Source organism: Haliotis rufescens, unplaced genomic scaffold (genome assembly GCF_023055435.1).
Source record: "Haliotis rufescens isolate VD_foot unplaced genomic scaffold, xgHalRufe1.0.p SCAF_1, whole genome shotgun sequence".
NCBI classification, from domain to species: domain Eukaryota; kingdom Metazoa; phylum Mollusca; class Gastropoda; order Lepetellida; family Haliotidae; genus Haliotis; species Haliotis rufescens.
The window spans coordinates 5,677,300-5,729,990 of NW_025963779.1; the positions used below are offsets into that span (position 1 = coordinate 5,677,300).

Sequence of the window (52,691 nt, forward strand, 5' to 3'; positions counted from 1 at the left end):
CCAACTAGCTGGACTGGCAGGGTAGGTCACGATATCGTGTACAAGTCAGCTAATTGTCAGTTTTACTCCGCCAGCCGTGGTCATTCAGTTCCCAACTAGCTGGAGTGGCAGGGTGGGTCACGATATCGTGTACAAGTCAGGTAATTGTCAGTTTTACTCCGCCAGCCGTGGTCATTCAGTTCCCAACTAGCTGGAGTGGCAGGGTAGGTCACGATATCGTGTACAAGTCAGGTAATTGTCAGTTTTACTCTGCCAGCCATGGTCATTCAGTTCCCAACCAGCTGGACCGACAGGGTAGGTCACAAAATTGTGTACAAGTCAGGTAATTGTCAGTTTTACCCCGGGTTAAGTATTGGAAAATGGTTAGGACGGGCATGCACAATTAGTGAGTTGTGTGATCAAATTCTCAGATTTGTTTTGCTGAACGTGAAATTGGCTCAAGGTTACCATGGTTACAGGCTAGTGTGTTCAGTCATCATCCATGTTTTAACTTTTTATGAGAAATCGTCTAAACATGCTCAACATGCTCAAGAAACATTTTCTATTGTTCTAATCATTCAGTACACCATTGTGAACAACTATCACATGACTTTGTTATGGGCAGCTATAATACCAGTATCCAAGGTTAAATAAGTTCTCCAACACTGTGAAGAAGTGCCTTATACTCCTAGAAACAAAACTGACTAATAGGCTAGTTGATATGTCAAATATATCACAGGTTTCTTATAGATAGCATGGTTTCATTAAGATACCAATGTTTTTAGTATTCATATATACATTGGATACGCCTATATTTTCCCAATGTGAAAGTCCAAGCATCTGTGGGGGATGGTATAACACACTTCGTTGGTACCGTGTAATATACAAGGTTATTGTACAGAAGTACCTACAGAAATACCTTTGTACCACACCCCACCCATGCTGGTACACAGATGTTGATTTGATTGTTATAAGTTTGATCCATGGATATCATCCCAGTTATATATTAGGACATAGGATCACAGTTGTCAAAAACATGGCAGTCTCCAGCATATATGATAGTATTGGGTCACTGTGTTCAAATGTTGACCTCTGCACATCACAGAAGACCATGGTCTGGCTTTCAGTGTTCAGCTACTTTGACATCCAAGCACTAGTTAGTGGGTGAAGAGTGTATCTGTGGGAGTGTCATCCATCTCAGAAATAGTGTGTATTGGCACTATGTTCCTCTAAGGCAAAACAAACAATAAGTCCTTTGGAAGACCTCTTGCTTTGACCTACGTGAGATATGTCTTCACTGTTCCCATGATGGTCCTGTTACAAAGAACGCAATCATCAACTTTTTCTGCACATGATTCACACGTTACAAGATGGCCGCAGGGAAGGAACAGTGTGCAGACGTCCCTCTGGCGACAGACTCGACACAGCCTCTGCTCACGAAGACGTTTATTCTCTGACAACAGGGGAGCATTCTTTACCTTAGACTTTGGAGACTTTGGTGGTTTTATTCCAGAATCAGAGTTGACCATTTCCTTGACAGGGGATGACACAGGACCTTCGTCTCTGAAGGAACTCTGACAATTTGAAACAATGAATGGAATTTTGGTGGTTAATTTCTCTTCATTATTAGACTTGTCATTGCCCAGAGTTAGGATACAGTCTACAAGCTCAGAGGTATTCTCACAGGACCTCCCATGTCTCCTCAAAAACACATCCTTCGCCCTACGGATCTTATCAGCGGGGAACCCCATTTCCCTCACCTCCAGCTCAACATCATCAAAGCTGCCATCTGTACCTGGCAGACCACTACAATCACCTTGAAGGTCAAGGTTACCAAGTGAAGCACTGGCAACAGCATCAATGTCAAGGTCAGAAGTTACCCTTCGGGCAACTCCAAGTTGGTTCAAGTCAGGTGTACTGATGAACTCACAATTGGGAGAGTACTCCCGGTGCTCTGTCATAGGGTCGTGACCTACATCCCAGTCCCTCAAGGTTATTCCACACTGGAAACACGTGACTCTGTCGGCTGAGCCGATGTAGTAGAACCCTGCAGCCACAAGATTCTCTGGGGACTGAGGAACATACGCTGTCGGCCAAGACGTGAAGGAATCAAGCCTAGCAGCAGCCTCCCTGTACTCGGGATGCTTGGGGGGTGTCCTGGGGCCAGTGTTGGACAGTTTGCTGATGGAGGGGCAGTTAGGTTTGGACCTGAGGTGCTCCTGCAGGACATTGTCCAGCTGGCCAGTCAGATGCAGCTGAAGACCACAGTGGCTGCATTCGACCCTGTCTGGAGCTGGATGTGGAAAAGAGATGATTAAGCTTGAGTATTCCATAACAATACTATAAATAAGTACTCTGTGATAGATGTTATGATGACAAAAATCTCAAAGTGGAAAAAAACAGTGTATTTGAAAAATTTGTAGCCATCAGAAAGATCTGACAAGAAGTGGTCGGATAACGACTTTTTGATACATGATGTGAGCAAAAGGTAGTCGCCAAAGGGTAATAGGTAACCTCATGATTCAGTGCATGGTGACACTACAATTTTGGGGGAATGAGTTCAAATTTTGAAAATGCAATCAATGATTTGCAAATAATATGCTGTAAAGGTGTTAGAAAACTAGATATATTTAGAGCACTCTTTCTTGTTATCTATTATCAGCAGTTAATGTAACCATGACATAACATGTCTAAGTGACATAACAATTCCTGACATCAGTACAATGTGTGAAGCTCATTTCTGGTGTCCCCCTTTGTGATATTGCAGAAATATTGCTAAAAGCAGCGTAAAACCATACTCACTCACTAAGTGACATAATAAAACAAGTGATAGTTTTGGGGTTATTTTATATTCAGGGCTTCTGCGCACTGGGGATCTTGTTTCTTTGGCATGCCCATTTAGCCCAACACTTACTGACTGGTCCATTATTGTAAGGGGGATTGGGGATGTATGTAACATTTTTTCATGACGTCTAAAAAATGTTCAAATTTTCAAGCTTGACTATTTAAAGTAATGGAACTGTACGTGTCTTTTGATGCAGCCAACCCCACCCCACCCCATAAATTTTGGCGATCTCTGCCCAAACCCCTCTCACCTTCCCACTATCGTTTTTTTCTCGACCAATAGTAAAATCTACATAAAGGGATGGTGAAAGCTAACTTAGAGTGTACAGTATGGTACCACTACATGTGTTTTTGAATTTGGTATTTAGATCAACTGTTTTTACACCTGTAAATCACCTGTTCCAAAATTTGAAAAAGTGTGGAAAACAAGAAATAATTCTCATGCCATTATGGGACTCTCATATGGTTCACTCACCCTCACCTGCAACTAATCAATGGTCTAAACATATTTTCATTTCAGAAATGTAATCAGTCTTGTACACCGGTCCTACACCAGATGTAGCTATATATATATATATAGACCTCACGTATACCTCATACAGATAAAATGAGGTCATGTGACGTGAGGTTTAACATTATCCTACAAACGGTATAGAATTTGCCAGTACATTGTGTTGACTGTGAATTGTACTTTAACCAGATAGTTTAATTAAAAGCCTTAGCATAACCATCTACGCATACAATACACATTAGAAAGCTAAAGACACAAAACACATGCCAGTATTTATATTTTCTGTCCATGAGGACGGAATTTCATATCAGAATACTGTAGAAGACCTCGGGGTCATGAATAAATATTAGAGAGGTCGATAAGCAGTATCATATGCCTTTATATAGGAATAAAGTTACGTATAAAACTTTGCATTTATCGCAATAAGCTGAGACATATATACATACAATGCATTCTAAAAAATGAGATTTTAAATAAATTTACAACAGACTATCGAGTGTATAAAAACATGACAAATGTTTTCCGTCGTGGACTCGACGTGATACTAGCTGTTGTTGTTTTTCTTTTCTTTACGTAAGTGCCTCGGTTTAATCAAATCGATTGCTGGGCATATATATACAAGTATCACACGGCATAACATTCCACAAATAAAAGGCGAACAATTAATTTGTTTCAGTTGTCTCACCTGTGTAAGAAAACCCAGCCTGGGCAAGTACGCGGTTTTCCTTGATATTTGGCTTGGAGGCAAATGTTTCCAACCTTCCCTTGAAGCTGTCGCTCTCGGGAACTGTTGTACTATACCCAGGCAGATCACCCAGGACATTCCCGCTATGTCCGTCCGTCTGTATTTCCCCATGTTCCATTATGTAGTTTAACTCGCAGTGAGAAGCATGTCGGTCGGTTCCCAACTTCTCTGCGTCGTGTTATCTTCTAAACATCTGCGCATACTCACAACGAACCCGACACAGACCTCTGTCTCAAGCTCACTCACAGCGCGTGACACCTTCGTTACACTCTCGGTGTAGATAGCTCCGCGAACGGGCTATCGCTATGAGGAGCTCGGGTCTTTCTTTGGGAATGGGTTTTCCCCATCTATATTAAGCATGTTAAGTGCAACGTTAGGGTTTTCCCCACACAGGATCTCTACTCGTTATTGGTCAGTAAATAAAAATATATATCCAACAATATATAAGTGGAGAACTTATTTATAGGGGGTATATATTTTTATTTAATGACCAATAAGTAGAGAACTTAGAGGGTATGGGGGTAGTTCACATGGGGTATATATTTGGCATTTACTGCCCAATAACGAGCTCCTGTGGTTTTCCTGTCACATTGTATTGGTCAAAGTATAATAAGCGCCCCGTGTGAGTGTTTGCCAGGGTTTTCGTCAAGTACGAAAGTGTGGATATTTTGGTCATCGAATGGTGAAGTTAATTCATTATTTGATTTGACTTTGTTACACCAGTTGGGGGTTTCTAATTTCTTCGTTGTCTTGCGTATTTTGTAAAGTTTAAAACTTTACATTTGAGTAGGACAGCTTTGTAGGAGTAGACTTGGGATTTGCAACATCAAAACAAATATTGATGGCTGCAACACATTAATAATTAGAAAAGTGACAAACAGAAACTTTGAACAATAAATCGGGGTAAATGGCCCCAGACAATTTGGTGAAAATGGCCCCAAATGTTAGTGAAAATGGATATACCTTTTGGAGTACCTTCGAAGTGCCACTCCAACTCAAACTGGATGACCATTCCTGACAAGAGTCACAGGATAAAGCCTGTTAATTAATTTTGTACTGTTGTCTCCGACACCAACGTAGCCTCTTCCACACTTCTTCCACACTTGACCCGTGAAGATCCAGGGTAGAATAAGTCTTCAGCAACCCATGCTTGCCGTAAAAGGCGGCTATGCTTGCGTAAGAGGCGACTAACGGGATCGGGTGGTCAGGCTCGCTGACTTGGTTGATGCATGTCATCGATCCCAATTGCGTGGATCGAAGCTCATGATATTAATAACTGTATTGTCTGGTCCAGACTCGATTATTTACAGACCGCCGTCTTATAGCCTTAAACAATAAACCAACCAACTAACCAACCAATCTTCCACACTTTTATTCTAATAGTACTTTTTGCTTCAGCTCTTTGGCAATATCATGTATTTTATTAAGATCTTGGGAGAAGTCTGCGCATAAAGACCCCATTTGTTTTGTGATCTTTTATTCTGTTGTGTCTTCGACTCTGACAGTCTTTTCTGTTCGAAATTAGCCTTGGGTGGGTTGAATTGAGGCTGTTTTTGTTTAAGCATGCCTTGGGCCCAGAGAGCACTTATATCGATTTTTTTTCTTTGTTTTAAGTTCCAGAGAACGTGAATCTGTCATGAGGACGGTCAGATACATTAACTGTGGCTTGACTATAAGTCATGTTGGCTCTTTTTTTAGACAGATTTTCTGGTGACCAGAGTGAAGGGATGCCCTTCCTTTGGGTTTGGCTTACCCTTTCGAGAACTGGGCTGGCTCTCTTGAGAGTTCGGCGGAATCTGAACAATTGTAATTTCTGGACGTAAGTCCGCTTTCTCCTTCTCCGAGTGACAGTGACAATACTTACTACTACTTATTACCCGTGAAGATCCGGGTAGAGAATAGATCTTCAGCAACTCAGGCGACGACTATGCTTGTCATAAGAGGCAACTAACGGGATCGGGTGGTCAGCCTTGGTTGATGCAAGTCATCGTATCCCAAATGCCTAGATCGATGCTCATGGTGTCAACCACTGGATTGACTGGTCCAAACTCGATTATTTACAGACCGCTTCATATAGCTGGAATATTGCTGTGTGTAGTGTTAATCAACAAACAAACAATCTACAGTCAAGTCTCGTTAATCCGACATCGTTGGTTGCACATGATTGTGTCGGATTAACGAGTATGTCGGATAAACGAAATTAAGTGAGTTTAATAGATAGTTTAATTAATAGAGACATTACTCACTGAATTATCACATGATCAACGACACACGTTTCCTCGTGTAAATGCAAGTGCTACTGTCTTAACAACTTGCTTCATCTACTTAAAATAGTCTGTCAGTGTTTTCTGTTTCTAACATTTTGAAGGCACATTTCTCAAAGTCCCCTGCTCGTTTGACGTCTAGGGCTTGTGGTTCTTCAGCATCAACATTGTCGAGGTGTAATTTCATTTGCTGTTTCTTATAATAAAGCTTACTACTAATTTAAAACATTGTAAAAAATAACAATAATGTCATGTGGGAGACAAGGGTCTCATGTAACAATTGTATCAACTATGTAAGTTTTATTTGGGGCAATTGTCGTAGTCATTTGCTCCAAAATTTGAGACCATTTTCAGATTATGGGAGTGCGCAAATGAATGAGTTCAACAAGGAAGCCGCAAGCTTGGGATATGCAAAAGTTAATAAACAGTGAAGGGCCACTAAGGTTGTATAACGCAATATTGAGAAGGCAGTCTTGTGTAGGTTAACAGTACCGCCCACGCGGAGTGAGTGAGTGAGTTTGGTTTTACGCCGCTTTTAGCAATATTCCAACAATATCACGGCGGGGGTCACCAGAAAGGGCTTCACACATTGTACCCATGTCGGGAATCGAACCCGGGTCTTCGGCGTGACGAGCGAACGCTTTAACCACTAGGCTATCCGACCGCCCCCTCCGCCCACGTGGAAGCATGTTACACACGGAACCGCAAACACGGAGAAATCAAAAGTGGATTGTGGATTGTGTTTAATACTTCTTTTCATTAACACTTATTTATCATTATTTCAACAACCCTTTGAACATCTAACCACATTCTGACCCCCGTTTGGGGGTAACAAGGCCTTGCACTCTGGCTGAAAAAACAGCCGCCATGACTCTGTAAATGATCATTCTTTCAAATTTGATATTAACATATTCATCACTTAATGATCTATTAAAATGTCATTTATTGTGGTATCTGAGAAAACGTATCCCCATTTGCGCTACTGTAGTGTAAACAATGTTTACAAGATGAAATAGGGCCATATCTCTGTAAAATATACATTTTTGAAGATGTTTTTTTTAAATTTATCAAAATGTATATTCCTAAATGATTTTTTAAAAATCATCCTTGCTTCCAGCACCAAGAACAAATCTTTTCATATTGGCATTTTGAGTATATACAGCGCGAATTGACCGCACTACACGACATCATAATTTGGCACAAACAAACTTGTAATTTTTGTTGTTTGTTTGTTTGTTTGCTTGTTGTTTAAGGCCTCACTCAGCGGTCTATAAATAATCACGACCAGACATCCCAGCGACTGACAGCATGAGCATCGATCCACGTAATTGGATACGACGACATGCATCAACCAAGTCAGCGAGTCTGACCACCCGATCCTGTTAGACGTCTCCTGTGGGTTGCTGAAGATCATTTCTAACCCGGATCTTCACGGGCAACCTGTAAATAATTAACTGCATTGTGTTGTATGTGCGAGTATAAGAAATATAAGCATGTGCAACACTTAGGTATTTAACATTAATCAATATAACAAATCTACCTTTAGAATATGTTTCAGTATATGTTTATCTGTTTACCAAACCTAAGGCACAGAGAACAATGGGGAGTCGGACAATTGATACTTGAGATGCAAGCTAGACATTTTGAAAGCGAGGTCCGCATATTTGCCATATTTTTAATCAATCTTGTGAATCACATTAGTGTCAAAAGGGACAGTAAATTAAATAATATAAATGATTTTATTGGATTTATCAAAAAGGACAAGATCAGGTTTCTTGGCCTGGATAGGTCGGAAGCTGTATACGGGCCTATTCCAACAATTTTGTATTTTTGTATCATTTTCCATGACGCCCTCTATATATTCTGGGTCGCAAAGAAAACACAAGTATGGCGAAGACGGTAATATAAGTATCAAGCCAAGCCATCATGTCGCCTAAGATACTGTATCTGTGCCAAAGCTGGACATACACTGACAGTATGGTGGGCAGTCTCATTAAATTCATTGCACAATCTCCATTTCATATTACATTTTGATGCAAAATCTTTCATTGACTTTTCAGACCAGTCGTCTCACTTTTCAGGCCAGCCGACTTCATCCAAGCGAAGGACTCTGTGGGGCTGCCGATCTTCCCAACACACTGCACGTTAACTCGATGCAGTGGTCGTTCAGATAGCTTCTCCCTGAGAAACTTAGTCTGGGCCGATTTGATATGAAACTTCGCTCTTTGACACTTATATCTGTACCCAGCAGTAATGAACCATCAACAAAATCAAAATTGAGAGTATGTCCCGCATCTTTGGCACGTTATATAAAACTGTGTAATGCCTTGTTGTCATCATGTCTGGACTCGAGCGTTTTACAAATTGCAGCGCCATCTGGCCTTCTTTATCTTTAGTGTCCTTTTTGTGCACTGACGTTCTTGAGTCCACATTGTTCTTTCTTTACTTTTGACGTCTTTTGTTTGCGAGGTGTTCATTGGTATCATTTTGTATGTTGAATTCATCATTTGTATGTAAACAATTACTTTTATTTGAAACATTCATTCATTATTCATTACATTTGACGTACTTTTGTCGTATATTTCAACTTGGTATTTTTTGCCCGAATGGCCTCCTATACACAAGGTTGACTTCTGTTTCGGCAGGTAATCGTGACTGGTTGTTCTGTGCCTGGCGTTGCTGTCTTATAGAGAACTATTTATCGAGGACTAGCTAATCATTCCCTCACTAACCATGCAGATTTATAATATATTTCTAATGAACGTATTCTTATACATGAAAGAATAAGCACATGCGCGATATCTGAACAATGCATACCTTTAAGTACTTTCTTAATTACACGTTTTTACGTCTCCGTAAAATCTAATTTTGAAGGCGCTTTTTTGTCCTAAAGGCTTACTATTGACATTTAACGATGTACCGTCCGCATGCAAATAAACAATGTTTGTTATCATGCGCATATTACAGAATGAGATATAGGCATCGTTCAGTGATTGTGGTTGAGGGAAGTTGTATGCTGTGCAATGTTACAGCCACTGTGCAATGTTACAGCCATAATACTGAATGCGAAGCCATTAACGTATGGGAAAACCCAGAACGCATCTGCCCAGTTGTTAAACTATCATAGCCTCATTACTGAAGAAAAACTGGAAAAAAACAAAACTATACTATATATAGCGCCACGTCATATAACGCTTATACAAATGGGACACTGGGATTTTCGAATGTACGAGGAAGCGAAAGGCAACGCGACTTTGTGACAATCCGGTAACGTTATGTGGCCTGCATCTCCAACATAAATGTGACAGGATCCGATAATTGTATATATTTTCAGAGTTTTATTAGTTTAGATTTTTACTGAATTAAATATTCAGTCAAATATGTTTTAAACATGATATACTTCACACTTCAGCTCTCCTAATTCTCTGTTTCAGCTTACTGCATGAGTACTTTGCCACAGCCTCAATCACCTAGTGCACTATCACACAATAGCCTGCCCAAGCGCGCCCCTCAAAGCCCCTTTGTGTTTCAGGTTCTAGCTTACTGTCTCCAGTTTTAAAGGGTTTAGTTTTACTACAGTTTAGAGCACATTTGATGTTACTGTCAAACACACGTATATCATTGGAATTCACAATTTGGACAATTTGGACTAATTGTGGTGTTTGATCTATTGGACATTTTGGAATTCACTTCTAAAGGTTGGTCTTTTGATGATATTTTATTGTTTGTGCGTATTCCTAGGATTTGTAGGTATATTGTGTTTATGCTCTTGATAATTTGGCTGTTTTGGTCATGTTGTAAATATTCGCCAGATCATAGTAATTAGTTGTATTTCTGTATGCATTACAAGTGTTATTATTTACGTAAGGTAAATAATTCAGTAAGTGCTAAGTTTAGGCTTAAAATACTATTTAACTAAATCTTCAATCACTGTGAAGCTGATGTATGAAAGTATGAAGTATGAAAGTAAGAATGTGAAACATATATGTTGCTAGGTAACATATTGGTATAAATGAATGTGTAATGTATGAATGTATAATGTATGAATGAATCAGGGTTTTACTATTATATTTTAGAATTGTTTTAAGTTACTCTGCAATAACACTATGTTTCGGTTTGTAGTAATATTGCTGCTATCAGATTGGTCTGCACAGTGTGTATATATATTCATTTATTTGTCGTGCAGATGTAGCTGTAATACTTGTGCAGAGGTCTGTGTCTGGACTGATGAACCCAGGTCCACACACTTGGTGGGTTTACTAGGTTTTATATATATTCTCATGTATTGCATATTGTATGTACACATAGTAAATGTATCATGTCACGTCTATCTTACTCTATTTATATGATACACATATATAAGTATATATGCGGGTTAAGTAGGTTTATAATATAAGATTAATTAAGTTTTTGATGAGATGTAAGTTTATCAATTAGTAGTTATAGCATTTTGTATATATCATCAAATGTAATGAAATATTTGATGTCAGCATATGTTTATATTTTGTGTAATGAATGTTTTACAATTGTTTCAGGGTTCAAAACATTTATCAGTAATAAACTTGGCTATAATTCGAACAACACCTGCGTCTGTCCTTCATGTCAAGAAGCAGTCCCGGTTTCAATGGAGCCCCCAGTGAGGATTCTTTAGTACACTGGACATGAAGTCAGGATATCATCAAGTCGAAATTGAGGAATTGCACAAGGAAACGACAGCTTTCACCGTAGGTCCTTTGGGGTTCTTCGAATACAACCGTATGCCGTTCGGTCTCTGCAACAGCCCTGCAACGTATCAACGGGTGATGAACGAATGCTTCGAAGGACTCCACCTCAAGATTTGCCTTATTTACATGGATGATATCATCGTCTTTTCCAGCTCATTTGAAGAACATTTAGAACGGCTTACCCAAGTACTGCAACGATCCAGAGAGACAGGAATGAAGCTCAGTGCCGACAAGTGTTCTTTCTTCAAGAACAAGATCAAGTTTCTTGGACACATTGTGTCTGAAGATGGTATCGAGACAGATCCGGACAAGATACAGAGGATTTTGGACTGGCCTACACCTGCAAACCCAGATGAGATACGGAAGTTTCTTGGATTTGCAGGTTATTACAGGAAATTTGTCAAGGACTTCGCCAAGATTTCCAAGCCTCTATCAGCTTTGATGCCAGCCACAAAGACCAAGACACGAGGAAGGAACCATCCAGCTAACAAGCCAGACAAGCCATGGCAATGGGGACCACAACAGGAAACTGCGTTCAAGACAATCAAGACATGTTTATCAACACAGCCAGTTCTTGGGTATGCGGATTACACCAAGCCATTCGAAGTCCACACTGATGCAAGTAGCCAAGGACTGGGAGCTGTCTTGTACCAAGAACAGAATGGATTGAAGAAGGTCATCAGTTATGCAAGCCGTGGACTGAGCAAGGCAGAGAGCAACTATTCAGCTCACCGTCTCGAATTTCTAGCTTTGAAATGGGCGGTGACTGAAAAGTTCAAGGATTATCTGTATGGCAATACTTTCAGTGTATATACAGATAATAACCCTCTGACCTATGTACTCAGTTCTGCAAAGTTGGATGCTACAGGTCACCGCTGGCTAGCGGCCTTGTCAGCATACAACTTTGATATAATCTACAGGCCAGGGCTCAACAACGCAGACGCTGATGGACTCTCCAGGCTGCCTGGAATAGAAGCTGAAAGACAACAGATAACATCAGAGTCAATAAGAGCTGTTTGTCACACTTTGCAGGAACATCCTTTGGTACACAGCCTCTGTTGTTCAGCAGCACCAGATTTAGAAAGCCTAGAAGATCATGGAGAGAACCTTAAAGTGATGACAGACAGGGACTGGAGAAAGGCACAAGCTGCAGATGTCATTCTTAGGCCATGGATTAACTTGGTGAGAAGTAACAGGAAGCCAAGACGACAGGATTATCCCCCTTGTCAAGCCAATACCTCCATGCATAGGAACTTTGACAGCATGTTTCTTCAAGAAGGAATCCTTTACAGGAAAGTTAATATTAACGGCCAAGAACGACATCAGCGTGTTTTACCATCAGCCTTGATTGAGGATATGCTCAGAGGACTTCATGATGAAGTGGGACATCCTGGAAGAGAGAGGACACTGTCACTCCTAAGAGATCGGTTCTTTTGGCCAGGCATGACCAACGACGTGGAAGATTGGATCCAAAGATGTGACAGATGTTTGAGAAGGAAATCCCCCGCCAATGCACGTGCTCCTCTGGTCAACATCATCACCACACAGCCCTTAGAGCTCGTCTGTCTGGATTTTCTAACCTTGGAAGCATCAAAGGGAGGTCACCAGAATATTCTAGTCATCACAGACCACTTTACGAGGTATGCACAAGCAATCCCAACAAGGAATCAGACTGCAAAAACAACAGCAGAAGCCTTCTACAAGAACTTTATAATGCACTATGGGATTCCAAAGCGCATCCATAGTGATCAAGGCACCAACTTTGAGAGCCGCCTTATGAAGGAATTGTGCAGCCTCTTGGGAATGGAGAAAAGCCGGACAACATCCTATCACCCTATGGGCAATGGTATGGTTGAACGCTTCAACCGGACACTGCTTAATATGTTGGGAACACTCCAACCAGACCAGAAAGCAGATTGGAAGACCTATGTAGCTCCCCTTGTCCACGCCTATAACAGCATCCGGCATGAATCAACAAACCAGTCTCCATTCTTCCTTATGTTTGGTCGTGAACCTCGTCTGCCTGTAGATCTTGCTTTTGGGATCGAGACCAACAAGAATCATCAGTCTCTGACAGCTTATGCAAAGTCTCTGAAGAAGAAGCTCCAAGAAGCCTATGACCTGGCGTCAAAGGCATCAAAGACTGCCCAAGTCAAACAGAAAGCCAGCTACGACTTGAAGACTAGAGGGGCCACTGTACAGACAGGTGATCGAGTTCTGGTGAAAGCCTTAGCCTTTGATGGTAAGCACAAGTTGGCAGATCGCTGGGAGGAAGATCCTTATGTTGTTCTCTTGCAACCAAACCAGGATATCCCTGTGTTTGTAGTGCAGAAAGAATCTGGTGAAGGGAGGAAGAGGACGTTGCACAGAAACCATCTCCTGCCCATTGGATCAGTACCAGCGATCATGGATAACAGAGTACCAGCAGCCAAGAAGCCAACTCCAAGACCAAGAAAGACAGTGAAGAAGACTATAGAAGAGGATATCCAGGAGGATAAAGAGTCTGACTATGATGCTCCATTCTATTTTCCAGCAGTTGCTGAGGATGCTACCATCATCAGTGAAGACACTGTGGAAGAGAGTGCGGCTACTTCAGAGACAACAGGTGACGATCTACAGTCTCTTGGAGTAGCAGGTGATGCTTCTGGTGGTGACGACCACATACCTGAAGAAGACAGCAGCACAGAAGCAGATCCTGAAGCAGTGCAACCACCAGAAAACACTGAAGAGGAGCCGGAAGACTCAGTCAGAGAAGAGCTACCTCCTCCTGTACCACCTGATACTAATCCCCAACCCATACCTGCACCAAGAAGAACTGGTAGACTAACAAGGAAGCCTGCCTGGCAAACCTCCGGAGATTATGTGATGTGCCAGACTTCTGACCCAGATTGGCAGCAGAGGAGTCGACGCCTGGAACAACTGGCAGCGACCGGCATTTTAGGACACATCAGCACCAGCATCTCCAAGGCATTGCTTTCCCTTGTTGACGAAGAACCGGAATGACGAGGACGCCATTATTCAAGGGAGAGAAGTATGTGACAGGATCCGATAATTGTATATATTTTCAGAGTTTTATTAGTTTAGATTTTTACTGAATTAAATATTCAGTCAAATATGTTTTAAACATGATATACTTCACACTTCAGCTCTCCTAATTCTCTGTTTCAGCTTACTGCATGAGTACTTTGCCACAGCCTCAATCACCTAGTGCACTATCACACAATAGCCTGCCCAAGCGCGCCCCTCAAAGCCCCTTTGTGTTTCAGGTTCTAGCTTACTGTCTCCAGTTTTAAAGGGTTTAGTTTTACTACAGTTTAGAGCACATTTGATGTTACTGTCAAACACACGTATATCATTGGAATTCACAATTTGGACAATTTGGACTAATTGTGGTGTTTGATCTATTGGACATTTTGGAATTCACTTCTAAAGGTTGGTCTTTTGATGATATTTTATTGTTTGTGCGTATTCCTAGGATTTGTAGGTATATTGTGTTTATGCTCTTGATAATTTGGCTGTTTTGGTCATGTTGTAAATATTCGCCAGATCATAGTAATTAGTTGTATTTCTGTATGCATTACAAGTGTTATTATTTACGTAAGGTAAATAATTCAGTAAGTGCTAAGTTTAGGCTTAAAATACTATTTAACTAAATCTTCAATCACTGTGAAGCTGATGTATGAAAGTATGAAGTATGAAAGTAAGAATGTGAAACATATATGTTGCTAGGTAACATATTGGTATAAATGAATGTGTAATGTATGAATGTATAATGTATGAATGAATCAGGGTTTTACTATTATATTTTAGAATTGTTTTAAGTTACTCTGCAATAACACTATGTTTCGGTTTGTAGTAATATTGCTGCTATCAGATTGGTCTGCACAGTGTGTATATATATTCATTTATTTGTCGTGCAGATGTAGCTGTAATACTTGTGCAGAGGTCTGTGTCTGGACTGATGAACCCAGGTCCACACACTTGGTGGGTTTACTAGGTTTTATATATATTCTCATGTATTGCATATTGTATGTACACATAGTAAATGTATCATGTCACGTCTATCTTACTCTATTTATATGATACACATATATAAGTATATATGCGGGTTAAGTAGGTTTATAATATAAGATTAATTAAGTTTTTGATGAGATGTAAGTTTATCAATTAGTAGTTATAGCATTTTGTATATATCATCAAATGTAATGAAATATTTGATGTCAGCATATGTTTATATTTTGTGTAATGAATGTTTTACAATTGTTTCAGGGTTCAAAACATTTATCAGTAATAAACTTGGCTATAATTCGAACAACACCTGCGTCTGTCCTTCATGTCAAGAAGCAGTCCCGGTTTCATAAACAACCTTAAACCATAGCTCCTTGTCCATTAACTAACTGTATTGTTATCATACAACAGCTAAAAACCGACGCTGAGTCAGACCAGAGCACGGCTAGACCAGTTGGCAGTGACGGGACATCTTTTTTTCACCTATCAGTTTCCTTGATGATCATAGTACGGGCTTAGTGTAAAAATATGGACTTGAATTTGGATTGGAATACTGCAATGGAATTTGGAATGAGATAAAATGGAATATATCCCACAATGAAAATAAACCTTGTGTTGTACATACCCTTATTGATATAATTACCGGAAATGTATTGACAGTACAAGTAAACAATCTCCCCAACTGCAGTAGAGACTTCAGTAAGAGTTGTGATAATAGATACTAGTCATTATGCATTGCGTTTTTTGGATGATGATAAACATGATGCAAACAAAAATAATAAACCAGAATATATATTATGTTCTTCACGTGGTTTTCTTTTCATTAGACTATCTAAAGTCATTCCACTGATCTTCTGTGTTGTATATTAACATCTAGATATGTCCCTTCTCCCTCAGTACTGGTGTGGGGAATGGCAGAGGAGAGAAGCTGACGCCACGATCCTTAGCTAATCTGCCATACCTCGGTGACATCTGTTTATAAACTGTCTTAGCAAGTTAGACTGGAGACCTGTTTGTAAATAGGGTATGTTCCATTTGTCTCGTTCCGGATTCCATTCCCTACTTTACACAGTGCCCACGTAGAAGGCTGGTGTTGTCTTCTGCCACAGCTACATGGAAGACTGTACATTTACTGACATCAGGACTCATAGTTTATCCGTATATAAACAGTGAAATATGTGTTTTATGCATTGTGTGCACGTGATTCGGTCCAATAGGAATCTTTCCCCGGAAAGACCGCCTCCGTGGTCTTGTTGTAGAGCGTCCGCCCGGAGAGCGGAAGGTCCAGGGTTCGATCCCGGTCCGCGTCATACAAAAAGACGTTAAAAGATTGTACTTGTTGTTACCCTGTCTGGCGCTCGGCATTAAGGGGCTAAAACAAGGACTGGTCGGCTCGGAGTCAGTATACTGTGTCTGAGTGGGGTATTCATGTTAAACTGCGGCATGGTATCTCAGTGAGCTAGCACTATAAATCGGCATCAGTCCGGACTAGTACAAGCAGCCACACACACACATACACGTGCATGCACGTCGCTATATAAGTGCAATAATCTTGGACGCGACGTTAAACCCAATTTCACCTCACCTCACCTTTCCCCGGAACATGCATAACATAATCGGAGTTGCCAAAGAGCGACACCCCCCACCCCCCACCCACCCCTCTACGGCAGCCCTCATGTAATACTAAGTTAATCTCTCTCTCTCTCTCTCTCTCCGCCAGGCCTCATGTAATACTGTGTTAATCTCTCTCTCTCTCTATCTCTCTCCCTCCTTGCCTCACCCTCTCTCTCTCCCTGATGAAATGTAAAACATTACAGATTCTCATAAAAAGTAGTTTATTGCACTCCTTATTCAGAAGGGTATGATGTCATGCGGATACATGCAATTCACAATGATGATGTGATTATGGTTATCATAAGATTCTGTCACTCAATAATTCTTGATTTAGTCTAGAATCGTGTGAAGATTCTTGAATGTATTATTACATCTGTCAGTACACCTGCAGATGTCATTTCAATCGTAATGATGCTGTGTACAGTTTTGATATGGATGCCATTTCAAGCAACACGCGCACGTGTAGTAATATCACAGGTAGCTGACGAAGGCAAATTGTTCATCTTTGTGGGATGTTGTCTTCAACATACCGACGGACGGCAAGACGTTCATAATATCACAGAAGGGATAGTTTATACTGGAGCATTGAAACACATATACCCGGTCAGAGTACACAACGTTCCACTGATCAAATAATGAAGGTTTTCACTGTTCCAAGAATAGTCTTCCCGCACATCACACATTCATGGACCTTTTCTGCGCAGTCTGAGCACGTGACGAGATGACCACAGGGCAGGAAGAGGATGGATACAGCGTTGTTTTTGCACACTCTGCACGTGGATTGTTCCTTGAGACGTCTGTTCTCGGCCTTCAGAAGCTTCAGTTTCTTGCTCAGGGCTTTAGGTTTACAGATTTGAGACACCTCTTTCTGACTTTCATGAGAGCGTGTGATGTCTGATGTAGTCTCCATGTCCATGGGAGATCCACAGGGCATCTCCCTATCACACACCTCGATTGATAGAGTCTGTAGATTTTCACAGAGAGCTGATGTGTCCACGGAGTCATCACTCCCTCCCACGACTAGACATGGGTCTGCCATAGCAGAATCGTTAGGATCCACTGAAGCCGCACAAGCACCGCCACCAAGGTGAAGGTCATTAGTTTGCGTGATATGAAGGTCAACGTTTGAGTTAGCATTCTCATCAACTGCCATAGATGAATGTCCACTCTCCTCTTGGACCTTTTTATCACCACCAAGTAACTCACATGACTGTAATTTTGAGAATTCACAGTCGGAGGCATACCTCTTGTGTTCTGCAACAGGGCTGTGTTCTGCTTCCCAGTCTCTCAAGGTTATTCCACAATGAAAACACGTGACCCGGTCAGCTGACCCGATGTAAAAGAACCCGGCTGATGCCAGCTCCTCGGGTGTTTTCGGGACATACCGTATAGGCCAGGCAACAAAAGAATCTAGACGTGAGCTGTATGTTTGGTACTGCGGGTGTTTTGGAGCAACTGTAGAAAGTTGTTTCATGTTTTCTGTGTGGATATTCGACTTGACCTCTAAGGGGTTAAACGATGACGTGGTGACGTTTTTGGACATACTCGATGGTTGATACCCTGAAACAAATAAATAAACGTAACATGACAATAAACTTTCAATAATCATCACAATAACATGTATGCAATTTTATGAAGAGGCGGGCGGTCGGGTAGCCTAGTGGTTAAAGCGTTCGCACGTCACGCCGAAGACCCGGGTTCGATTCCCGACATGGGTACAATGTGTGAAGCCCATTTCTGGTGTCCCCTGCCGTGATTGCTGGAATATTGCTAAAAGCGGCGTAAAACCATACTCACTCACTCACTAACTTATGAAGAAGCCAAAGATGCAGTGGCAATAATGAAGGCGATGGTTAACAATAGAGAAAATCTGTTTTATTTTCCAATGTCATATCAATGCACGTTTACTCATTTTGAAAGTCTCCGTGGTGGTTGTTCTTTGCGGAAAAACCATGTAAACACACATTGTGTGAGTTGGGTTTACCCCCGCTACAATGTTTCAGTTATATCATTTGTCAGTCTTATGTAGCAAGAAGCTCCAAGTACGCTGATCTTGGATGTCCACCATTGATGTAACCCAGGGTACGGTTGATCAGTGGAATCTGTGATTGGTTCCACAGACGAGCAGAACCTGGCACGGCTAAGGGAGGCAACCGTGCAAGAGGCACCATGGGCGACTTTTGAGAAGCCTTTCAGGGAAGTATATCAGAGCAGGTCCATATGAGTTAGTAACACCCCAGTCTATATCAACTGTGTGAGACATGTATCAGGCTTTACATGGGTGGATACAGAAGGGGGTGGGTACGGGGGTGCGCACCCCCCTCCCCCCCCCCCCTTTTTTTATTTCGAAAAAAATCTTTATTTCTGTGTAAATTACCACCATAGACAATAAATAGATCTTAATTGAGCACGCCTCTTTTAAAAAAAGCTGTATCCGCCCATGCTTTATATCCTTCAACAATATAACAGAAGTGGTGAATCTGAGATTCAAACTCACATGTTCTCATCCGTCAGGTATTCTGGTGTTTGCAACTAGTGTTACAGTATGATTTGGTGTAGATCTAATCTAATTCTGAAGATTATGTCTTGACTAGAAATACAGTAACTCTCAGTGGTATTAACGCACATGACGTTATAACTACGCACACATACTGCTAGTTCAACTGCTGACACGCTAGAGTTGACACTGTTAATAGTTGTCTATTCTCACACCTCGCCGTATGTGTATTTATAATGTTCATGCAATAATAGAGCCTTCGGTGGTGGCAGCAGTTACGTCCCTTTGTTTGCAAGCAATCGATATGTGTCGTGGTAACCAAGTCTCGCCCACAAATAAATGATTCAACATCAGCAGAGGAGGGGCGGCCTCGTCATCACTGGTAGTTAGTACTAGTTACTGATGGTATATATTATAAATAAATTTGATATCACATTTCTGCTTGATGAGAAACAAACCAGATTTTATTTATTATTTAATGCGTAACTCACCAATATTCCAGCTAAATACACCACAGACTAGACTAGAGGTACATCGATAAATAGCTTCATTCACGCCCAACGTATACACACAAACATCGCTTATCCCGAATTAATTGTTTAATTACCTCCGCAGTGGCAATAATAATAATAATGATAATAAACATAATAATAATAAATAATAATAATAACATATATACTATCGTCATTTGCTTCATAATTTTGTAATAACAGCTAGATCTATAGGGAAACAACGAGGACCGAGTCGTAGTAACGTTGGCATCGTACTGTTACATGTATCCACGTAGGGAGAGGAATAGACACTTAAATTGTAGTGTACTTGATAACACTACTGGCACATGTACTCACCTGTATTGTGGTAATCCGGCGTCAGAGATGTTTGAGAGAGATGGCCCGAGTTGAGGCGTGATTTGTGTGGCTGTGCGGGATTCGAGAAAGATGCACAGTCGATCCAGTCCTCCGAACGATAGTTTAGTAGAACAGTGCCAGACATCGCTGCAGATTTCACAGAAAGAACCTATCCACGGTGTAGGAGTATAACTCACACTGGTGATTCAGCTTGAGTAACTGCAAGGCGAGGCTTTGAGTGAGCTGTCGTAACCCATGTATATAAAACGCCTAAGAAGGGAATTCCCAGCTAAAAATAGAACCTGTCCGGGGGGAAACGATATGAAAGGGCGATAACTTTCCATCCTGTTGGTCGACCTATTTATAGACGGGGCCATTTAGAAGGAAGGACTTTCGCGTTTTTTCCATCCTAAAATATGTTCTGCATCAAGAAAATGTATGAAGGATTATCCAGTGGGTATATATTAAAGTGAAAACCAATAAACCGTTTTGAACACGTTTTGTACAGACAAAATTAAAAACTTCAATGTCTGCCACAAAATATGCACAAAATCCAGTCCGTTCAAATGCTATCTGATTTTTGTCTATGCAGTTCATCTTCAGATATGTCTCTAACAAACAGCAAATATGAAAAGTATTTCCGTAACCATGAAATATAAAATAAACCTCCTTTCGATAACATTTGAATAAAATGCACAGTGTTTATTGAGATAACAAACTGTAGCTGATCAAGTGCTTCCAATGACCTTGAAAATATGGACAAGGTCACCATGCAACTGACGTATGCAAACACCCCAAAGACAAACTGGCTCTCACCGTGAACCAACACCATGCTAAAGATGTTGAGATAGCTCGCTAACAACAATATGATGTATGATTATTCTACATGGCTGCACGTGTGTAAATTCCACAAGGTTATCAGCTTTAGATACTACATCTGCATACCTTTTCTTTCAGCGCGTGTTGATAGTGTATGCAGTGATAGCTGTAAATCAATGTGTGTGTTAGATTCCACGTTAATTGGAGTGCGGCGTTAACAACAAACAAACAAACAAAAATCAGTTGGCAAATTGGTCTATATTTCAATTACCATCCTTTTTCACAAATCTGTTGTACATTTGGTCATACCGTCAATTTATCTATAACGCAATGATGAGGACTTTAGAACACAACCAGATTATAACGCGCAGGTGTACACTTGTATAGAAACTGCGACATTTCTTGAATATTTCTCTTCAAGAGGCGAGGGGCGGTGGTGTAGCCTAATGTGGTTTAAATGTTCGCTCGTCATGCCCTATTCCCGACATGGGTAAAATGTGTCAAACCCATTTCTGGGGTCCCCTGCCGTGATATTGCTGGAATATTGCAAAAAGCGTCGTAAAACAATACTCACTCAAGTTGCCAGGACTATACGACCCAGTCCCAAACATCACGGGCATACGACGCGAGTAAATGTCGTTTCAAATACTAAATGTTCCGGCATTTTTACGATACGAGGGATGAGGCTATTTCCAAGTTGTCATCCACCTTTCAATAAATACAGCATCAGGTAAATATTTACTTCCAAGCTTTCACAGGACGAGTAGCATGAGCTGTGCTTATATGTACTAACATGTTCAAGCGCTGATAGTAGATCCTTTAGTAGCCATCTTTCATGGTTTGATAAAACAGTCGTTGCGATCATTCTTTCAGGTGAAGCATTGTCATGTGTACGTTCTCACTCAGGTTTGGAGGAACACCATATACAGAAAAATATACATATGTACTGATGAGGTGAGTTTAAAAAAAATGTTAATCCGGTTGGTAACTACCGAGTAAGATTTGTCTGAATTAAGTTTAGCAACAATCGAAACATGGAAACACGTTTCTAACAGTTCCGTCCGCAATACGGAATATATTTGGAATTTTACCACTAATTACGCATTCACTTGGGCAAGCGAGTGGAAATGGTATTCAGCCTCTTTCTGTTAAGGTTGCGTTTCTAATTAATTATCTATTCCAAAGGAATCGACCTTCTATATACAGGGAATCCCTCAATGGCCGGGACCTCTGTGGACTTATAGCAACATTATTCCAGTTATAACGCGGCGTGTCAGCTTAATGTGGGGGGAAAGCCCGAAGTGATGCAGGTCTCAGACGTTTACCACTTCGGTGAAACCCACGAGCACGGGTATGGTGCTGACAAACCTTGAAACATAATCGGGGCGAACCAGGATTCAAACCCACAATCATACGTTTCTGGCGTGCCCAAGCGACGAAACTCTGCACAGCGAATCGCGGCGCCTTAGACTTAAAGCAAGAACAGGTGGCACATGCGGGTTCATCGCGGGTACAGGTAATAGGGGTTAGCTTATAAGGGGACCGATAGTAAGTGTTGGCTTATAGTGGGCACAGGTGGTAAGTATGGGCATATAGTGGGGGTATGTGGTACGTGTGGGCTTATAGTGGAGACAGGTGGTACGTGTGGGCTTATAGTGGAGACAGGTGGTAAGTATGGGCTTATAGTGGAGACAGGTGGTAAGTATGGGCTTATAGTGGGGGTATGTGGTACGTGTGGGCTTATAGTGGAGACAGGTGGTACGTGTGGGCTTATAGTGGAGACAGGTGGTAAGTATGGGCTTATAGTGGAGACAGGTGGTTCGTGTGGGCTTATAGTGGACACAGGTGGTAAGTATGGGCTTATAGTGGAGACAGGTGGTAAGTGTGGGCTTATAGTGGAGACAGGTGGTACGTGTGGGCTTATAGTGGAGACAGGTGGTAAGTGTGGGCTTATAGTGGAGACAGGTGGTAAGTGTGGGCTTATAGTGGAGACAGGTGGTACGTGTGGGCTTATAGTGGAGACAGGCGGTAAGTGTGGGCTTATAGTGGAGACAGGTGGTAAGTGTGGGCTTATAGTGGAGACAGGTGGTAAGTGTGGGCTTATAGTGGAGACAGGTGGTAAGTATGGGCTTATAGTGGAGACAGGTGGTAAGTATGGGCTTATAGTGGAGACAGGTGGTAAGTGTGGGCTTATAGTGGAGACAGGTGGTAAGTGTGGGCTTATAGTGGAGACAGGTGGTAAGTATGGGCTTATAGTGGAGACAGGTGGTAAGTGTGGGCTTATAGTGGAGACAGGTGGTACGTGTGGGCTTATAGTGGACACAGGTGGTAAGTGTGGGCTTATAGTGGAGACAGGTGGTACGTGTGGGCTTATAGTGGAGACAGGTGGTACGTGTGGGCTTATAGTGGAGACAGGTGGTAAGTGTGGGCTTATAGTGGAGACAGGTGGTAAGTGTGGGCTTATAGTGGAGACAGGTGGTAAGTGTGGGCTTATAGTGGAGACAGGTGGTAAGTGTTGGCTTATAGTGGAGACAGGTGGTAAGTATGGGCTTATAGTGGAGACAGGTGGTAAGTGTGGGCTTATAGTGGGCACATGTGGTAAGTGTTGGCTTATAGTGGAGACCGGTGGTAAGTGTGGGCTTATAGTGGAGACAGGTGGTAAGTGTTGGCTTATAGTGGAGACAGGTGGTAAGTGTGGGCTTATAGTGGAGACAGGTGGTAAGTGTGGGCTTATAGTGGAGACAGGTGGTAAGTGTGGGCTTATAGTGGAGACAGGTGGTAAGTGTGGGCTTATAGTGGAGACAGGTGGTACGTGTGGGCTTATAGTGGAGACAGGTGGTACGTGTGGGCTTATAGTGGAGACAGGTGGTAAGTGTGGGCTTATAGTGGAGACAGGTGGTAAGTGTGGGCTTATAGTGGAGACAGGTGGTACGTGTGGGCTTATAGTGGAGACAGGTGGTAAGTGTGGGCTTATAGTGGACACAGGTGGTAAGTATGGGCTTATAGTGGAGACAGGTGGTAAGTGTGGGCTTATAGTGGAGACAGGTGGTACGTGTGGGCTTATAGTAGAGACAGGTGGTACGTGTGGGCTTATAGTGGAGACAGGTGGTACGTGTGGGCTTATAGTGGAGACAGGTGGTAAGTGTGGGCTTATAGTGGAGACAGGTGGTAAGTGTGGGCTTATAGTGGAGACAGGTGGTAAGTATGGGCTTATAGTGGAGACAGGTGGTAAGTATGGGCTTATAGTGGAGACAGGTGGTAAGTGTGGGCTTATAGTGGAGACAGGTGGTAAGTGTGGGCTTATAGTGGAGACAGGTGGTAAGTGTGGGCTTATAGTGGAGACAGGTGGTACGTGTGGGCTTATAGTGGAGACAGGTGGTACGTGTGGGCTTATAGTGGAGACAGGTAGCAAGTGTGGGCTTATAGTGGAGACAGGTGGTAAGTGTGGGCTTATAGTGGAGACAGGTGGTAAGTGTGGGCTTATAATGGAGACAGGTGGTAAGTGTGGGCTTATAGTGGAGACAGGTGGTAAGTGTGGGCTTATAGTGGAGACAGGTGGTAAGTGTTTGCTTATAGTGGAGACAGGTGGTAAGTGTGGGCTTATAGTGGAGACAGGTGGTACGTGTGGGCTTATAGTGGGCACATGTGGTAAGTGTTGGCTTATAGTGGAGACAGGTGGTAAGTGTGGGCTTATAGTGGAGACAGGTGGTAAGTGTGGGCTTATAGTGGAGACAGGTGGTAAGTGTGGGCTTATAGTGGGCACATGTGGTACGTGTGGGCTTATAGTGGAGACAGGTGGTAAGTGTGGGCTTATAGTGGAGACAGGTGGTAAGTATGGGCTTATAGTGGAGACAGGTGGTAAGTGTGGGCTTATAGTGGAGACAGGTGGTAAGTGTTGGCTTATAGTGGAGACAGGTGGTAAGTGTTGGCTTATAGTGGAGACAGGTGGTAAGTGTTGGCTTATAGTGGAGACAGGTGGTAAGTGTGGGCTTATAGTGGAGACAGGTGGTACGTGTGGGCTTATAGTGGAGACAGGTGGTAAGTGTGGGCTTATAGTGGAGACAGGTGGTACGTGTGGGCTTATAGTGGAGACAGGTGGTAAGTGTTGGCTTATAGTGGAGACAGGTGGTACGTGTGGGCTTATAGTGGAGACAGGTGGTAAGTGTGGGCTTATAGTGGAGACAGGTGGTAAGTGTGGGCTTATAGTGGACACAGGTGGTAAGTATGGGCTTATAGTGGAGACAGGTGGTAAGTGCGGGCTTATAGTGGAGACAGGTGGTACGTGTGGGCTTATAGTGGAGACAGGTGGTAAGTGTGGGCTTATAGTGGAGACAGGTGGTAAGTGTGGGCTTATAGTTGGCACAGGTGGTAAGTATGGGCTTATAGTGGACACAGGTGGTAAGTATGGGCTTATAGTGGAGACAGGTGGTAAGTGTGGGCTTATAGTGGGGACATGCGGTAAGTGTTGGCTTTCAGCGGGAACAAGTGTTAAGTGTGGGCGTATAGGGGCATCAAAATCTTCTCTCAGTCAATTGTACTGCCTACAACATACCACATTTGTTTTTCAAAAAGGGTGGGTGGGAGGTGGCGGTGGGGACAGAGGGTCCAGGGGGTCCGGGTCCTGCTTGATATGAGTATACGCTTTTCCCTCATAATTTCATAATTCTGCCTAAAGTTGTACAAAACTCTCTGCTACGATAGTTGTAACTCTACCGGTCTACAGCTTATGATTTCCCTGTACGTCAGTGTCAGTTAAGCATACATCAGCACACACGACACCCGTCACTTCCATGTCCTGCCTACCTACTGGGAATTCGAGATATATTTAGATCCACGTTACAATTGTAAATATGGGTTATAGTTAACACCTTGAATAAATAGATCGATTGAGAAACGTCACAATACAACTGTGTGCCGGGTAGCCAACCAGTGTCAAGTAGGTGTACAAGGGACTATTTGACAGTATGAGTGAAGGTCAGCACTGACAAGGATGTATCGGTTGAATGACGCTACATCCAGTGTTTATTCATAAGGTATATGTGCTCATTGACAGCAGGAAATCATTATAACGCTTCTAAATCTATCACTATCAACGTCCGTGTTATGATGAAAACACAACAGAAAATTTCCAGTGGTAGTATATTACATTTATTTCATATATAACATATTATTTTCAGAGAAATTAAAGGAAAGAACCGCATGTGAAAAGAGTAAATATATGTGTGCTTGTTGCTTAACGGCGCACTCCGTAATAGTGTAGATATATGACGGCGGTCTGTAAATAATCGAGTTTTGACCAGAAAATCCAGTGATTGACATCATGAGCATCGATCCACACAGTTGGGATACGATGACATCCATCAACCACAACAACGTGCCAGATCCGGTTAGTCGCCTCTTACGAGAGGTTTGAGTTACTGAAGAGCAATTCTAACCTGGATCTTCACTGGAGTAGGATATCTGTACAGAAAACCCTAGAGATATTTTATCTGCGCCTAATTACAGAAGCACATTTAATGACAAAACTAGCCAGTTAATGGCAGGCTGCATCGAAAACAATTCTTTGAGCGAATCCTTAAAATTACTATATCTTATTCTTATAACTTCCTGTAAAGCGAAGGGGGCACGGGTAGACCAGTCGTCTAAGGCGCCGCGATTCGCTGTGCAGAGTTGCGTCCCTTAGGCACGCCCGAAACCTATGATTGTGGGTTCGAATCCCGGTTCGCCCTGATTATGTTTCTAGGTTCGTCAGCACCATACCCGTGCTCGTGTGTTTCACCGAAGTGGTAAACGTCTGAGACCTGCATCACTTCGGGCTTTCCTCTCACATTTAGCTGACACGCCGCGATATAACTGGAATACTGTTAAAAGCAGCGTTGGGAGGAAAGCCCGAAGTGATGCCGGTTTCAGAAGTTTACCACTTCGGTGAAATCCACGAGCACGGGTATGGTGCTGACAAACCTAGAAACATAATTGGAAGAAATCCAATTACGTCAAAATAAACTGAGTAGATATTTCAAATATCGAGCAAATATTTGCTTGTTTGATGCCCTGTTAAGACGTGGACATACCTCGTCTATTTCGCAAGTTCAACGCAACGCAGCTATTTCTTTCATAAATATAGAGTTTGTATTTTTATTAAATCATTTCAGACGCAATGACATATTATCAGATTATGATCAACTTACAATAACGAAAAGAAACCAGCATAATTTTCTCACATTTTCAAAAAAATAAATTCTAATATTTCGAAAGCTTGAGTGGCTAAGGGTCTCAGTGGCTAAACTGTTCGGGAGCTCAGATTCAATAACGAAAGGCCTTTAGGTTCCAAGATCGGTAACTATTTTAAGAAATGCCAATTCAGGTATGCCAGGTTACTGTGTTGGAGGTAGATGCTTGTTACCAGTGAAAAAACAGGTTATTACATTGTAAAGAACAGCGAACGTACACGTTAATAAACTGCCTTAATGAGCAACATAACAGGGGACAGGTTAATAGTTCGCATGTACGAACCTCCATCTAACAGGACAGATATACCCATTGTGAGAGGTTCACATAGACCTAACATCATTCCTTATAAGCAACGTAGATACAAACGCAACGTTTCTAAATGTCATTAAATTGTAAGTTTAACGCCGACGTTGTCTATCAGTTTGCACCTCAATCGGTTTTATAGTTTTCATAAATTAGCCCTTTCAAAGAATAATCTCAAAGGCTACAATCAGTGTAAATCTTTAGACTGGAATCTTGTTCTTGGCTAGAATCACCTTCCACTTGCACAAAGCTATAGTTGGCTAATAAGATCAATGTAATCTACTACTAAAACGTAAGTTTGGTCTAACCGATCTTAAGGAGCTAAAGTTTCTTTCTGAAAGCGGAATGAGATATAGCTAGAATTATTTCAGAGTTTACTGTAATATTAGACTGTTACTAAAGGATGAACCATTGTAAATTCTCAGTGGGATTTGTATTTAAGATGCAACGTGGTCTTCACTCATAATAAAACTGTTCACAGGATGTGTTGGATATCCAGAATGCCATTGAATCCCTGGAACAACTCCATGGAAGATGAGCCTGTTATGTGATTCGGTGACTTGACGAGAGACTAGTGCACAGCGGCGTTCGACCGTCCCCGAATGTTCGCTTCACATACCATGCATTTGTCAATTTTGTTCTCGCAAGATGAACACGTGACACGATGGCCACAAGGCAGGAAGATGACGGAGACATCTTTGTTTGTGCACAATCTGCACAATCTGGATTGTTCACCCATGCTTCTTTTCCGTGCATTAGCATTACTGGGAGATGACATTAATGTTATCATCTTGATATTTGTCAGTGGTCTTAAGGAAAGTAGCACTGTCTTCGCCTGGTCGTGTTATTCGTGAAACCTTCACCTCTAAGTTTGAGACATCTTTCGCTGCCACAGTGTTGTCAGTGTTGAAAATCTTGTTTGCGATGAAGTTAAGTTGAGTGATAAGGCTAAAACATGACTGGTTGTTATTCGGGTCATCTGTAATGTGTTCCGTTTTCTTAATAAACTGACAGTGTTCCGAGTATCTCTCATGTTCGGCCACAGGGTCATGTTCTTCCTCCCAGTCTCTCAGAGTTATCCCGCACTGGAAACACCTGACCCGGTCAGCTGACCCGATGTAGAAGAACCCGGCTGTTGCCAACTGCTCGGGTGTTTTCGGGACGTACCGTGCAGGCCAGTTGACAAATGATTCAAGTCGTGAGCTGTAAGTTTGGTACTGTGGGTGCTTTGGCGCCTCACTCGACACGCGTTGCTGCTTGGGTCTCTTGGGACTTGACATCTTGTATTATCTGTAGAAAATCAAAACTCGATATGCAGTTATTACACATGCAGTATTTTAACATTCTTTAAAAAAGCGAGTAACGTGGTTCAATTACACAAGAATCTGAACAGAGTCGGAAGGTGGGCTACTATTGATGCTTGTTAGCTTTGTGCAAATGAACCGAATTCGAATAAGGAATTCATGTCCGTTTCCAACACTATTCTGGAGATAAGAACGGCTTTAAGACATTCGACACTTATTACTGCGGCCACGTATTTGAGCCATTGTATGTCCTTTTGTATTGTAAGCCTAATACTGGGTGTTTGAATCTAATTCATTGATTATTCCTTTCCTTACAATATCAATAAATCGTTATAATCCAGTTAAACTTAAGATGTCACAAATTCGAAAATTATATATTGATGTAAAACAATATTTTTGATACGTATCAGTAATACACTTCTTCTTTAATGATAATTAAGAATTCTTCCTTAAAGCCATAGATAACTAAACTAGTGTCCAAAAGAAACTATACCACCTGTTTGCAACGACATAAAAGAAAAACTAAACAATGCAGAAGTTTAGGATTGGTGTTATGCTTTTGAGAAATCCTTTCACAACATCTGTACAAAAATTTCATTTCAATAAAATCTGTACAACCAATATGAAAAGCCTTTCAAGATGGGTGGGGTCAAAAAATGAACATTTCGTTAGAGCACTGATCACAGAAACAACAGGAAATGTCACACCACACGTCTCAAAGTCAAGTCAGTAGCGGGTATGTCCACCGTGAGCATCAATACATGCCAGAACACGCCTACGGACTGATGACGTCAAACGTCTGATGACGTTGGGAGTGATGCGTTGCCATTCCTCGAGGAGACATCGTTCCAAGTCCTGGACGTTGACTGGAGGCACACGGCGACGTCGGATTTGCCGATCGAGGTGGTCCCATAAGTGCTCGATGGGATTCATGTCCGGTGAACATGCGGGCCATGGCACAACCTGTACGTTGGCGTTGGCAAGGAAGTTCTGTGTCAATCTTGCTGTGTGTGGCCTTGCATTGTCATGTTGGAAAAGGAGTCCACGAGGCTGTTGCTGAATAAAGGGCTTCACAACAGGCCGTAGGATGTCATCAAGATAGCGCTGTGCATTCAGGTTTCCACGAATTACGACAAGCATCGTTTTGACGTCACCACATATGCCACCCCAAACCAATAACCCTCCACCTCCAAACGGCCGGACCTGTTGGATACAGTTAGGCGCCAAAACGTTCACCAAATCGTCGGTATACAAGCTGCCTTCCATCGTTTCTGAAGATGAGGAATCTGCTCTCATCAGAGAACATAACACATGCCCAGTCCCGCCGTTGCCAACGTCGAACTCTCCTGGCCCAGATCAGTCTGTTGTTCCGGTGTCGAGGCGTCAGGAGCGGTCCGCGGTAGGGATGACGTGGCCGGATACCATACTGCCGTAGTCTCCTGTAGACGGTCTGTCGACTGATCCTGTGTCCCAGTGCTGTAGCCGCCGTGGACGTCGCTGTTACGGTGCGGTTCCTCAGGTGTAATACCCGGATTTTACGATCTTCACGGGGCGTGGTTACTTGTGGTCTTCCACTCCTGGGCCTGTCTGACGTCTGACCTGTCTGACGTAACCGCTGCATCAACCTGGTGATAGTGATGCGTGCGCAGCCCAACCTTCTGGCGACGTCGACGTGTGACGCTCCTTGTTGGACCATTCCAACGGCTCTCTCTCTCTCGATGGCTGTCAAACGTGGCATATCTTGTGTTCTTTTTGTTGCTGTGATATCAACGTGTCTGATCAGCCGTTTTATACAGTTTTTCTGCACGTGCAGAACATGCTAGAGAGGGAAATGTCACTTTCACGAAATTGACGTTTTTTCCCGGAAGTGATCACGTGTTCCCGGTATTTTTTATCGACTATGCTGTGTTTGGGATGGGCAATACGAATTGGCATGTTTTCATACTTGACATTTCACTTAGTAAAAAACAATTTTGAAAATAAGTTGGTATCGTTTCTTTTGGACACTAGTTTATTTGTCAATAGTACCGTCTGTCTATTATATCATGAATTTGGTTTTAGGGATATATTTCTTGGTGTTTGTCATTTGTTAATAGTAGGTATCAATACATTCGACAAGCTTAACATGACATTCTAGAAATAACTGAAGTGTACAAAATCCTCTTTCAATTATTCAAGGGAGATAACATTGTGGAAAAGGATATCAACGATATCACAAAATCGATTTTTTGATATCTAAAATCCTCATCATTTCTATTTCACATATTGATAACTGATATCATAATTCGATAATAAGACATCACAAAATCAATTGTTGATGTCACTAAATCAATAATATTGTATGATACCAATAATTAGTATAATATCATGAAATCGAACTTGTGATATCAGTCTATCATTATCTGACATCAGTAAACAAAATGATAATATTGATACAATAACATAGGGAAGGAACATACAACGATGCCTCATACTGGCCTCGACCAAGACCAAGAGTTCAGCCAACCATTCAAGGCCGAGCCTGCAAGAAGCCTGTTTATCCCGGGATAACGGGAGTCGAGTGAGTTTGGTTGTTACGCCGCTTTTAGCAATATTCCAGCAATATCACGGTGGGGGACACCAGAAATGGGCTTCACACATTGTACCCATGTCGGGATTCGAACACGGGCCTTCGGCGTGACGAGCGAACGCTTTAACCACTAGGCTACCCGACCGCCCCTACGGGAGTCGAAGATGTGCCATATTTGTAAGTGCTTTGTGAAAATTGCATGGGACGGTAATAACACAACATTTTTATCCGGGTTTGCAAACTCAAATGACAAAGCGTATTGTTTTCCCGTTTGACGTTCGGTGTTTTAGAACAATTGTTCTCTATTTTAGAACTCAATGATTGTCGTTTCCGCCCTACGACATTGATATTGTCGCCTTGCTGATGCGTCACAGCAGCTGTTCTTGTACTAGTGCCGTCTCTGGCATGGCACCGAATGGTTTCTAAAACTCCAGGACAGGGCTGCTCAATTAAAGGCTACGATTCAACCTGCATTGTGCGGTTCTACTTGTGTAATCACCACTGCGAACCTGCCAAGAAATCTCTGCATTTACCTGTGAATAATTCTGTGTCGTTTGAAACACTGCGACAGTATAACTGCATATAGAAGTCACTGAAAATTAATCCAAATATTTGCACTCATCTCTTCAGGAATCTATCTGTCGAGCGTTTGTGAGTCCAAGTGGTCCAACATCTAGCTGGTGATATATGCACTTATCAGATCAACGAATCGTCTGTAACTGTTTTCAGATAAAGATCATGTTTATATATAGATAACTGTCTGTCCATCTTTTGAGGGGTTGTTGGGGTGTTGAAAATACTTGTTCGTTATCGCACGAATATATAAGGCGTGATATACGTGTTATTGAAGCACCAACTGATAGCGAGAAACATAGCGATCACACTGACCCTAAACATCACAATGTTCACGTGGAGGTTTGTTTCCGTCATTGCTATATATAGTTCACAGTTCTGTTACAAGAAAGACATATTTCAATGCCTGGGTTTTCCAGTATCTGCTATTTTTAGATCCACGTTGATAATAAGTTGAAGCAGGGTAACTCGGGGTATATGTGTTTTATGCGTCCCACGTTAGATTCCATACCACGAACCGGAGGCGAGGAACGCATGAAGCCACATACACCCCATTGGCGGATACAGAGGGGTGGGTGGGTGTTTGGACCAAAGACAATAAATAGATCTTAATTGTGCACCCCACCTTTTCAAAAAAGCTGTATCCGCCCATGCACCCCGTGATACTGCTGCGACGAATGTATCTTGCCGACATGTTTTCAATCTTCTGTTGTAAAAGAACTGACGTGAATTGAAAACTGATGGGCATTCCGCAACAGCTGCTGATTGAGCTGAGGTTAACTTGTGCTGTGCCATGTGACTTTCAATGACTCGTATGCAAAGTGCAGCTATTTGCTTCGGATTTATTCTCCCGCTCAGAAATTTATTTCTCTCCCAGTACCAGTGTCACGAGGGGTTCATGTGGTTTTATGCGTCCCGCGTTAGGTATATACCAATAAATCGATGAATCGATCAGTTACTAAATCAGTTACTCAACCAGCTTTTCTATAAATCAACGAGTTAATCAATCAGTGGATGAAGTATTCCTAAACGACCATCCACAGTAGTGCATGCATTACACGATAGTGCACTCAACACAGGCATACTGGACTTATAACATTATATTTTCTTGTAAACATAAGTGATGACGTTACTCAGATGTCCCATGACAGGTGGTTGATTATTGCTAACAGTTGTTGTTATTTATGAGAAATTGGTTTCGCATAGAACTATATATTTAAATAGCACTGGCGTTCGTATACAAAATGTATGCATTCAAATAGATAATGAAACTGATCGCCAACTGAGAACGTACCATTTGGGCAACGGCTGTGAACTATTACAACGTATACGGATATAGGAATCTTGTCCAAACTCGGGTTTTATGCAGGAGTACAATTTACCTTGAGAGGAATACGTTCGGTCATGATGCCAACTTTGTATAAAATGATATGTAAATCTTGTTTCAACAATGGAAGAAGCGATTGTCTGTCACAAGCATACTGATTAGTGATGGTATCCCGCCATAATTCGGGTCACAGCTATTTAATAAATCCATAATAAACTTAACAATTTCGAATTATCCTTGGTATCCATGTATAATTTAAAGATAATATCATATATACTTTCCGCAAGCTTATTGTTATTTATACCGCTTACAATTTTAGACCGCCTCCGTGGTGAAGTGGTAGAGCGTCCGCCCAGAGAGCGGTAGGTCCGGGGTTCAATCCCCGGCCGCGTCATACCAAAAGCAGCTTTACGATGGTACTTGTTGTTACCCTCTCTGGCGCTCGGTATTAAGGTGCTAAGTAAGTAAGTATACTGTGTCTGAGTGGGGTATTCATGTTGAACTGCGGCATGGTAACCCAGTGGGCTCGCACTATAAACCGGCATCAGACCGGAAGTACAAGCAGCCGCCACACACACACACACACACACACACACACACACACACACATGCATGCACGTCGCTATGTAAGTGCAACAATCTTGGACGCAGCGCTAAACCCTATTTCACCTCACATGCTACACAGATTTATACAAAAATGCAATCATACGTTTTTAATGCTGGTGTACAGAGGTATTCTATTGGTTTCTCCGCAGAGCATATAGGCTGGCGTGTTCCACCTTAGATGTAGGGACACGTTTTAAAACATGGACACCAACTGAATCAACTGTATCAGTGAAACCCCAAACTACACAGGCATTCTTTAGAACCGGGGTAACATATGGTCATACGCTATAAAAAGATATCCTAACAGAAGACATAAAGTTCTAGCCATGGACATTTAAGAAACCCAAGACAGTTCTCTTCGACGTTTAATAGCCTAGTAGGAGATCTATTTTTATGAAATACAACGTCTAGGTTTGTGTCCGTCATTGCTATTAATAATTCACAGTCCTGTGACAGGATCGACAAATCGAATTTGTTTCTATTCCCGGCTTTTACCGGTAACAGCTATTTTTAGATCCACGTTGATAATAATAGAAAGTTATGTACTGCCAATTTAATAATTTCTCAAATGGAACGGAACTGTTTAAATGAGTTTTTGAACCTCTGAGTAACATTCGTGTCACCTCGTGTCTTTCCGGGACAAGCCGAATGGCTACGGAAACAAAAGCAACGAATATTTGATGAAGGAATCTGCTCTTCGTGTTTGTTAAGACTCCTCTCCACGCTTTAAGCTTATCTTGTGAACATTACAATTGCATGCAGCTATTGATGCTTACAAGAGTGTCAGTGTTACTCATCTACACATACCACACATGCTACACATAATCACATACCTGTCGCTTTCCTGGCCCGCCCTCCGACTGGGATCCCGAGATATTTTTAGATCCACTTCATTGTAAATGTGGGTTAAAATAACTACATTGAATTCATAGATCGATACAGAACGTACTTAGATAACTATGTGATTTCATCGAATTACCCCTAAAACTTCTTGAAAAAAGGACTTATACTTCAGATAATTGATAAAAAAATATTTTGCAAGGTATTAATTTTTCGAAAAATTATTCAGGCTCATGGTTTTAATCAAAAAATAAATCTTGCTTTGCACGCGTGGTGGTCGGGACCTTACCTGTTGCTGTTAATGTTAATTTCCTGATCATAACATTATTTCATGCATACAGACCTCTCCTCATTTCGATTATTTTCCGGTTATTTCAAGTTTATGTACTATAATCGAAATAACGAGAAATTGTTTTCGAAATTTCGAGAAAATAGTTTATGTGATGAGAAAATAAACATAATAACGAGAAACAAATCGAAATTTCCCCAAAAAGGAATTAAATGAAATAACGAGAAAATAATTGAAATTTCGGAAAAATAATAATTAATTGAAATAACGAGACAAATACTCGAAAATGATGCTACCAAAATGGCAACATTTGGCTTTCGTAATTACATGATACATAATTTGTCTCTCTTCTATTTGTGTTGCTAACGTATTCATAGCTAGTATTATAGGCATGAAATTACACCAATTATCAACTCATTAAGACATCTACAGTAATTAAGTAAGTAGGCAATATGAGGGGCTAAAAGTTGAGGAGTTCACATTCCAACAAGTCCTAATAAGGATCTTGATATTAGACAAGAGTGGGTTAGAACGACCTAATGAGGGGAGAGAAAGGTGGCTGACCAATAGAAAAAGGAAACATGAGTAAAGCCGTGACGAAGGTCGGGATTAAAAAGACGAGGGATCCCGAGGTTCGGGGCGGTTGGAGGATCCCACTTGGGCACCGTGGTCTCGATCTCACTTTCGGAGTGCCATACTCAACCTCCAGTATTTTGACTGGGACTGAAGCCTTGCGGCCGAAGTCTCTAAACAAACAGAGTGACCATAGAGTAGGTTGACCAACAGGGCTAGAGTGAATAAAGCTGTTGAACGAAGATCACTCTTTGTTCTTGTTGGAGTAACTACGGTAATAGATCCAAGGCCCTCGGGTACTGATTGATATCATGAGCATCGATCCAAGCAATTGGGATACGATGACTTGATTTTAATGTGACAGTAGAGATTGTTGTAACTACATGGGAGAGGGGTAATTGTCAGTGGCAGCTCATGACTGAAGCGCTAATAAAATGCCTAGGCCTATAGGAGCCGGATTTTAAAATTGCGTGTGATAAGCGTTACCATCCCTGGTTGCTGTGAACAAACATAACTTTCGGGATGGGACAGTTTCTAGGAAGCCATTCGAGGCCTTTTAAGACATGACTTGTTATCTACTTGCCAAGAGCGGATGGGATACCTATCTAAAAACACCGCATTCCTGACAGCTTCTAACGCTGCTGGGGGCACGGGTGGCCCAGTCGTCTAAGGCGCCGCGATTCGCTGTGCAGAGTTGCGTCCCTTGGGCACGCCAGAAACATATGATTGTGGGTTCGAATCCCGGTTCGCCCCGATTATGTTTCGAGGTTTGTCAGCACCATACCCGTGCTCGTGGGTTTCACCGAAGTGGTAAACGTATAAGACTTGCATCATTTCGGGCTTTCCTCGCACATTAAGCTGACACGCTGCGATATAACTGGAATACTGTAAGAAGCGGCGTTAAACCTAACTCACTCACTCACTCAATCACTCCAACACTACTCTGGAGTCAAGAACGGAGACAGACCTGTTTCAAGTCACTCGACAAAATTCTGGACATATGTTGAAGTGCATGTTATCTATTGTTTCTGTCACATATTTGACCCATTGTATTTCCTGTTTTTATTGTAAACCTAAAACTGTGTGTTTGATCAAATGTATTGATTAGTCATCGATCTTAACAATATAAATAAATCAGATTATTCGAAATAAACTTCAGTTGTCACAAATTCGAAATGTATATCTTATTTTGATATATAAGATAGCTACGCGATAAATCGCAAAGAACAATGAAAAACGAGGCGTGGTTGATTTCACGATAAAAACTTGTTCTATCATGACGTCACAATCTTACAGCTAATTAACTGCGGAAACATGCTACGACTGACGGAAGCCCAAAGCAATAACGCCATCGGACGACTGCAAACAGGAGAATCATTTTCAGCTGTAGCCACAAGCACCATTACAAGACCGTGGAATCGGTTTCAGATACACTGGACAAGAAGTGACCTTCCCAGATTCGGTCGACCACCTACGGCTACGTCACTTACGTGAAGGAACTACCTCTACAACTACGGCAATACTAGGATTGCGTAGGATATCAGCCCAGACAGTGAGAAACCGTCCTTCGTGCTGAAGGTATTCGCGCTAGACGACCAATTCTAGATGTCTTTTGACGGACCTGCATAATCGATTACGACGTCAGTGCCGTCAAGGCCACAGAGTATGACAACAACAGCGATGGAGACAAGTTTGGTCACGTATTAAGCTTTGCTGTGCGGAAGATAGACGTCATGTTTGCAGGCGCCGCGGGGAATGTTATGCACGAAACTGCATAAGGAAGTGGATAGAATTGGTGGTGGTTGTGTGATGATGTGGGCAGCCATCTCCTTCATTTGTAGAACAGACTTGGTGCAAGTTCTGGGAATTTAAGGGCACAACGTTACACGGATGAGATTCTTCGGCCACATGTCCTTCCCACTATGCATCATCCGAACGTCATTTTCCAACAAGACAACGCCCGACTGACAACAGCCTTTTTCAGGAATCACAACATCTAGGTCCTGTCATGGCCCTCCATGTCTCCAGATTTCAACCCAATCGAACATTTATGGGATGCACTGGATGAATGACTAACATCACGTCAGCTACAACTACAGAACCTCCGACAGCTGGCACAGGCACTGCAGGCAGTTCACAATTCGGGATCTGGTTGCGTCCATGGGACGACGATGCCAGTCAGGTTTGGATATTGGAAACAGATTACCTTTACCTTGAAAGTCAACTGTTCCATGTGTGCCATATGGAACCTGGGTCAATGACAATGATGTGTGCCAATGTTAAACAATCGATCACCATTTTTGTGTGTAATACTATGATATATGAAATATACATATATAAAAATATGACATCTAAAATCACTTTTGAGGGTTCTTTCAGCAGAGTATTTGGGAGGACCTGTTGAGGATGGCTTCCATGTTGCTGTTTCCGTATGGCGCTGTACCTCTGATGGAAGTAACTTTAGGGAAAGTGTAAACTACAGGAAACTGAGAGACGCAAGTGGAACCACGTTTGCTCGGGGTTTTGTTTTTGTTTGTTTGTTGTTGTTTAATGCCGCACTGTAAATAATCGAGTCTGAACCAGCCAATCCAGTGATTGACATCATGAGCATCGATCCACGCAATTGGAATACGATGACATGCATCAACCAAGTCAGCGAGCCTGACCACCCAATCCCGTTAGTCGCCTCTTACGACAAGCACAGTCACCTTTCACGGCAAGCATGGGTAACTGAAGACCTTTTTTTACCCCGGATCTTCACGGGGGGAGACAAGCATGGGTAGCTGAAGACCTATTCTACCCCGGATCTTCACGGGGGGAGACAAGCATGGGTAGCTGAAAACCTTTTCTACCCCGGATCTTAACGGGGGGAGACAAGCATGGGTAACTGAAGACCTATTCTACCCCGGATCTTCACGGGTAACGGCAAGCATGGGTAGCTGAAGACCTATTCTACCCCGGATCTTCCCGGGGGGAGACAAGCATGGGTAGCTGAAGACTAATTCTACCCTGGATCTTCACGGGGGGAGACAAGCATGGGTAGCTGAAGACCTATTCTACCCCGGATCTTCCCGGGGGGAGACAAGCATGGGTAGCTGAAGACTTATTCTACCCCGGATCTTCACGGGGGGAGACAAGCATGGGTAGCTGAAGACCTATTTTACCCCGGATCTTCACGGGTCACGGCAAGCATGGGTAGCTGAAGACCTATTCTACCCCGGATCTTCAAGGGGGGAGACAAGCATGGGTAGCTGAAGACCTGTTCTTCCCTGGATCTTCACGGGTCGCACGTGGAACCATGACAGACCCTCCATAGACCCGCACTGGCACACAGCGTTTAATTCAAGATCATGTGTGTGGTCATCCAGTGGATCATGATAGGGTTGAATTTGGATTTGGATTGAAGGTCATGAATCCAGGAATTCAGGGGCATCAACTCTACACAGCGGATCGTAATGGATCATTTCTTCTACTCCCCATAAACATACCGACTCAGTCTAGTGTATATCTCTCACGGTGCCACCTGCTCTAAACAGCGAAATGCTGATTCTTATCTCCTCTATTTATGACAAGCACCTGTTACAATGAGAGCAATTACTGTGCCGCCCTATTAGCAGGCAGACACTGGAACAAGGTCACACTGACGTGTGTCTTAGTGGTATTAGTATACAATCACTTTTACAAAATTCAGATTGTTCCAGCTGCCGATGATGCTACAAGAGTCATTCATTTGTCCAAATTTACAAGAGAGTTAAATAATCGAATACTGAACCCATTCTGTGACAATAAGGAAGGAATTTCATGGGGATGGTGGTTGGGTTGGGTGTATTCTAAACTGTCGCGTTTTGGACCGCATTTCGGGTAATGGGTTCGATGTCATACAGCCTTGCGATTGCAACCGTAGGGCTAAGGTTAACACCCCGAGTTCAGATCACGGCGGTTATTTTGTGAAACGGGAGTAACGTGGGACTAAGGTGGTCTTAATTCTAATATTAGTGGTTAGGTGAACATTATCAAAGAGCCTTAACTGCCTACAAATAGCGCATGTGCAATCAATTCAAAAATATCTCGTATGATGTACAAATATAAAGGAGTGTGCGTGACTGCGTGCGGGTGTGTGCGTGCGCGCGCGTGTGTTATTGCATGTGATTGCGTGCGTGCGTGCGTGCGTGCGTGCGTGCGTGCGTGCGTGCGTGCGTGTATGTGTGAGTGAGTGAGTGTGTGTGATTGTATGTGATTGCGTGCGTGCGTGCCCCCTGTTCCTTCGGGCCTGACAATGGTTTGTTGGAATTCCAGTAATTCAACGTAACGTCAATTTAGCTTGAGTGAGTGAGTGAGTGAGTTGGGTTTAACGCCGCTTTTAACAGTATTTCCAGTTATATCACGGCGTGTCAGCTTAATGTGGGAGGAAAGCCCGAAGTGATGCAGGTCTCAGACGTTTACCACTTCGGTGAAACCCACGAGCACGGGTATGGTGCTGACAAACCTAGAAACATAATCGGGGCGAACCGGGATTCGAACCCACAATCATAGGTTTCTGGCGTGTCCAAGGAGCGCAACTCTGCACAGCGAATCGCGGCGCCTTAGACGACTTGGCCACCCGTGCCCCCCAATTTAGCTTGAACAGAAGTAGAAGAAATACATAGTTGTGTCTGAGTTACATGTTACATATAAAGGTGTATAACATGATTAAACATTTTACAACTATTTAGTCATGACGAGGTCCATATGCGAAAACAAGGACCCGAGGACCCGAGCCCTGAGTCGGTGTGACCGGATCCGAGGGTCCTTGTTTTCGCATATGGACCTCGTCAAGCGTAATCATGGAAAATCGAAATTCACTTGAATGTTTTGAAGCCTTTAAACTGTCCTATGTTTCATTACAGTGACCTAACTGCGAACCGTGAAATTCTAGTACCAGATGCCATCTTGTTTTCTGGCAGACGAGGCATTATATTTATCACGTGACAGGTCATTTGTGTTCATATTAGGAGGAAGTATTCGAGGTCACATTCGTGAGCAACTCGTGTTATTCCGGGACAAGCCGAATAGCGACTCGTGCTCCTCTCATGGCCATTTTTGCGACTGGGTTCCGTCTTAGCGCAAGTGGGCATACCTAAAACAATTGTCAACTCGTTGCGTAATGGTTCACATATATTTCCACATATATTATATATATTTCAGATGCAATTTAAAGCACATCGGGACGTGCGGAATTATACAGTATGGTTGAACACATTTAACTGTGTCTTGGGTATATTTTTAGGTGCAAGACATATGTAAAATAAAAATATATTTCTGAGGGATTATTTGACAAAGAACTCGAAATCATGCGCGCATTCTGATTGGTTTGTCGTATTTTCGCACATAACATTCATCGATAGGGGGACGAGTCTTCTTGCAGGTTACGGAAAGGGGCGAGTGGTGACGAATGTCGAGGTCAGTGTCAGTCACGTGATTTTGTGTATTGTTTCGTCACGTGGTACAGATTAACCAATGGAATTGCAAGATTCTTAATAGAGGTTTAGCAAACGTAATTAAAGGCAAGAACTTATTGACAATTGTCAGCTTGCAAAATATTAGCCTCTAGTTGTCTTGATTCAGAGTGAAATTGTGAATTCCGTTTGTTGTTTGTAGTTTAAGGCTTCAGTAACGCCCAGCTGGTAATATTCGGCGGACCCTTTGATAATAATGGAGTGTGAAGCGGTTTTTTTGGTGAAGCCTTTTTTTCTTTTTTCTCTTTTGGCTTTATAAAAGAGAACTGAGATGGGTTTACGTCACATTTCAAATTCAAAATTTGGAAGAATGTTCAATTTTCTCCCCGTTCACTAAAACAGTACAGATGCAGGTGACTTCAAAACAGAACAAAGCAAATCGCAGTACTAAACAACATTTTTGTGTGTTTTTTGCACATTTTCTTCTCCTCGTGTAGTGAGTGAGTGAGTGAGTGAGTATGGTTTTACGCCGCTTTTAGCAATATTCCAGCAATATCACGGCAGGGGACACCAGAAATGGGCTTCACACATTGAACCCATGTCGGGAATCGAACCCGGGTCTTCGGCGTGACGAGCGAACGCTTTAACCACTAGGCTACCCGACCGCCCCTCTCCTCGTGTAGGAAAAGCAGATTAACAGAAAACTGGTCAGCTTGACATGTTTGTACTCACAACCGCTGGAGAAATGTACTCTTCAGTTACTAAGATTGTGGATGATGGACCCGTGAAGATTCCGGGGTAGAATAGGTCTTCAGCAACCCATGCTTGCCGTAAAAGGCGACTATGCTTGTCGTAAAAGGCGACTAACGGGATCGGGTGGTCAGGCTCGCTGACTTGGCTGATGCATGGCATTGATCCCAATTGCGTGGATCGATGCTTATGATATTAATCACTGGATTGTCTGGTCCAGACTCGATTATTTACAGACCGCCGTCATATAGCTGGAATATTGCTGAGTGTGGCGTTAAACAACAAACCAACCAACCCAATGGCGAACATCGATGTATCATGATGTCAGTGACTGAATTGTCTGATCCAGACTCCATTATTTACAGACCAGCGTCTTGTAGCTCGGATTTTGCTGTTGGTGGCGTTAAACGACAAACAAACCAAACAACATAGCCTCCCCTTTACAGGTAAACATGTACACATGCACAAAAGTTAAGCGCCACCATATTCATAGTCTCTTGATTTCACGTGTGGGAATCAGAAATACGAAATATGATGATGTATGACTGAATTAGGCTTCCATAGTTTCATGAACCCAAATTTGTCCAGATACCACAAGGAAAGCGTGCTTTACGTGTTGCTGCAGTTCCCCTACCCAATAAATAGTGAAATTCAAGTTTCAGATTCCCCTTCCAATAGAGGTTAAAAATCAGCCATGGTGATGAGAAAGTTAACAAACACTGGAAGATGGCAAGTGGTAGGCATGAAAAATGCTGGCATGTCATGCAGGGCCATTGCAACACAAATGGGTCGTCATCACAGTGTTATCACTCGTTTGATTGTCAAACATGGTCAAACGAATGATGTCAATGACAGGCATAGGTCTGGTAGGCCAAGAAAGACCTCTAACAGAGAGGATAGACGTCTTTTCAGGATAGTCAGATGAAATCAATTTGCCACTTCAACAGATTTAAGACTGATTACCCATCAGGGACTCTCGACGATGACAATAAGGCGTCGCCTCAGAGTGGCTGGTTATAACGCCAGAAGACCAGTAAAACGTCCTCAACTGACTGAGAGGCACATACGGAATCGTCTGTTATGGTGTCGTGTCCGTAGTTGATGGAACTTGGCCCACTGGAGAAGGATCCATTGGTCTGACGAGTGTCGAATGCTGCTACGAACTGTTGATGGTCGAATACGTGTTTGGAGGCAAGGTAACACTCGTTTTGCACCAAGGAACATCCAGAAGACATTAGCATGTGGCGGAGGGTCTGTCATGATATGGGGTTTTGTTTCCTTCGGCTGCAAACTTCCGCTGGTGACAATTCGTGGAAACCTGAATGGCCAACAATACCAAGATGCCGTTCTTCGTCCAGTGGTACTCCCTCAATTTTGACAGCCATCCTCTTCAGACAAGACCTGTTTAAATGGACGACAATGCTAGACCACACAGATCTCGGACAGTTTTGGCTTATTTGCGTCAAGAAGCTATTGCCACTCTTCCTTGGCCGGCCTGTAGTCCGGATCTTAATCCGATTGGGCATATCTGGGACATTCTTGGCCGGAAAATCAAACATCGTGATCCCCCAGGTCAAAATCTCGCCTGACTTGAAGCTGTACTACATGAAGAATGGATCCGTTTGCCTCAGAGAAGCATTTAACGACTTGTAATGAGTATGAGGCGTAGGGTTGAAGCTGTGGTCAATGTCCGTGGATCATATACAAGTTACTGACGTTTCTGTCTTGCAATAGACTCTGCAGTCCCTAGGGTGTGTCTATGTGACACCTGATGTGGTCTGCTGATATCATGACAGTTACATGAAAAAGGTTTTTCAATGTTTTCTAATCCTTCAATTTCTGGTCTTCGGTAAAATTCCTTTCTGCTCATGTTCTTTTGGTACACAAGATAAACTTGCTTTGGGACAACTTTTGCATCACATGAGGTTTACATATACGGCTTATAACAATCGTACATCTCGTTATAATAGTCATCATTAAGTGCCAAAAGTAACAGCTCACAAATATTGTGGGTGGCGCTTAACTTGTGTGCATGTGTATATGTTGTATCCTTAAGAACCAGTGCAATTTTGACCTTGCACATGTTAATGCCACGTAACGGAACGTGTATCCTTGGCATCGCCAGAGAAGAACATTTCTACATTTTAGCAAGCCCATGGAACGCTACCCGAGCGTTAATGCCTTATCAAGATCAATTGTACCAAACAATTCATCAATTGCACTGTCAAACAAAATGATGCTTCATGAGACGCACCTGCACGAGGACACGCTCATTTTGTCAGAATTCTTGCCATTTTATTTTTCAGCATACAAAAAACAATCATACAGTGTTAAACATAATACCATTATGTCCGTAACCAACACCTTATATATATATCTTATATTTAATCTAATGAACGAGTTGCTATCAAGCAATAGTGGGGAAGACAGCTTCCTTATTTATTCACCAGTGGGGCAGGACATGTTCACCTTGTCGAGAAGACCTGGTATCATCACTATTTGATAGTGACTCATAAACACAAGCTCATAATATAGTCGGACGTAGACGTTATAAGAGATTTCTTATGATTATGGATTTTTGTGTTTGGCTGTTACTTCAATACTGGAATCATAATGGACTTTGTGGGAAGTTGCACAGTAAGTCTCCCATACTTTCTGGTACAAGATTCTTTCCAGGTGCAGTGCCAGTTCGGTATTTATATCTTCCCAGTGAAATTCAAACCTTACACCTATAATAACATTTACATTATGTAATGGAAGATATCTCCCTATCGTCTGGGAACTACATTCTTAGAATCATATGGCTTTGACAAGCCCATGGAACGCCGTCTATGGTTCAGTTGTATATCTAAATCAAGTGAATGTCTTATCGCAAAAATGCAGATGTTTTGAAGCATATAAGGCTCAACGTCAGCCCAGGTGGGACGGAACACCAGCCCCATACAAACAGGACATAACACGATACTGACACACGAAGGTAGAACTTCCAGACATAACACGATACTGACACACGAAGGTAGGACTTCCAGCTGGGTGAACATGTTGCTATCCACTGTGCTTGCACTCTGTTCCCTGTCATGCGTGTTGGGATACACAGTGACCATTTACCCAGAGTACCTAGTACAGGGAGGAAGAACCAACTTCGACCCTGACAGGTGGAATGGTAAAATGGGGCTGGATAACCCCAGTATTTTACCCTACGTGAAGAAAACTGGAGCTCGCACTGGAAGATGGCTCAATGCAGATTTAGGCTATTTTGACAAGGTACGTTTTTTCAGCTATATCAAGGATGTATTCAGTCCCTGGTAGGAACCAGTTAACAGTGATGACTCAGTAATATTATTTCTCTGTTTTTTTACAGGTATATTTACTTTCCAATTTGCAAAAGTTGTAAAAATCATAGCGTGAATCTTTCCATCAAAGGGTGTAGACCTACACTGAATTTACCATATCATTATTTCGCTTTCGTTTCGTCCGAGGTATTTATTCAAACTGTTAAAGTTAAAGTTTCTCCTAGGTGACGGAGGATCCAAAACGAAAGGGGTACCCCGATCCCACCTTCTTCCAAAACAAGCAGCTACAACACAATCTGGTTGAGAAATATCTCGATAATTTGAATAGATATGGAAAACACAGACCAATTATGCTTGAACTGAAAGGTGGGTAAAGGAAACTTGCATATCTCAAGGTTGACATTCCTTGTACAAAATGGTTTTGAAACTACTTTGCACACACAACTGGTGTAAATGTTTGTAAATCCTGAGATGGGTCTTGACTCATTTACCACGAATGAAGAGAGCTGAATATAGCTGTGCTTTCTGTTAATGTGGTGCTTTTACCAGCATCACATTAACAAAAAGACTTTATGGTATGACGGAAGCCAAAATACAGGATTATTGTCACAAATTGCATCGGACATCATTTTGGTCACTGATGCATCAAGTTTTGAAATGTGCTTCACAATTGATCATGGCTTTCTCAACTACATGCGAGTTGATTTTCAACAGTATCTCAGCTAATGAATTTCATGACATATACTTTAAAGATATCTCTTCCACAGGTTACCAATGGCCCTATTGGATGGACACATCTGCACATAAAGGGCATTTTCCAAGCAATCTTGATGCTGCAGCAGAAACCATATCTCTGTTCGTCCAGGCCATACACAACGGTACAAACGGCACCGACCCTCCGTATTTTGAACCAATCAATGAGCCAAACACACTGTGGAAGCTGGATGTCAATTGGACAACTGTAGTGAATGTATTCGAGCTCGTTGCCAAGAAGGTAAAAGCCATATACCCCAAATTACAAATAGGTGGACCTGCCTTTACTGGTGGAATAACTACAATGGACAAACAGGACTTTCGTCAATGGAGCATGATGACACAATTCATGAACATGTCTCTTGGCCTACTGGACTTTTTTTCATTCCATCCTTTCAATCACTTCGTCGTTCAGGGGAACAGGCATCACTTCTGGGGCCCGAATGAAGCTAGGCTGGTTGGAACCGTGGACATGGTGGAAACATATGCTCATATGATGACAGGGAAAGACATTCCAATCATATTCTCAGCTCATGGTTTAGCAGAAGTCACAGGCATCGATGTTCAGAAACCATCGACCTTTCTGGACTGGGCCTACATCAACCTTCACAATTCGAATATATTCACCTTTCTTGAGCTTCGATACGTGGTTCAGAGAGCCGTGTCCTTCCTTCTCAACTACACCGATCGGAAAGGCCAAGAAAGCATCAACTACAGCATCCTGGACAAACATAACAACGAGAGAGACATCGCTCTGGCCTTCCATCTGTGGGAGAACCTCACCAGCACTATGAAGTTTCTCAGAGCCGAGAGTCAGTTCCACCAAGCTGAGCGGCAAATACAGAGCCATGTCCTTGTGGAGCCAACTACCAACATGCTTACCATTCTGCTACACAACTATGACACAGTTCAAGCTGATGTCAAGCTAGCCTTTGACAAAGGATGGGTAACCTTGACCCAAGGGACATCAACCTGTTTGTATCTCAACAACAGAAAGGCCACTCAACTGGATAAGGAAGTACCTATTCATGTCCACAGAAGTCAGGTGACTGTCCCTCCAGAAGCCACATGCTTCCTACAGTTTCCCACAGGCTACACGTTCACTCACGTTCCCTCGGTGTACGAAAGTGTGCATTATGGAGACAACATGTTGGTTACAATTGACAGCTCAAAGAAAACAGCTCACATGAACATCGTGCTCAACAGCAATGATCTTCACCACATTATGGTAGCTAAACTTCGCATTTCAGTAAGTTTTATAGATCATGCTGCCAACTTTATCCCGGCTTCAATTACTATTAATGGAATCACGCTGCACTCGTTCTACATACTACACAACCCGAGCAACAATGACACCGATAGTCTCTGGGCAACAATAGAGTATCATGTTCCAACTACAATTCTCAAGAAGAATGCCAATGCTGTCAGGATGACCTTTGCTCAGGACAAAGGCCGGGTAGCTGCAATCGCTCTGTCACTGAGGAAAGGCCAATGAATATCCAGTCAGAGGCCTTAATATCTGAAATCAGACCAGGCCATAACGAATCAGTTTCAATAAAAGATATTTCCAAAAATTCTTTGAAGTTGTCTTGAAGTAACCACATGGTCAAACAAAACACACTAAATGTTTATTCATTTCGGTAATTCGGGATTATTTGTGTTGAACACTTCTTTAACCTTGTTTTAAGCCAGTTTCGGGAAATCAAACGAAGTTGCATATAAATTTCCTAAAACGCCACCTACTCAACTCCGAATTCCTGAGGTCAAGGTAGGATAGGGAGGCCCGATAACTTATACGATCAACGAACGGGAGTAATGTTCTCGATGTACATTACCCAGCGATATACGCCAATGATAACCCGTTTAGAAGAAGTCGAAGCACCCTGTGGATGTCGTAAGAGGCGACTTAATAGATCGCAGGCAGTCATGCTTTGGGATGGCGTGCCATCGTACCTCTACGGCTTAGGTCGTTGTTCATGCTTTCAATCACTAGTTTGTCTGGTCCAGACTTGATTATTTAAAGGCCGCCCTAATAAATATTGCTGAGTGTAGCTTCAAACAAACAGTGGAACGACAAAGTATAGAGCTAATGCAAAATGCATTTACGCATCTCAGTGACTATGAATTACAACTTCCCAACTTGGAGGCCATGATGGAAAGGGTAATCCCCATCCTGCCTACTTCTATCATGAGCCATGCTGACACGAACTGCATATAAATAGCTCAGAAATGTCAACCTACAGGGGAAACACAGGACACGGATGTTCTCTCAGTGTCACACAGGGCACTAATTACACCGACACCAATGGTACTATTTACACTGACAAGTCTAAGTGTTACACAGAACGCTAATAACACTGACACAACATTCTGTTGGTGACGCTAATTACACTGACACGGAGTGTCAATGTCACCAAGGATACTATTTACACTGACACAGACCCTCAGTAGGGCACCAATTACACTGACACAGCATTCTGACAGTGGCACTAATTACACTGTCACAGACCCTCAGTGTCACACAGGGCACCAATTACACTGACCTCATTATCTTGTTGTCACACATGACACCAATTGAAGTTACACTCATCTGGCTCTGTTTGAAGCAGATCCGGAAAGGTTCTTGTAATGATTTGTGACTTGAGTCCAAACAACAATTAAAGAGTGGAAGCACTTAACTTCACCATTACCAAAAAGGTAAAGACTGGAAATGATGGGATATTTTCCGAAAGGCCAGAAAATTAATGAAGCATATTATGCTGCGCTTTTGAGGCAATTACGGGATGCGGTCTTCCGTCAGGACAAAAAACCAGTAAAAACCAGTCACTGCCATGGCTACATTCCACGGGTGTTGCTTTGAATTTCGTTATTTTCGTAGAACCCAAGAACTAGCTGGAGAAGGATTTCTACGAAACATGATTAAAATGCCTCCAACATCTTTGGCAAATGTGCATCAACGTGGAAGGGGTTTGTTGAAAAACCAATTTAATGACTTTAGGTCAAGTCTTTCAATGTGAGGCTCAGAGCCTACAAATCATCCCTTGTACATAAAACAAGACAATATTAGACTTTATTTATTGTTCAATCGTGTTTAATTAAAAGTTATGTTTAAAAAATAAACATATGTGCAGATAGTATTTTTCACGTACTGATTTCAATCCTTCTTGTGAGAACTGTTGTCAGATTGAAGACTTTCTTCAATCCTACTTGTACGATGTGTTCTTTGGACTTCGTACTTATGACCTTGTATTTTCAGACATTAACCTGAATTTTCTTACCAGTTGATCATTGCGTTTTATTATATTCACAATCGATGATAATTGACCATCAAATTGCAAACATGTTCATTGATCCATACCCTTGCATCTTGATGTTCTGGTCTAGAGTATCCATTATAGCTTTAAGAAACAGAAAATTGTTTACATTTCTTCCGTATGATTGCCTAGGTGGATGCATATACCTGCATATAGTATCATTTAACTCTGGATACAAGCAGCACTTGGTAAATACTCATCGCGATATGTAGAAACCATCTGATTATTCAGTATCTCTGGATAAGCTGACGGTACAATCTGCAGCTCTACACTGCATATATTGTTTATACATGTTACTGAACACTCCTACTCACATTAAACAGCGTCTGGCATGGGGGAATTCAAAAGCATGAAGTTTTAAACTGTTACCTTATCCTTTGGCAATAAATCAGTTTAAAACAATGATTTCAAGTCTAACCAGATAATCTCAAGAAGGAGGCGACCACCTATATATAAACTTCAAGACATGCATGTACAGTCGCAATCATACATACATTTAACGGGACTCGATCCCAAAAAGTAGGAGAATTAGTACTTTAGAAAGAAAGTGTTATCCCAAATATAACATTTGTTACATTTGACCACTTTCCAAATGGCATTGTGAATTCATAACTCATAAGTTATTCATTGAAAAAGATTTTCATCTGGCGGTTTCACCCTTATAATTACAAGTATGAAGCGCCAGTGGCCTACAGTGACTGCTATTTTAGTTTTAGAATAAACACAGCTTATTGAGGGTGTGACTTTGAGGATGAGCATGTACCCTGACATGAACTAAGAGTGTTTTCCCAGGATTATTGAGGATTTGACACCATTCGTCATCATTCGCATCTTCCCGCAACCTCCACGAAGACTGTTTATACCGGAATTATGTGAAGTGCTATGTGAAAATGTCCACAAGGAAGGTAGTACCTGGCGGTACCACAACAATACCCCGGCTTGCATAGTTAATTGACATATAATATGCTTACACTCGATTTCCAGTTATGCGTCCGATGTTTTAGATTTTTTTCTTCTATTGTTAAGAGTTTGGGTCGCAATATAAAGTTTCGGATGACGTCGAGTTGATATGCCAGACAATAGCTGGGGTGAGAGCCACTGAGAGGGGTGTCTGCCATAGGGTCAGACCCCGTGATGATCTGGATTATAAATGGCCTCCAGCAACCCATGCTTGTCGCAAAAGGCGACTATGCTTGTCGTATGGCTTGCTGACTTGGTTGATGCTTGTCAATGTATCCCAATTTCGTAGACCGATGCTCATGATGTCAATCACCTGATTGTCTCGTCAAGACTTGATTATTTACAGACCGCCGTCATATAGCTGGAATAATGCTGAGTGCGGCGTTAAACAACAAATATATATATAAAACATGAAATTTTTAGCTGCCCTTTTGAGTGGATCCAATACTAATGTTGGGGTGTTGAAAACACTTGTTCATTGTTACACGAAGTGATAGGGCGTTAATACAGTTGCAGAGAACCAGCAACTGAGAACGCGAAACCTGGCGATCACACACACTGACCCTACACATCACAATGTTCACATCGAGGTTTGCGTTCGTCATTGCTATTTATAGCAGTTCCGTGACAGGACATGCTGATTCCTGTTTAAATGCCTGGGTTTTACCGGTAAGTTATTTTTAGATCTATGTTGAAGGGAACAGAAAGTTATATGCAGCTAATATATTTTTTTCTCGATTGAAACGAAATGAGATTCAGAACAAGGACCATTGACGCTCTCATCATTATGACATGACGATTGACCATTGAGGAACATTCGTGTCACCTTGTGTCTTTCCTGGACAAGTCAAATGGCTACAGAAACGTCAAAAAGTGACGTTTGTTTGTTGTTTAACGCCGCACTCAGCAATATTACAGCTATATGACGGAGGTCTGTAAATAATCGATTGACATCATGTGCATCGATCTACGCAATTGAGATACGACGACATGTACCAACCAAGACAGCGGGACTGACCACCCGATCCCGTTAATCGCCTCTAACAAGCATAGTCGCAAGCCTGGGCCGCGGAAGACCTATTCTCTACCCGGATCTTCACGGTCGAACGTTCGGTGATAGTATCTCCTCCCACCCATATGTTCAGCTTCTCTTGTAAACATTACAGTAACATTCATGTATGGTTCCTGCTCACAACAGCCTGTCAGTGTTACTGTGTTACTCACGCGCGCACAGCACGTGTCAGTGTTACTGTGTTACTCACGCACACACACACAGCACGTGTCAGTGTTACTGTGTTACTCACGCACACACACACAACACGTGTCAGTGTAACTGTGTTACTCACGCACACACAGCACGTGTCAGTGTTACTGTGTTACTCACACCTACACAACACGTGTCAGTGTAACTGTGTTACTCACGCACACACACACAGCACGTGTCAGTGTTACTGTGTTACTCACGCACACACAGCACGTGTCAGTGTTACTGTGTTACTCACGCACACACACACAACACGTGTCAGTGTAACTGTGTTACTCACGCACACACAGCACGTGTCAGTGTTACTGTGTTACTCACGCACACACAGCACGTGTCAGTGTTACTGTGTTACCCACGCACACACACACAATACGTGTCAGTGTTACTGTGTTACTCACGCGCACACAGCACGTGTCAGTGTTACTGTGTTACTCACGCACGCACACACACACAACACGTGTCAGTGTTACTGTGTTACTCACGCACACACACACACAACACGTGTCAGTGTTACTGTGTTACCCACGCACACACACAACATGTGTCAGTGTTACTGTGTTACTCAAGCACACACACAACACGTGTCAGTGTTACTCACGCACACACACACACAACACGTGTCAGTGTCACTCACGCACACACACACACAACACGTGTCAGTGTTACTGTGTTACTCACGTTCACACACAACACGTGTCAGTGTTACTGTGTTACTCACGCACACACACACACAACACGTGTCAGTGTTACTGTGTTACTCAAGCACACACACAACACGTGTCAGTGTTACTGTGTTACTCAAGCACACACACAACACGTGTCAGTGTTACTGTGTTACTCACGCACGCACACACAACACATGTCAGTGTTACTGTGTTACTCACGCACACACACAACACGTGTCAGTGTTACTGTGTTACTCACGCACACACACACAACACGTGTCGGTGTTACTGTGTTACTCAAGCACACACACAACACGTGTCAGTGTTACTGTGTTACTCACGCACGCACACACAATACGTGTCAGTGTTACTGTGTTACTCAAGCACACACACAGCACGTGTCAGTGTTACTGTGTTACTCACGCACACACACACAGCACGTGTCAGTGTTACTGTGTTACTCACGCACACACACACAACACGTGTCAGTGTAACTGTGTTACTCACGCACACACAGCACGTGTCAGTGTTACTGTGTTACTCACACCTACACAACACGTGTCAGTGTAACTGTGTTACTCACGCACACACACACAGCACGTGTCAGTGTTACTGTGTTACTCACGCACACACAGCACGTGTCAGTGTTACTGTGTTACTCACGCACACACACACAACACGTGTCAGTGTAACTGTGTTACTCACGCACACACAGCACGTGTCAGTGTTACTGTGTTACTCACGCACACACAGCACGTGTCAGTGTTACTGTGTTACCCACGCACACAC

General features: G+C 42.4%; 3 protein-coding genes across 3 annotated transcripts; 1 reads left to right on the forward strand and 2 right to left on the reverse strand.

Annotated features, from left to right (window-relative positions):
- Window positions 1-344: 344 nt before the first annotated feature.
- Window positions 345-20,289, reverse strand: LOC124150074 (baculoviral IAP repeat-containing protein 2-like). The gene is made up of 8 exons (XM_048383047.1): window positions 20,035-20,289; window positions 17,323-18,249; window positions 13,733-13,789; window positions 11,986-12,043; window positions 8,418-8,581; window positions 5,043-5,093; window positions 4,020-4,256; window positions 345-2,272 (listed from the first exon to the last, which is right to left on the reverse strand). Exons 1-8 carry the CDS (start codon window positions 20,177-20,179, stop codon window positions 1,257-1,259), a joined length of 2,655 nt encoding a protein of 884 aa, XP_048239004.1. The 5' UTR covers window positions 20,180-20,289; the 3' UTR covers window positions 345-1,256.
- A 7,859-nt stretch (window positions 20,290-28,148) lies between these two features.
- Window positions 28,149-28,667, reverse strand: LOC124150073 (baculoviral IAP repeat-containing protein 7-B-like). Its single transcript, XM_046521975.2, has one exon. It carries the CDS (start codon window positions 28,665-28,667, stop codon window positions 28,149-28,151), a length of 519 nt encoding a protein of 172 aa, XP_046377931.2.
- A 15,874-nt stretch (window positions 28,668-44,541) lies between these two features.
- LOC124150091 lies at window positions 44,542-47,273 on the forward strand. Its single transcript, XM_046522002.2, has 3 exons — window positions 44,542-44,917; window positions 45,171-45,312; window positions 45,714-47,273. The coding sequence occupies exons 1-3, from the start codon at window positions 44,693-44,695 to the stop codon at window positions 47,192-47,194; spliced, it is 1,848 nt and encodes a 615-aa protein (XP_046377958.2). The 5' UTR covers window positions 44,542-44,692; the 3' UTR covers window positions 47,195-47,273.
- The last annotated feature ends 5,418 nt before the right edge of the window (window positions 47,274-52,691 follow it).

Bases quoted from the DNA above. Each gene is read 5' to 3' on its own strand.
- LOC124150091 (XM_046522002.2), top strand. From the start codon at position 44,693: ATGTTGCTATCCACTGTGCTTGCACTCTGTTCCCTGTCATGCGTGTTG. The intron at 44,918-45,170 runs GTACGTTTTTTC...AGTTTCTCCTAG, and splicing joins ATTTAGGCTATTTTGACAAG to GTGACGGAGGATCCAAAACG. The intron at 45,313-45,713 runs GTGGGTAAAGGA...TCTCTTCCACAG, and splicing joins AATTATGCTTGAACTGAAAG to GTTACCAATGGCCCTATTGG.
- LOC124150073 (XM_046521975.2), bottom strand. From the start codon at position 28,667: ATGTCAAGTCCCAAGAGACCCAAGCAGCAACGCGTGTCGAGTGAGGCG.
- LOC124150074 (XM_048383047.1), bottom strand. From the start codon at position 20,179: ATGTCTGGCACTGTTCTACTAAACTATCGTTCGGAGGACTGGATCGAC. The intron at 5,094-8,417 runs GTGAGACGACTG...GACTCTTGTCAG, and splicing joins GAAGTCGGCTGGCCTGAAAA to GAATGGTCATCCAGTTTGAG. The intron at 4,257-5,042 runs GTATATCCATTT...TTAGAAGATAAC, and splicing joins CTTCGAAGGTACTCCAAAAG to ACGACGCAGAGAAGTTGGGA.